General features: G+C 47.4%; 2 protein-coding genes across 3 annotated transcripts; both read right to left on the reverse strand.

The window, feature by feature from the left end:
- Window positions 1-6136: 6136 nt before the first annotated feature.
- Window positions 6137-22710, reverse strand: Fuca1 (alpha-L-fucosidase 1). The gene is made up of 8 exons (XM_034503507.2): window positions 22292-22710; window positions 20641-20775; window positions 18162-18299; window positions 15958-16063; window positions 12866-13066; window positions 11787-11977; window positions 10043-10142; window positions 6137-7020 (listed from the first exon to the last, which is right to left on the reverse strand). Exons 1-8 carry the CDS (start codon window positions 22681-22683, stop codon window positions 6880-6882), a joined length of 1404 nt encoding a protein of 467 aa, XP_034359398.1. The 5' UTR covers window positions 22684-22710; the 3' UTR covers window positions 6137-6879.
- Window positions 22711-25499: 2789 nt separating this feature from the next.
- Cnr2 (cannabinoid receptor 2) lies at window positions 25500-47232 on the reverse strand. Of its 2 annotated transcripts, none has more exons than XM_034504012.2 (2): window positions 47123-47232; window positions 25500-26776 (listed from the first exon to the last, which is right to left on the reverse strand). In XM_034504012.2, exon 2 carries the CDS (start codon window positions 26728-26730, stop codon window positions 25648-25650), a length of 1083 nt encoding a protein of 360 aa, XP_034359903.1. In that variant the 5' UTR covers window positions 26731-26776; window positions 47123-47232; the 3' UTR covers window positions 25500-25647. The 2 variants fall into 2 exon arrangements, with proteins under 2 accessions (XP_034359903.1, XP_076790079.1); XM_076933964.1 differs by lacking the exon at window positions 47123-47232 and adding an exon at window positions 31166-31292.
- Between the last annotated feature and the right edge of the window lie 4702 nt (window positions 47233-51934).

Below are 51934 nucleotides of genomic sequence, written 5' to 3' on the forward strand. Positions count from 1 at the left end.
TCTCCCACGTCTTAAATCACACCCGGTTCCCAGTCCAGCTCCATTTATCTGTCTTCTGTAAGGCATAGAGTTTCCAGGTCGTGCTGCCGGAGCTGAAGATGACTACGAAGTTGGTGGACCAGGCTAAAGGCTCCTTTACTCTTGAGGGAACAGGGAAGGCAAGAAGGCCTAGGTTAACTAAGGGCTCCTATAACCGTGGGCTTCTAGGGGCTACTTCTGGTGCTTGGAAATGACTTGTGAAACCCTGCGGCTGGCCATTAAGGAATCATGATGTCTTACTTCCTTCTTATCTTCCACCTAGAGGTGGGAAGTAGTGTTCAAACGACTAATATGGATGCATCATGCAGAATGGCGTCTATCTTGCCCTAAACATTAAGGTCACAAAGTAGACTATAAAGGTTCAGTGTGAACGCATAGACTTTTTTTTTTTTTTTTTTTTTTTTTTTTTTTTGAGACAAGGTCTCGCTGTGTAATCCTGCCTGGCCTGGAACTCTTCACGTAGACCAGACAGACCTCAAACTCTACTTCTGCCTCCTAATTGCTGGGGTTAAAGATAAGTGCCACCATGCCCAGCGAAATTTTAAGTTATTCCTAATGTATTTACTTCGTGTGTATGGCTGTTTTTGCCTACATGTATGTCTATGTACCACACATGTGCCTGGTACCGGCAGAGGCCATAAGAGTGAAGCAAGAGGCCGGGCGGTGGTGGCACACGCCTTTAATCCCAGCACTTGGGAGGCAGAGGCAGGCGGATTTCTGAGTTCGAGGCCAGCCTGGTCTACAGAGTGAGTTCCAGGACAGCCAGGACTACACAGAGAAACCCTGTCTCAAAAAACAAACAAACAAACAAAAAAAAAAAGAGTGAAGCAAGAAAAACATATTTGCTAAATCCTGACCTGACCTTGGGCTAACTCTAAGGTTGGCTTGACCCTCAGACACATCGGGTACTTAAGTGAACTTTTGCTACCCTGCTCTGTCCTGCTTTTGTAACCACAAGGTAGCTCTGTCTGTCCTGGAACTCACTCTATAGACCAGGCTGACCTCAAACTCAGAAATCCGCCTGCCTCTGCCTCCTGAATGTTGGGGTTAAAAGTGTGCACCGCCACCACCTGGCTACCTATTTTTGTTTGTTTTGTTTTGTTTTGTTTGTTTTTCGAGACAGGCTTTCTCTATATAGCCTTGGCTGTCCTAGAACTCACTCTGTAGACCAGGCTGGCCTCGAACTCAGAAATCCACCTGCCTCTGCCTCCCAAGTGCTGGGATTAAAGGTGTGCGCCCATCACTGCCTGGCCTGGCTACCAATTCTTACTGAAAGAAATTCGTATTCATGCTTATTAACAGCTATCGCAGCTACGTCAGTGAGAAGTACCAAATCTGTGCTTCTCCCCTTTATAAACCCCCTGCTCAGAGTGTGTGCAATATCAGCACTTAGGAGATAGATGCAGGAAGATGAGGAGTTCAAGGCCAGTCTCAGCTAGATGGTGAGTTTGAGGACAGCCTGAGCTACATGAGACTCTTATTTTGTTTAATTGGAGCTGGGTTTGGTGGCATATATCTTTAATTTCTGTACTCTGGAGGCAGAAATAGGAGGATCTCTGTGAGTTCCAGGCCAGCCAGGGCTACAAAGAAAGACCCTGTCTCAAAAAGGGGGCGGGGAGCTGTTGGGGACCGCACTAGCCCCACGTTGGGGCGGCCAAAATAAATGTTGCAGCCCAGGCAAAATGTTGACTTCCTCTTTCTCTTGGTCAGCACAATCTGGCTCTGACAAATTGTCATCAACCTTTGGTTGTATTTTGGATTCTAACTTATGCTTCCTTTTATTTTGAACAAAAAAGACAGCATTCAAGAACAAAAGCAGAAAATTAACACATGTGAGCAGCAAATAACAAAACCAAAACAGAGAGTTGAATTCAGGCTGACTAATTTCTTGTCCCATTTTCATTACCTTTCTTGAAGCAAACCAAAACAGAGAGTTGGATTCAGGTTGACTAATCTCTTGTCCCATTTCCTTACCTTTCTCAACGAGGCAGATTCCTGGGACAATCAACAGATCCTTCTTCCAGTAAAGTCCGTCACTGGGTCTCTCGTTCTTGCTGTCCCTGTTCGGGTGCCAAAATAATGTTGGGGACCGCACTAGCCCCACGTTGGGCGCCAAAATAATGTTGGGGACCGCACTAGTCCCACGTTGGGGTGGCCAAAAAATGTCTCGGCCTGAGCAAAATGTTGAGGCCCGGGCTGACCCACGTTTGGGCGGCCACTGTATCCCGGCCCAAGCTGCCGCGCTCCAGTCTGTGGGTCGAGGTTCCAGCAAGATCAAGGGTGAGGGCAGATTCTACCTAATGTCTGATGTGTATGAATCTCTCTCTCTAGTCTGATGTCTCCCTAATGTCTGAATTCTGATCTGTTCTGTCTCTGCCTTTTATATGTCTCACTTCTAAGCCACGCCTCTAAGTTACACCTTTAATCATGCCTTTAGGTCTTGTCTCTAACCCTGATCTCTATACTTCTTAAGTCACACACCTTTAATCTCACACACCTTTAATCTCACGCACCTTTAATCTCAAGGTATCTAAACCAAGATTATCGGAGTGTTCTCAGCTGTTGTAGGCTATTGTAATCTAAGTCTCATGTCAGGGTATATGGCTCAAGATGGCTGCAAAGCTGATAGCCGCTTTCTGCTAAAAGTTGGCCCCCAACAGGGAGCCTCAAAAATAGAATGGTGTCAGTGAGATGCTCAGTGGGTAAAGCACTTGGAGTGCAAGCCTGTGGCCACAGTTTACCACCTGAGACCCGTCCTCACTTCCACGTGATTCCTGGTGTGCCTGTGCCTGCAGGCACACAGGTGCACACTCTGGAACGTAAGGCACTCTTAGGGCTGAAATGATACTGAGAAACTACCATAACAAAACCTAGCTACATTGGAAAGGAAGCCAAGAGACCTGGGATGGCGTTCTGCACCTGCAATCCCACTGCGTCACCTCTAGGTGGAGACAGGCTCTTGTCTCCTCCCTTAAGGGTTTAGCCACTGCAGCAGGACTGGCTAGGGGACACTCCCAGGTTTACCCCAGAAGACATAGTTTTCCTTCCCAGAATTCCCACCTCCTAATGCAGTCCCCACTGACCTTACAAGCCACCATGAGGCTTCACTGGATCTAGTCTAAGGCCCTGAGTCGGGAGGTGTAGTCGGCTTCCACAGTCCCTCCCTCCTCTTTTTTGGGAGAACCATTTCTTTGCTGTTCAGCCAGAGCCTAAGCTGCAGTGAGGCTTCCTTGTTTTTGTTTGTTTGTTTTTTGTTTTGTTGTTGTTTGTTTGTTTTCTTGGGCTCAGGTCTCCAACCTGTGACTACCTCCAGGCTGCTCACCTCCTAGTCTTCTCTCTAGCAGGGTGCTATTGACTCCATCTCCTCGACATCCCCTCCCTCCCTCCCTCCCTTCCTCCCTCCCTTCCTTCCTTCCCTCCAGGAAGCTGTGAGGTGTACAGCTCGCTCACCCTGGGCTTCTTTCAAACTAATCCATTTCCCTGAGCTTCAGTTTGAGTTAGTTCTTTGTCCTTACAATTCTGTTTGCGTCTGTTCTTACATTTTTTTTTTATTAATGAAACTGAGAACCCCAAAAGGGGACCCTGACTTTCCTAGTATCATATGAGGCTCCACTGGGACTTCCAAAGAGTACTGACAACACTTCTCTACTACCTTTTATTATTATTATTATTATTTTGTTTTGTTTTGTTTTTTGAGACAGGGTTTCTCTGTGTAGTCCTGGGTGTCCTGGAACTCACTCTGTAGACCAGGCTGGCCTCGAACTCAGAAATCCACCTGTCTCTGCCTCCCAAGTGCTGGGATTAAAGGAGTGTGCCACTACTGCCTGGCTTTTATTTTTTTAATTAGCAGAGAAAATGGACTTGTTCCTGTACCTCTAAACCACATTACTATGAAGCTGAGGCAGGAAAATCCACCAAGAGTTTGAGACCAGCCTGGGCTACATGACGAGTTTCACAAAAACCTAAGTGAGATCCTGCCTTAAAAGGGTAACTAAAAAATAGTGATTCTCTTTCTCTTCCCAACTCCTTTTCTTAGGTAAAAAAACAAAAACAAAAACAAAATAAAAACCAAAAACCAAAAAGAAAACTAATAACAACAAATCAAAATAAAAAATGAAAACACCATTAAGTAACTCAGAAAGAAATTTTCCAAGTTGTAGCCTCTCATGAAGGGATGTCAGGGTAGGAACTCAAGACAGAGGCCATGAAGAGACTGCTTATTTGTTCACAATAGGTCACTCAGCTTGCTTGCTTGCTTGCTTGCTTCCTTCCTTCCTTCCTTCCTTCCTTCCTTCCTTCCTTCCTTCCTTCCTTCCTTCCTCTCTTCCTTTCTCTCTCTCTCTCTCTCTCTCTCTTTTTTTTTTTTGCTTTCTTTTCTCCTCCTCTTCCTTCTTTTTTTGTTCACAATGTAAACGAACTTGCTGAGAGTTAGAAACAAACACAAGGAGCTCGTGCTGTTTGATCCCAGTGACAGGAGACCTAGAACAGGACATGCTATGGGCACAGAGAGTGACAGTGGTCGTCTAGAGCAGTGGATCTCACACAATGTGTGGAACATCAGTTCTCAACCTGTGGGTTGAGACCCCTTTGGTGGTTGATTGACCTTTTCAGAGGGGGTTGCCTCAGACCACTGGAAAACACAGATATTCACATTATGAGCCATAACAGTAGCAAAACTACAGTTATGAAGTGAAATAGTCATGAGACGAAAATAGTTTTATGGTCGGGGGTCACCACAACATGAGGAACTGTTGAAGGGCTGCAGCATTAGGGAGGCTGAGAACCGCTGGCCTAGAGGTAGGAGGGTTCTGGAAACTTGTAACAGCCATTGTTTCTTATGGGGATGGTGAGACTGTTCTAACTACTGTGGTAGTGCTTGGATAGCCCGTGAATACACCAAAAATCATTGAACTGTAAGTGGGGTTTGTTTGATTCTAGTTTTTTGAGACAGGGTTTGTCTGTGTAGACAGGGCTGTCCTGGAACTCACTCTGTAGACCAGGCTGGCCTTGAACTCACAGAGATCCACCTGCCTCTGCCTCCCAAGTGCTGGGATTAAAGGCATGTACCACCATAAGATTTTAAGTGTTTTATGTGCTTGAAAAAACATGTGGGGCAGTGGTGGCGTACACCTTTAATCCCAGCAGGTGGATTTCTTAGTTCAAGGCCAGCCTGGTCTACAGAGTGAGTTCCAGGACAGCCAGGGCTGTTATACAGAAAAACCCTGTCTCAAAAAATCAAAACAAAACCAAAACCTCATTCCTCAGCCAACATTTTTTTTTAAACATTTATTTATTATATATAAGTACACTGTAGCTGTCTTCAGACTCACCAGAAGGGGGCATCAGATCTCATTACTGGTGGTTAGGAGCCTCCATGTGGTTGCTGGGAATTGAACTCAGGACCTCTGGAAGAGCAGTCAGTGCTCTTAACCCCTGAGCCATCTCTCCAGCCCTTCAGCCAACATATTATCTTAAAATAAAAAACAAGGGAAGCCAACCAGCCAGTGGTGTCGAAGATCTCCGAGTTCAAGGCCAGCCAGGGCTACACAGAGATGGCTTAGTGGTTAAGAGAATCGTTGCTCTTTGATTTTTCAGTCCCCAGCACCCACATGACAGCTCACAACTATCTGTAACTCCAGTTTCAGAGGATCTGATGCCCTCTGCACACAAATACCTTAGTGCATATTTACTCACAGGTTGAGCTGGTAGTGTGGACTGGCACCAGAATAATGAGAGAAAAGCCACAGAGATCACCTCAGTGTTCTGCATTAAGGAGACCCAACAAGTCCTCTCCTCTTTCCCCTCTCTGCACAAGGTCATATATAGCCTAGGGTAGCCCTGAGCTCATTATACAGACAGGCCTGACTAGCTTCTGATCCTGTTGGGTCACAGGCATGCCAACCACACTTGATTTATGCAGTGCTAGGCACTGAACCAAGGGCTCTGTGTGTGCTAGGCATGCGAGCTCTATCACCAGGCCACTTTTTTCCCCCCTAAATAAAAAACAAGAAAACCAGAAAATAAGTGTAAATTTGTACCCGAAGTTAGGGAAAGAAACCTATCACATGCTTTTGGTAGAAATAATCTGGCATACAAATTTACTTTCTTTTTTCTTTTTTTTTTAAGATTTATTTATTTTATGTGAGTACACTGTGGCTGTCTTCAGACACACCAGAAGAGGGCATCGGATCCCATTACAGATGGTTGTGAGCCACCATGTGGTTGCTGAGAATTGAACTCAGGACCTCTGGAAGAACAGACGGTGGGTGCTCTTACCCAGTGAGCCATCTCTCCAGTCCACTTCCATCTTTTTTTAAAGGCAAGGCAGAATCACATTCTTGCATCAGTATCTCTGAAGATCTGCTTGGTGTCAGCTTTTGGCTTGCTTGGCGAACCTCAGACAACTTGAGCCTAACAGCCTGGCAAGCCCGTAGGGTCAGTTCTGTCTCTTCAGTCTCTTCGGGACTAGTAACAACCCATAAGGCCCAGGGTCCGAGCTCACCAGACCTTTGACTTGCTCCCACAGGCAGAAGGATGGCTTGGCTCATTATCAGGTAGGTCATCAGAGAACGGAGGGAAATTTCATCCTAGTGAAGGCATGGGTGACTCAGCTGAGTTGTCCAGGTCTTTCTGCCCACCAGAAATGCTAGCAATGGCTCATTCATCCTAACCCAGTCCTCATGAGAATTGAACTCAGTACCTCTGAAAGTGTACTAGCTTCCTGGCCATTAGAATGGGTTGGAAGGCTGAACACTGGGTGGAAGGGAAGCTACTTTATTGCGTGGATGGTTCTGTAAGAGAAGGCAGCTCACTGGGTGGTCTGTCCTTGAGCCCCTACGATCAGTTCACATTTGTCAGCTTTAGGATCCAGGCAAAGTCTGAGTGGGACATGGTAGATGGAATCGGGTCCAGAGAGATGACCATGCCATGCAGTGGATCCCAGGTCCAGTTCAGTTCTCCTTCCATTCCTAGCATTGTTACCTGCAGAAGGCAAAAGTGGAAGGTAACTTCTGGTTATTCACTGATGTGCTGATTGTCCCCAAATATGATGGGAAACAGCTGTGCTGGACAGGGCAGTGAGGACAGGCTGCAGGACAGGGCAGTGAGCACAGGCTGCAGGACAGGACAGGCTGCAGGACAGGACAGTGAGCACAGGCTGTAGGACAGGGCAGTGAGGACAGGCTGCAGGACAGGGCAGTGAGCACAGGCTGCAGGACAGGACAGTGAGCACAGGCTGTAGGACAGGGCAGTGAGCACAGGCTGCAGGACAGGACAGTGAGCACAGGCTGCAGGACAGGGCAGTGAGGACAGGCTGCAGGACAGGGCAGTGAGCACAGGCTGTAGGACAGGACAGTGAGCACAGGCTGTAGGACAGGGCAGTGAGGACAGGCTGTAGGACAGGGCAGTGAGCACAGGCTGTAGGACAGGACAGTGAGCACAGGCTGCAGGACAGGACAGTGAGCACAGGCTGCAGGACAGGACAGTGAGCACAGGCTGTAGGACAGGGCAGTGAGGACAGGCTGCAGGACAGGGCAGTGAGGACAGGCTGCAGGACAGGACAGTGAGCACAGGCTGTAGGACAGGACAGTGAGGACAGGCTGTAGGACAGGGCAGTGAGGACAGGCTGCAGGACAGGGCAGTGAGGACAGGCTGTAGGACAGGACAGTGAGGACAGGCTGCAGGACAGGGCAGTGAGCACAGGCTGTAGGACAGGGCAGTGAGCACAGGCTGTAGGACAGGGCAGTGAGCACAGGCTGCAGGACAGGGCAGTGAGCACAGGCTGCAGGACAGGGCAGTGAGGACAGGCTGCAGGACAGGGCAGTGAGCACAGGCTGCAGGACAGGGCAGTGAGGACAGGCTGCAGGACAGGGCAGTGAGGACAGGCTGTAGGACATACATGTAGAAGGAGCCTGGGAAGGAAGAAACAAAAGCCTGCCATGGGGTTTTCATAAAAGCTACATCTAGCCAGGTATCAGCTAAGTCTGTAATCTTAGCACTGGGGAGGAGACAACAGTGGGGAGGTTTGGTCTATTGTAATGCTAAATACTGGCCCCCCAAGTCTTGGTTGCCCCCAGGGAGGAGAGAATCTGCACATATACAAAGTAATGCTATGTGACCTTGCTCCTTAATTTAAAACTATTGGTTGAATAAAGATGCCAACAGCTTATAATTAGGCAGAAGAGAGGTAAGTGGGATTCTGGCTCCCAGGCTTGGGGTCTAAGGCAGGACCACAAGATGGAAAGAAGAGTTACAAAACAGCCCTGAGAGCTGGCCGCGACTGGAGTTAAGAGCAGCCCAGATGGAACCTGGCAAGTCACAACTTGGGGTTACTGACAGGGAAGTAGACATAACAGCACAGAGGGCTGACATCTGCCCAGCTCCGGTGTATTAAAGGCATATTATAAATATGAAAGTTGTGTGTCTTTTATCTGGGAACTAAATGATCAAAAGTGGGGTAGAAACCCCCGACTGAGATTAAATACTTATACAACACAGGAGGGCCACAGGCTGAGGTTAACCTGAGCTACATAAAGAGAGTTTAGCTTACGAACAATAGCTGGGGAGTAGTCCAGAGATGGCGTGTTTGTCTGAGCACGTCTAGCCCTGGGGTCCGTCCCCAGCGCTGGAAAAATGAAAACCAAAACAGAGCACGCCAAAGCTTGGGAGCGTTAGCCATCCAGGAAAGGCTAAGGGCGTGCAAGTGCATTTTCTGGAAATAGCTCATCATTCTGCATGACCAGCAATGGATGGGCTCCAAGAATCCAGGGTCCTTAGCCTTCATCCCAGGATTGCTTCTCACTGCTAATATGATGCTATGTAGATGAATGAATGAGTCCATGATTCCTGATAATGATTTTATGGAATTTCTAAATTGATATAAATAATTTCAAGTCCTCTATAGAATAAAAGCTGCAAACAGAGCTCTGTAAATCTTCATGTGCCATGGGCTAATTGCACCAGAAGAAGAAAGCAGGCTTTGGAACAAATTTACAAACAAGGAAAACATTCCTTCTAAGTTAGCTGTAAACTATTATCTGGTCACTAAAGGTCATAAATTGGGCATGGACAATTTATCGTAGGTGCAAGGACAAAAAATATTGACTAGTTTATCTATACAAAACTTCAAAATAATCAGACACAAGGCAGATGATTTGTCTCTTGACAAAACTGTGCTAACTTGTGGCATAAAACTTTAAACTTACAGTGAACTTACATGTAACAAATAACGTTTATGTAATGAAACACTCGCTTTAATGGGAAGACATGTAGATGACTCCACCGTTACAACGCAAGTCTTATCGACTTACGACATGGATTGCTGCCTTAAACTTACGATGAGCTTCTTGGAAGGTAAGAGTATTTAGAAAATCATGCAATCAGTTACCCTGTGTTAACAGTTCTGCCTGCTGGTTGTAGGAGGTATTTTTTTTTTTTTTTTTTTTTTTTTTTTTTTTAAAAAGACAACCAGACAACACTATTAACATGACCCCATCCAGTTCTGAAGATGAAGCCATGAGGCAGTTTTTAGAGACAGTATTTATACTGAGGACAGAAAAGAAAGGTTGTGAGGCTGCTGCTTCTGCTCTGGAGGGAGGGAATGTTCTCTCTACATGAGGTGCGTGCCTTTTTTCTCTTCCTTCTTTCACTCACTCTTTCTTTTCTCTCTGGTTCCTAAAGAGTTAATGAAGCACTCCAAGCCTCTGGCCTGGCCATCAGGGGGTCCCTAAGCTGAGAGAAGAGCCCTGGCAACTAAAACTTCTTTACCTAATCCTCTGCTGCTACCAGAAGGCGGCAGCTTTTGGCCACAACTTTTAGCCACAAAATAGCAAGAGGGAGTTTAGCTCTCAGAAGCCATCAGCTTCTGGACCTCAGAAGAGTAAGAGAGAGTTACAAGACCAGAGACCATCAGCCTTCGGCCTTCCGTGCAATGCTGTGTCCTGCCGCAGCACCTGTGAAGGCCCGGACAGGTCTGTGGCAGGAGGGACTGACGGAGTCTCCTTACCTTCGTGCCCGAGGTCGATCTGGGAGATTTAAGGCTCACCATTCCATTGTCTGGCCAGTGTAGAAAAGTGGCATAAACGGCCGAGTCTTTAGTGGTGTACCTAGGAACAAAGAGACATCGTGAGTCCAGCTGTACTCCCTGACAGACCCTCACGTCCCCTGAGATAGCTCACCCATTAAAGACCTTATGTTTGTCATGACTACTAGGAAGTGCTGTCAGGTGTTCAGGAAGGAAAGGGACTAGAAAATTCTTTGGAATCTCCTATTATCCTTTCACTGGGTTCTTAAGGTTTGTTAAAAAATTAAAATTAACCCTTGGGCAACTCATTTTCTAGGCCTTTCCCTGCTGCCTCAGTAACCTTTGCTTGCTGCCCATTCCCCCTACACACACACATTAAAAAAACAAAAGAAAGATAGCTCAGTGGTGGTGGTACCCATTAAAAGTGGTCCCAGTACCACTCAGGAAGTAGATGCCTGAACATATCTGTGAATTCAAGTCCAGCCTGGTCTATACAGTTACATGGTATCTCAAAAAAAAAAAAAAAAAAAAAAAAAAAAAAAAAAATCAAAAACCCAAAAACCTTCTGCTGGGTATAGTGATGCCCACACATAATCCCAGGTACAAAGGAAGCTAAGGCGGGACAGCTTGTCCCCAAGAGGTGGGGGACAGCCTGTGCAGCCTGTGCAGCCTGTGCAGCCTGTGCAGCCTATGCAGCCTGTGCAGCCTATGCAGCCTGTGCAGCATGGAGAAACCATGATGCACACAGTGATAACAGAACAGAACTTGCACTTCCCACGTCCTACTTATTAAGAGGCTGAAGCCACAGAACTTGTTATTGAAATCTTCTCAACTCCAGATCCACAAGAAAACAACAGCGGGTAAAACAAGTGGAACATACAAAGGCGGCATTCTCTGGCCTGAGAGGTCACCGTGTTCAAAGACAGGATAAAAACCACCTCATAGAAATTCATCCACAGGGATTAATGCGACCCCAATGGAAAAAGAACAAGGCACGGGTGTGACACGGGCTCTTTGAGCTCAGGCCTGGGGCTTTGCTGGGTCCTCACATTGACGATGTTAACTAGTTTTCAAAGCAAGTCTATGAAGCTAAGTTCCAGCATGCCCTTCGCAGTTGAAGAAACTGAGGTCCAAGGTCAAATAACTAGATCTAGAAGTCCATGTATGAATGGGAAACATTTAGGATGGGGCTCTGTACAGGGTGGGTGGAGGCAGAGCCCAGCTGGGACAAGGCAACCTCCACTCTCTTCACCAGGCTGGAAGGACATGAGGATGTGCTAGGTCCACCACAGGCACAGGCCAGTGCTGGGACGCATCAGAAGGATGTATAATACTGATACCGAGAGGCTGTCTTGTGTTGTCTGAGCTCACTTAGTGTTGGGAGTGACCTTGCTTAAACATTAATGGCCTAAGTCAGCCATAGGTTTGATGTTTTGCCATCTATCTATAACCAATCTACCTATAATAAATATATCTATAATCTAGCTAATCTATGTATCTACCTATGTATCTATATATCCATCCATCCATCCATCCATCCATCTACCCACCCACCCACCCATCTATCTACCTATCTATGTGTCTGTCTGTCTGTCTGTCTGTCTGTCTGTCTATCAGCTATCCCTTGCTAATAATTCTTTTACTTTGGCTTTACTGTCACTCAGAACTGAAACATGGCTATCATCAATCAGTCCCCTGACCACACAAGAAGGCAGGCAGGGCGTACCACACAACTGTCTCATTCTTTTCAGACTGCACCCTCCAGGGTTTGGAGGCATAGATGGCCTCCCCGTTGATCTGCAGCCACTTGCCAACAGCGAGAAGCCGTTCTTGGAAGATGGGGACGATCAGGCCATCTTTAGTTGGTCCAATGTTGAGAAGATAGTTGCCTCCCAAACTCACCGTCTGAACCAATTCCTAAAGAAGGCAGAAACAATAAAAGCTGAGGCATGACTGCCAAGACTATTGGCAGTGTCTAAAACACACAGACATCAAGGAATACTAAGAGAAATAGCCCTGGCTGCAATCCTTAACACCACAAAAGGAAGGAATGGGGGTGAGTTATACTTTAGAGCTGGGCGCGGCAGAAAATGTCTCTGAGCTGTTTAAGTACAGATTATATGCACTGTTGCCAAAACCAATGCCAGGGAAGCTAGGCATGCTGGCCCATACCTGTAATTCCAGCACTTGAGGTGGGGAAGGCAAGATGACCAGGAGATCAAGGCTAGCCTTGGCTACCAAGTTTGAGGCCAGCAAGGACTCTATGGAGACCAATCTCAAGAAAGAAGAATTACCATAGAGAGACATTCTGAAGGCATTCTGGAGTGGAGGTATTTGCTGTGACCTCAAACAACTGTCGCTCAAGGCAGCCCAGGACTAATTTTACATTCAGAAAAATTTAAAGGCAAGAGGAAGAAAACCTTCCATTGATTTTTGATGTCTCTTCCCATTCTTGATTTTACATAGCTTACAGCACTCTCCTCCTAACCACATGAGATCCAGTCTTCTCCTGTTTGCCTTTGGAACAAAATGTAGAACTCTCAGCTCCTCCTGCACCATGCCTGCCTGGATGCTGCCATGCTCCTACCTTGATGATAATGGACTGAACCTCTGAACCTGTAAGCCAGCCCCAGTTAAATGTTGTCTTTATAAGAGTTGCCTTGGTCATGGTGTCTGTTCACAGCAACAGAACCCTAACTAAGACAGTCTCCATGTACTGCGGACCAAGCAGGCTCTAGCCCCTGGACCGCGGGTTAGAGGGCAGCTCTGAGCCGAGCGAACAGCTAAGGCCATGACTGTTCTTACCTCGATGATTTCATTTTCACTGGCAATGGTTGACATGGTCATGTCCCTTCGATAGCCCCAGGACGCCCTGTCCACGCTGGTACACATCTCCCACTTGTGGTCTGGCAAGCTGTGTGGCTTGTATTTGTCTTGACAGTTGTAGTACCCTCCATGATGACAGGAGCAGTTCTGACCCCACCGGTCATTCACTACCACCTCATCCTAAAGGAGGAAGGAAATGGGTCAGCGGCACAGTACCGCCTGGCTCCTTGACGGATGCAGACCCATCTGGCAACTGTCTGTTTGCAAGGAAGGACAGCAGGACTACACTGGTGTTTTCCCCTGCTGCCATCCTGCTCTAAAGGGCACATGTGGGACTCTAGATATTTTTGGCTGTCCCCGTGAGGGTGGTGCTGCTATCCAGTGAGAGAAAATGCTGAGAAATGTCCTACAGGATTGAAGACAATACTATTGTCTATTACAGAGCAGCATCCAGGGCTGAAGAGATGGCTCAGTGGTTAAGAACACTGGCTGCTTTTCCAGAGGACCAGGGTTCAATTCCCAGCATTCACATGGCAGCTAAATAAATAAATAAATAAATAATAGCTAGGCGGTGGTGGCGCACGCCTTTAATCCTAGGACTTGGGACGCAGAGGCAGGTGGATTTCTGAGTTCGAGGCCACCCTGGTCTACAGAGTGAGTTCCAGGACAGCCTGGGCTACACAGAGAAACCCTGTCTCGAAAAACCAAAATAAAGAAAGAGAAAAAAAGAGAAAGAAAGAAAGAAAAACAAAAATAGAAAAATAAAAAACAAACATTGAATGTAACTCACACCCTCCCCACAGATCTACATAGAGGCAAATTCCAGTGCACATGAAATAAAAAAGGGGGAAAAAAAAGCAAACAAACAAACAAAAAACCCACTTCTACCACCAAAACCCAAAGCAGCATAATGTCAGCAATGCCGGAGCCCAGGGACCCAGCAGAGGGATGCGTGGCTAAGTGTGCGTGGCTAAGTGTGCGTGCAGGGGGAGGGCCAGTGGGCCCAGGAGACAGCTCAGTGGGTAAAGTGCTTTCTGTGGAAACCTGAGGACTCTCTAGCACTCGTTTGTAAAAATGGCAGGCATGGGACAGGAGAGATAGCTCAACAGTTGAGTGCTTGATATTCTTACAGGAGATCTGGTGCCACTTTCTGGCTTCTATGGGGTTTTGCCTACACATATTACACATAAACTTGCAGAGGCATACATACATACACATATAGAAAACAATTTAAAAACTCACATGTGTGTTTTGCCTGCATGTATGCCATTGCACATGTGTGCAGTACTCAACAAGGCCAGAAGAGGGCGCCAGCTGCCCTTGTACTGTAGTTTCAGGTGGTTGTGATCCTCCATGTGTGAGCATGCTGGGTAGGGAACTCAAGAGCCTCCTGCTTTAACCACTGAGACCTCTTCCCAGCCCTCACTGTGGTTTTCCAAAACGTGACTTTTTTTTTTTTTTTTTTTTTTTGTGATTCTCCTTAATGGGGCTGTCACCCATGTAGCATACAACCCAGCTCCAGGAAGGCACAGCCCGGAGGAAAAGTATCCACCTCACGGGCATATGAGGTACCAACCATCCTAAGTTTGGTTTGTCAAGACAAGGTTTCCCTGGGTAGCCCTGGCTGTCCTGGAACTTGATCTGTAGACCATGCTGGCCTCTAACTCACAGAGATCCACCTGCCTCTGCCTTTTGAATACTGGGATCAAAGGCGTGCGCCATCACACCCAGCTTGTTTGTTTCTTCAGGTAAGAGTCTTACTATGCAGCCATGGCTGGCCTGGGAACACACTAGGTAGACCAGGCTGGCCTCAAACTCACAGAGATCTACCCACCTGTCTACTGATTGCTAGGATTAAAGGTGTACACCACCATACCTGGCCCATCTCAAGTCTGGATGGGCCGTCAGCTGCTCACTCATAACGGCATATAACTGAGGCAGAGACTGGGGTGCCATGGTGAATAACAGTGTTTTCCCTTTAAACACTGAGCAGAGACAGATGTGGACAATTGAGACCATGGCATTCTATCAGTCTTAACTACCTGGGATGAACTACACATCTGGGAGTCCCCAGAGACTCAAAGTCCCTGGAAGCCAGACTTGTACTGCTGTTAGCCTGCCCTCCCAGGAGTGAGTCTCCAGCACAAGAACCGCCTCCAACTAGCACACACCACTCAGGGCTCTCTGTCCTCTTCTTCCCACTCTCGGAGTTTAGTAATAACTATACAATTTGGCCCCACAGAGAGGAACCCACCAGGGCACCTTCATCCAAGCTTAGCTTTGGTTCTGATTACACCCAGGTCCGTGCATGCTAAGCACCTGCTCTAGCACTGGGCTATTCCTCCAACTACCAAGCTCCTCCCCCCACCCCCTCTCTCTTTTGTTTTTTTGAAACAGAATTTCTCTGTGGCTCTGGCTGGCCTGGAACTCATGAGATCTGCCTGCCTCATCCTCCCAGATGCTGGGATTAAAGGTGTGAGCCACCACTACCTGGGCCAAGCCACTTTATACTTAAATTTTTCTTTAAAATCTATAAATGAAGAACATGTAAAATCTTTGACATTTTCTATCATAAATATTAAGACTTCTTCATTCAGCAAAAGCTCCATAACACAGGCATAACGGGCAGCCTCTGCACTAGCTAGCGTACTAGCCAGTAGTGGGAAGGTGCAGTTAGCCAAGTTCCCCTTAAAACTTGAGTATAGGGCTGGAGAGATGGCTTGGTGGTTAAGAGCAATGACTGCTCTTCCAGAGGTCCTGAGTTCAATTCCCAGCAACCACATGGTGGCTCACAACCATCTGTGATGGGATCTGATGCCCTCTTCTGGTGTGTCTGAAGACAGCCACAGTGTACTCATATAAATAAAATAAATAAATCTTAACAAAACAAAACAAAACACTTGAGTATAAGCTAGGAGTGGTGCCACACACCTGTAATCATCCCAGATCTTGGAAATCAGAGACTGGATTGCTGTAAATTCCCCCGCCATAGCCTGCCTACTGACAGCTGAGCCTACTGTCATCCATCCTCTCATCAGAACCAGTTATTCCTAAGTTAGATACCCACCTACCTTGACAGGGCTGTCATTGTAGAGCCACGCGAGGAAACCCGTGGAGTTCCAGTACGTATCAGGACACTCCCACTCCCCATCAGACCAGATCAGGTCAGGCTTGTAACTGGAAGACATGTGACCAGAACAGTTTGTCATCTGAATCTCTATCTAGCCCGTTCTTATGGACAGGTGTTTACTTAAAAATTAGAGCTGGGAGTCTGGCTCTGTGGGAGAGCACTTGCCTATTGCATGTGAGGTTGTGGGTTCCATTCCTAGCCTGTCAGAGAGAAAAGTCTCCATTGGAAAGGACCACAAAAATCACAATGCAAAAACTAAAGAGATAAGATATTGTTTTTTTGCTAACACAACCACTGTCTAAAAGAGCCTCAGCCACAGGATGTGAGGAGGTGGCTCAGCAGTGTGGGCCAGGAGTGGATGGCTCAGGCTCCCCAGAGCACTGGCTGCTCATCTGGAAGTTGAGAAGTTGAGACATTGGTCTGATTTCCCACACCACACTGGAGACTCACAATCACCTATACTCCAGTTTCCCGGGATCTGATGCCACTTTCTGGCCTCTGTTGGCACCAGGCATGCACAGAGAACATAGACAAACATGCAGCCAAAACACCCAAACAGGTAAAGTAACTATTTTAATTAAATCAAGAGCTACAGGGGGCTGGTGAACCAGCTCAGTGTGTAAAGGCGCCTGCTTGCCAAGTCTCACATCCTGAGTTCAATCCCTGGGACGCTGACTCTGAGAGTGGTCTTCTGACGTTTGCATGCACACCATGGCACATGCACACACACACGTCCCAAATAAACTAAAATACAACAGTCGTAACAACGACAGTAGGAATGATAAACTGTAATCCTAAGGCACACTTCCTCTAACCTCCTTTCTGCTCCTTTTAGAGAATGAGCTGTAATCGGTATCGAGCGCTTGCTTCCCTTCAAGCCACCAGCTCTGATTAGGGGTGCTGTTCCCAGGGCTGGACAGTCAGCTCAGGGGTGAGCGAGCGAGCCTGCTTACTGCTTACAGAGGACAAGGGTTTGCTTCCCAACATCATGGCGCCTGGCCCACAACCACTTATTCCAGGGAATTTGATGTTCTCTGGCTTCCTCAGGCACCTCCTGCCCATGGTGTGTATAAACAACACATAATAATTAAGTTCTGGAAAACAGGGTGCTGCTTGGGCAGGCCAGGAGGCTCGGCTCAGCTGGTAAAGCTCCTGCTACCAGGCCTGACAACCTGAGTTTGATCCCCAGAATCCCCATGGAAGGAGAGAACTGAGCTGTTCTCTGACCTCCACATGTGTGCTGCAGCCCGTGTGTGCTCACACGCATACACACCTATGCTCACACGCATGCTCACATGCATACACACCTGTGCTCACACGCATACACATGTGTGCTCACACGCATATACACCTGTGCTCACATACACATCTGTGCTCACACATACACATCTGTGCTCACACGCATATACATGTGTGCTCACACATACACATCTGTGCTCACACACATACATACGCATGTATACAAAATAACCAAATATGACTGAAAAGACAACAGGAGTGCTCACGGCCTGGGCTGTGGAGGTCAGTGGTAGAGCTGCCCAGCAAGCTCAAAGACCTGAGTACTGTCTGGGTGTTGAGCAGGGATGAGATGTAACTGACCAGCTAAAGTTGAGGGCAGGTGGGGAGCTGTGGAGCTAAGAGTATTGATAAGGGCAGGCTTTTCCAGGCGGGAGGTACGTATTGCCCAGCAACTAAGAATTAAAAAGGCAGACTTGAGCAACCTGTGTGTGTGTCTGTGATGTTTATCCCGAGATTCAAGGGATCTGGGTGAGGACTGGTCCAGGCCTGTTCTCGGAGCCTAGGTGGGGTAATGAAAGTTACAGTTAGCAACAACTTCACATTGCAAGCAGTTGATTTGAGAATGGTGACCTCTCCGAGGTCCTGACTAGGCCCAATGGCAAGGGAGGAGGGCTCTGAAGGTCTGGTTTTTACACAGCGCCCGCCAGCCAGGTCCCTGTGACTGCGGCATCAGTGAGCACAGCCCAGAAGTTCTGAGCGGTGGGAAGGGAAGGAGGAAAGCAAGCTTTGACATAAACACCACTTTTATCATTCTGATGTCTTGTATGTGTTTTTCATAGAGCAGCCTCAGGCTGGAGCCTGGTAACAGCACTCCACAGTAGTCAGGCCCTAGCCACACCTCCTTACCTGTTAACGAGGTCGTACAGCTCCGGCATTGTCTTGGCACTGACGAAATGCTGTGTTTTGAAACCATTTTTCTTATCAAGTAGGTAGAGTGGATGGAACCACTCCAAGAGCGAGTGGTAGAGGCCGTAGCGTATGTTCCTTGAACAGAAAAATACAGCAGCAGCTGGTATTAGGCAGAGAGAAAACAATCTGCTTTACGAAAAATCAGGCTGGTTGTGGAGTCAGCACTCTGGAGGGGGAGGCAGAGAGGTCAGGAGTTCAAGGCCAACCTTGGCTACCAAGTAGGTTTGATGCCAACCTAAGTTATCTGAGATCCTTCATTTATTTAAATAATTTATTTAACATACACACACACGTTTTTGAGACAGGGTCTCAGTAAGTAGCCCTGGACAGCCTGGGACTGGCTATGTAGACCAGGCTGGCCCCAAACATCCACATGCTTCTGTCTTCCAAGTGCTGGGATTAAAGGCATGCATCAGCACCATCTTCTTACATTATTGTTCATGGTGCTGTGTATCACCTATGCTAGGCCAACATTCAGTCATGTGCTTCATCCTCATCTGTATTAAATACTCCTTTAAAGAACTAGAAGGAGATTGAAGGTTCCTAACACAAAGAAAAGACAAATGATTAAGGATCTAGAAATGCTAATTGCCCTGATTTGTTCATTATACACTACACACGTTACACCATACCCCATAAAAATGTACACTTACTATGGCTCAGTTAAGATATGGTGCTGTGCAAAGATTACAGTGCAGGTAATGAAGAAAAATAACACAGCAAGAAAGAACTCAAGTGGGGAGGGTCATTTCAGTAAGTGATTCAGGGACTGACCACTGACAGAGAAGAGACCAGTGCATCCTGCTAAGGCTAGGCATGGTGCCACAGGTCTGGAAGCCCAGCACCTGGAAGGCAGAGGTAGGAGGCTTGCATTAAGTTAGAAGGTAGCTTGGTCTGCACAGCAAGTTTCAAGCTCTTTGGGGATACAGAGCAAGGTCCTGTCTCATAAGACCAAACGAAACAGAAAGAAAACAGTTACTTCCAAAGTCCAGGTGTGGCCCACATCTAAGGTCACAGGGTTAGTGGCCAACTGCAGCATGGGGCACGGACAGAGCGGTAACAGGAGTCAACAAAGGCAGTCTTAAAGGTCCAGGCAGTCCACTGGGCTTTGCCAGTTCTGTGACCTCTGTCTCAGCTCTCAGCTTGTTCCATGAGACCGTCTTTGGGCAGTGTAAGACACAGGCATAGCTGGGTGCCAATCACACTCCATTTATATAAACAGGCAGTCAGCCTGGGCCTCAGAGTCATAGCAGAAGGTAATCTTCTTTCTTAAAGGCAGACATAGCCAGTAGGGTTTAAAACCTGGTGGCTGGGGACAGGGCTTGGGGTCGTGGCTTGAATCTCCAGTGTCTCCCCCCCACCCCCAGGCTCATGCTCTGAACGCTTGCTGCTTGCCTGATAGTGCTGTTCTGGGAACCCATGGAACCTTTACGAGGTGGGCATGCTGGCAGAAGTGGGACACCTGATGGAGACCCTCGGGTTCCTGCTGCTCCCCAGGCATTTGATACATGAATGAATGACCCCCACCATAGTGTGTGGACGCCATGTTTGCAGCTGTTCTACCATGTTGGTCTGAAAATCCACCATCCCTGCCTAAAGCTGCTTTTAACAGGTATGGCGGTCACTGACACGGAAGTACTTAATACATTCAGTGGAGGAACAACCACTTCATCTACGTGAGATCAGCATCTCACCGCTGTCACATCCGATTAAAACAGAAACTGATACAAGTTAGTCTCTATTATTATTATTCAGCTTTTTGAGATACAGTCTTGTTTAGCCTAGGCTAGCCTCAAACTCGCTATATAGCTAAGGCCAGCCTTGAACTCCTGACCCTCCTGCCTTTGCCACCCAAGTGCATCATGTCTGGCTACTTTGTATGGCTTGGGTCACTTTGCCTCCCAAGTAACTAACACCAGTCTGGTTAGTTACTCCCAGTTAAGTGATAAATACTGAGGAGTGTTGAGGAGAATCAGTTGTGTGTAGCCCTCTTTAGTTTTGATCGGCCATCATCAGAGCTTGCCCTCAGACCTGAACAACTTGGTGTTGGATGCTGGTAGCTATGGAGGAGAAAGGTGGGACCCAGTCCCTGGCTTCCATCACATACAGGAAAGGGAAAGGGCTCTGTACTGCACATTTTCCCATGGAAATCCTTGCAGGCTACAACTAGACCACCATGGTCTGTGACAGGTGTCCTCCGCCCCACTGGGCCACCACGGTCTGTGACAGGTGTCCTCCTCCGCCCCACTGGGGACTTCTGTTTTTGGATCACCTTTGGTTCTGTGACAACTGCCAAATCTCAAACAGTCTGGGAGCCCATCAGCTCACTGGCTAAATGACCCTAGCAGATAAACAAGAGGACACAAGGATGGATGTGAAGGATGGTGGAGTAGCTGGCTGTCCACAGACAACGCACCTCTTCCGCACAGCTGCTCCCAACTCACCAACCAAATCACGGTGGGGGCCCACGTCCTTCGAGTTCCAGTTCCAGGACACAGAGCTTGGCCAGTTTGTGAAGCCTTCATGATGCTTTGTGGTCAGGACAACATACCTGCGGGCATCAAAACCAAATGAGAACAAAGGAATTGGGCGGTGTCCACAACTGTGACCTTGCCCAGCGCGCCTGCCTGACAATTTTAACGTGGTGGTCAGGTCTTGATTAAAGGATGAGTCACTATGACAACCAGGATGCTTCTACAGTGATAATATCCCCGAGCAGATATGACTCAAGAATGGATGGAGGCACTGGAGGCCCAGAGGGGAAGGGAGGCTGGCAAGCTGTTACTTAGCTCCCGGGCTCAACCCTTCTGGGCATAAGTGATGAACCTGTTTCAACCCTCTGTCCTGTTCTATTGGCAAGAGCAAAGGGTGGACACAGCAACTGCTCATTTTTATCAATGTTGTGAAATTGACTTTCATTTAAGTCTCAGATATCTGGGACTAAAAAGACAAACACTATTTATCATTTACTTTTATAGAAAAAGAAAGGTAACATGTACATGAGATTTCATCACTAGTTGGTTTGGGGCCCCTGGACTTCAGGGTTATACGGTATCTTAGGCTCATACAAACAGTCCTTCCTGCAATACAGCCCTTTCCTCTTTCAAACAGTCCTTCTGAAATATAAAAACCACTCCCTCTGGGTACGGCTTGCAGACCTTGCGTGCAGCGGTCAAGAGTTTTCATTCCCAGACCATAGATCTGCAGTCTAGGTCACCAGGCTTCTTCCTCTCTCTGGGTTAGTCACCACGACCATAAAACAGGAAGTCTGGAAAGAGGCTGGAGTTCGACCTTTTTCATTTATTTGTAAATTAGGCTCTCAGAGATGGCTAGAAGACAGATTCCTGTTCCCTCAGGCCTTTTACCCCTACAACACCGCAATGGCCAAAATACCAAGTGCCAACTGTACACAGCCTTTCCCCTTCAATAGGAGAAAACCCAAGGTCCAGAGAAACAGAAAGCTGGAGTTTGGCAGACTCAATGAGAGAGTGGAGGCTGCCCTCCCAGTGGCCAAATCCCTCGGTCCGAAGTCAGCCAAAATTCTCTCTGGATTGGAGAGTTCTCAAAACGCACTCCCTCTGCAAGGCTCTGCCCAAACAACTCCCTTCCTCCTCTGAGTTCTACCACAAGGAAGTGAGAAGAGAAGTGAGGAGGACCCCATCAGAGAGCAACCCCAAACTCCCATCCTTCCTTCTCCTTTCAGAGGCACAGAGATACAAACAAGGAAGTCAAGTGGCTTCTTTTTATAACCTTCCAGGGACGCTGCACGTAGCCTAAGGGGACTGACCACAACTCAGGGCCACTGATGGGAATCTGGGCTGTGTTCTGGACCTTTCAAAGGAGACAACGGTGTAGCCTGGCTCTAATCTCTCTACGCACAGGTGTATTATCCAGTGCTTTCCGGCCTTTTTTTTTTTTTTTTTTAAACTGATCCTCAGCTGGATTCTCTTCTTTGGATCAGTGCTCCTTCCTCCGGGATACAAGACGCCGGGTCCGGGGCCTTCCGAGGCCAGGCAGCGCTAGCCGTGGACCTGCCTGGTCCCGCCTCGCGCCCGTCCCGCACTCACTTGGCCCCGGCAGCCTCGAAGAGATCAGCCCACTGGTCCGGGTGGAAGAAGCGCGCTGTGAACTGCGGTGCGAAGTCGGCATAGCTGAAGCCGGGCGGGTAGTTTTCTTTCATGAAGCGCTGGTAGGCTGGTAACCGCTCGCCCTGCCAGTGCCACCAGAACCACTCGCTACCCCAGGCGGGCACCGAGAACACCCCCCAGTGCACAAATATCCCGAACTTGGCCTCGTCGAACCAGCTTGGCAGTGGCCGCGAGTCCAGGCTCTCCCAGTCCGGAGTGAAGCGGCGCGGAGCAAGGGCCACTGCCTGGGCCACAGCCACCAGCAGCAGCAGCAGCAGCAGCCGCAGCCGCCGGGAGCCCACCACCCGCCATTCCCTTTTCGGCTCCCACATCCCTGCTTCCGGGCCCCGCACCGCCCCCTCTTAATACGCAGGCGCCGGCGGGTAGCCCCGCCTCTCAGAGTAACGATTGGCTTGGACGGGGAAGGGGCGGGGTCAGGCTTGCGGTCCTGCAGGCCGTCTGAGGCGCTGGCTCTGGAGCGCCCTCTGGCATTGAAAGGGAGAAAGACTTAAGGAGGCGCTGACGGCTCTGATCTATTGAATTTAAATTCCCCGAAGGATTAAATTGCCGGGTTCCCGCAAGTGGGAAAGACCCAGGAGGTGGGGAAAACTGGGAGAAGTCCACGTTGTTGCACCAATCCTCAGGGGAAGGCTGAAACCAGATCGTTTTATTTAGTGACTATTTAGGAGCCATGGGTTCTCTGTGCTATACATCCGTCCTCCGGCAGGTAGCGCTTAGCAGATTGAAGAGTGGCATAAGAGATTTAGAAATAACAAGATAAGAAGCTTTATGCAGAGGGAGAGAAATGGCTGCTGAAGGACTAAGGGCAGACATGGCTATTTTGGCCTATCTTTTGTTCGTTGAACTTAACTTTGAGAACTCTGAGGTATTTAAACATTTTAATTTAACTTAAAATTGTAACTTAAATTTGAGATGTGGGAGGGGTGTCTCAACTAGCTCAGACTGGCTTCAAACTTACAGCCACAGTAACTTTGCATTCCTGATCCTTTGGCTTCTACCTCAAGAGTGCTGGGATTACAGGTCGGGGTAGCACTGCCATTCCTGGTTTTAAGGTACTGACCTTTGATCCCAGAGAACTCATGCAAATGAAGCACTCTACTGGCTGAGCTGCACCCCAGAAACCTTGAGGGTCTCTCAGAAAGCTTAGCATCTAACAGAAGAAAACCCGGAGCTGTGGGGTAGTTCAGGAGTAGAGCACTTGCTGGTATACTGGAAGGCCTGAGGCTCAATCCAGAACCACTAAATACACATGACTGACCCCCACACAGGGGACCACTGAGGCATGTAGGACCAGAAAATTGAGAGCCAAGAGACCCTCCTGCCCTTGGAAAATCTATAAAACTCATTTGGCCAGTCACCTAATTCCTCTACAGTTAGCACACACCCAATGATATAGGTGTGTGTCCATAGCTGCCAGAAGTATGTGAGCCAGAAGTCACATGATTCATATGGCACAACCGTCTCCGTGGTTACAGAGGTAACCACAGCATGTTAGAGCAATAAGAGGTTTTAATATCCCTTGATGGCATCTTCTTTCCTACCATTCCCAATTTACCGAGGAGGAAACTAAAGCAAGGCAAAGAGTGGGGTTGCCCAAGATCACATAAGCAACTGAGGTGGTTGCTGGGGTTCACAGCCGTGCAAACCATATCCCTACCTACTCCGTCTGGCACCTTGGAGAAATCAGTTTATGTTGACAGAACCAAGCACTTCCTCCTTTGGGGAGTAATAAGGAAACACGGTGTATTTTCTGTTTCTTCCTTCTCAAGCTTATGTCGAAATGCAGTCTTAAAACACTAAACGCAGACAAACCAACCTCTTCCCCTGATCCTCCCAAATAGCAATTAGAATTTGAAGTGGCTTTTGATACACAGAACTTGTCTTGAGAAGAATGAAGTGAGACACCATGACCGTCACGTGACCTTCATAGAGAAAACAAAATGTCCTCTTGCAGAGGCCTATGAGAGGGTTTCTAGCAGAGTGGACTGCCCTGCTTTGAGGGTTTCTAGCGGAGTGGACTGCCCTGCTTTATTAGGGAGGCTGATTTTTCTTTGCACTGGAAACCACCTTGTTAGTTCCTCTGGGCAATGGGGAAGTCTTGTCTGCTGGCTGGATCTATTAAAAGCAAAAGTATTAAGTGTTTAAGAGTTTTCCTTTCACTGTGTCTGTGGTCCCCAGTGCTACCTACCCCTTCTGCCACCAGCAGTGCCTTGCACCTCCGTCTCTTGGGAATGCAGCCTTTACTGAAGGTAAAATGCAGGTACCCAGAGACACAGCATGGGGCTGTGGACCGAGGATGCCTAGTCCGAAGCAGGAAGTCTTCCCTCCCAACTCCTTCTGCTTATCCTTCAGGACCAGAGTGTAGAAGAGGCAAGGGGGGCTGAGTTGAGCACCACTAGGAGCAATCTAGGACCCAAAGAACCTTTGTGAATATCTTGGGTTGTTTTTTGTTTGTTTGTTTGTTTGTTTGTTTGTTTTTTCTGGAGTTTTACTGGAGCTAGGCTAGACTGGGATACTGCTATATGAGACACAGCAAAATGTCACAAGGAGGACAGCTCTCTGAAGACTGTACCTCCAGTGAACCCAGCTTCCTCTGGGTCCCTAAGGACCCAAGGTCATAATGACTTTCAAGGCTGTCAGGTTGTCAGGAGGGCCCTTTCCCAACAAGATACCCTGAGCTGACAGCTCCTGACTCTGTCTGAAGGAGGTGAGTGAACATCCTTAGTCTTCAGCACAGCATAATTCTTGACCCTCAAGGGGCAAGGGTGGCCTGAAGGTGGAGCCTCACATAGCTCTATAGCCACAGAGTCCCAGTTAATGAACCAGAAGTAGCTGGTCTCTCCATCAGTCTTCAGCAGGACAGTCTAGAATCCACACCATGAAAGACATGAACATCTATGAAGCTGTGGGCAGTGGTCCCACAGCTGGGGTACTCTAGATTCCAGGAGAACAAGTCCCTTGTCTTCACAGATCTCCTGAGTCCTATATTATCATCTCTGGAGGCCCCTCTGGCCTCTAGGTCTTTGGAGTCAGGAGGGTTTTCTGATTTGATGTAAACAGAGCCTGCCATTCTTACAGGCCCCTCTCCACAGACTGTATAAGGTAGGCATGACCAGGCTACCTGCCATGAAACCAGTACTCCTTAGCAAAAAGGGGTTCTGTTTCCAGTGCCCTAGAGCTGGCTTCCAAAAGATTCAGGGTCTGAGACCCCTCTCTCCTTGAGGGAGTGAACTGACTTCTGACTTGGGCTGTTTCCAATAGAAAGACAGGTGGTGTCAGCAACTGGAGCAGCCTGGAGTTCTGGATCCCGGCCCCATGTTGGTTTTCATATCAGCCTCTGTCTCTGTAACTGAGGACCTTGGGGGTTCTTCTTTTCCCTCAGATCCGAGGCCCTGTAGATACTTCTTCCAGCCTATGAGGCAGTGCTGTGCAGCAGAGCGGATCTCTCCACTGCGAAGGGCGTAAATGATCGGATTGACCATAGAGTTAACAAGACACAGCATGGAACAGAAGGCGAAGGCCTCCTTGACCTGGTCACTCAGTGTAGTGACCAGGCTGTGGCCCATGAGAGCCAGTGCAGGAAACCAGCATGCGAGCAGCACAGCCAGGACCAGGCCCAGAGTCTTGGCCAACCTCACATCTAGCCGCATCCGAGCTATCCCAGGTACCTGCCTGTCCTGGTGCTCAGCCAAGCTGGCTACATGCTGGTGGGCTTTCCAGAGGACATACCCATAGGTGTAGATGATGCCAGAAAAGAGGATGGCAATGAATAGAAGCCAGCCCAGTAGATAGTCGTTGGGGATCAGAGGGAAAAGCTCAGAGCAGGGACTAGGACAACAAGTCCACCCCATGAGAGGCAGGTAAGAGATCAATGCCGAAAGGACCCACATGACACAAAGGGCCACCAGTGCCCTCCCACGGGTGACTAGAGCTTTGTAGGTCGGCGGGTAGCACAGACATAAGTATCGGTCAACAGCAGTCAGCAGCAGGCTGCCCACAGAGGCTGTGAAGGTCATGGTCACACTGCCGATCTTGAGCAGGAAGACAGCCTTGGAGTCGACACCGTGGAAGACATGGAAGATGACAAAGTTGCAGGCAAAGATTATGCTGGCCAGGAAGTCAGCTCCAGCCAAGCTGCTGATGAAGAGGTACGAGGGCTTCCTGCGGAGCCGCCAGGAGGACAGAATAAGATAGAGCACGGCCATGTTCTCCAGGGCGCTCAGCAGCCCCAGCAGGGTACACAGAACCGCCACAGCAATCTGCTGCGCGGGGCTCAGGATCATGTAATCCTTCATAGGGTTGAACTCCAAGCCACTCTCGGATCCGTTGATCATCTCCAGCTCCCGGCATCCCGCCATGGACAGGCTTTGGTGTCTTCTACTGGAGCTGTTCCAGAAGACTGGGCTGAGGAAAAGGAGAAAGGAATCCTTGAATGTTAACAGTGATGATGTCACTTGAGAGCTGACACTAATCAAACATTTACCCAGGTGCCGAAAATATCCATTTATACTTCGCTGTCAAGCGTTTAGCTTTTTTCTTCAAGCCAGGTCTTTTTGTTTCCAAACAAGCAGAAGTGACCTGAAATATTTTTTTTTTTTTTTTTTTTTTTTTTGTCTTTTGTTTTCTAAAGAGACAAATCCTGAAACTTCCTTTTGAAACCAAGGGGAATTCCTAGGGCCAACACCTAAGAGAACAAAACCTAGAAGTGGAACTGAAGATGTATGGATATTGTTTTTCTTTTACTTATTATTATCATTATCATTATTGTTTCTGGTACGTGTGTACGCACATGTGTGTTCACATGTGATGTGTATGTGCAGGCGAGAGTGTGCCACAGAGTGTGTGTGGAGGTCAGGAGTTGGTTCTCTCCGTCTATCGCGGGTTCTGGGAATTGAACTCAGGCCTTCAGGCCCCCCGCCCCGCTGCTCACTTCTACCCACTAAGCCATCTTGCTGGCCCCATTCCCTTTTGCTTTTGACACATGGTCTCACGGGTAGCCTTGAATTCAAGATCCTCCTACTTCAGGTTTCAAAGCAGCTGGGATTCCAGACTGGTATGAGCCACCAAACCTGGCTTATATCTCATTTTGATCTTTGTATTCGTCCAGCTTTGGTAAGATACTAAAGGCTTAGTAACTATTTGGGGATGGGAGACAATACGTTGTTCACCTCAAGTGATGGGAAAATAAACTCTGAAAGATAAATATTTTATGGAGTGTAGTGGTGAATGATTTTGATCCCAGCACTGGACAGGCTGACTGATGTACACAGATTTCTGTGAGTTGAAGGTTAGCCTGGGCTACATGGGGAAACCCTGTCTCAAAACCAAAGCTTCTTTATACTCCTGTAGGGAATGTAGCTCAAACACAGCACTTGGGAGGTGAAGGCAGGGGGATCAGTTCAAAGTCATCTCTGGCTATGTGAAACCCTGTCTTAAAAAATAACTATACTAGATAAGATGTAGAAGTCTCGTTAATTTAGATATCACATAATGAGTCATTTTTTAGTATAAGCATGTCCTGGATATGGAAGAAAAAACTTAGAACAAGTTAATATTGTATGAAACATTATTAAACTTCACAAGAAAGCAAATTAAACATCTCTCTAAAAAAGCAAATTTTCTAAACAGATAATGTGGAAATATTCTGTCTAGAGGTTCATGAAATTTGAACTCATAAGCCCAGGAATGAGCGACGAGCAAGCAAGAGTTAGCAGATGTGTCAGCTGGTAGGGTTATATTTCCCATTTGCAAGAGATTTATGCAACTCTTGGGTATACTTTATAAAGAATTTAAAGAAAGGCTGGGTGGGGGTGGCACATGCCTCTGATCCCAGAACTCTGGAGGCAGAGGCAGAGGCAGAGGCAGAGGCAGAGGCAGAGGCAGAGGCAGAGGCAGAGGCAGAGGCAGAGGCAGAGGCAGAGGCAGAGGCAGAGGCAGAGGCAGAGGCAGAGGCAGAGGCAGAGGCAGAGGCAGAGGCAGAGGCAGAGAGGCAGAGGCAGAGGCAGAGGCAGAGGCAGATTGGTCTCTGTGAGTTCAAGACCAGTTTGGTCTACTGAGCTAGTTCCAGGACAGCCATTGCTACCCCAAAACTAACTACATACATACATACATACATACATACATACATACATACATACATACCAGAGGTGAATGAGATAGCTCCACAGGTAGAGAAAGACTCTTGATGTACAGCCCAACACTGGGTTCAATCCCTGGGCTTCATGTGGTAGGATGAAAATTGTTCTCTTAATTCCACATGTATACCATGGCATCTCTCCCAACACACCACTATACATACACACACACATACAACACACACACACACACACACACACACACACACACACACACACCACACACACAGACACGAGAATAAACGAATGGATAAATAAACAAATATAATTTTGTTTTATTGAGACAGGGTTTCTCCGTGTAGCTCTGGTGATCCTGGAACTCGCTCTGTAGATCAGGCTGGCCTTAACCTCATGCCTCTACCTCTCTAGTGCTGGGATTAAGGGCATGGCCCACGACTGCCCAGCTTTTTGTTTTCTCCACGACAGGGTTTCTCTGCGTAGCCCTGACTGTACTGGAGCCTGATTTGTAAACCAGGCTGGCCTAGAACTCAGAGATCCACCTGCTTCTGCCTCTCAGTGCTGGGAATTAATAAAGGCGATAAATATTATTTCAAAATTAACCCACATAGAAGGATGAGGAGGACACCTGGTGACTAGGTCTGTGTCTCAGCAACTCAGAAGCCCTGTCTGGATTGCAGACTGAGTTTAGGCCCAGTCCTGATGGCCTAGGGATACCTCGTCTCAAAAAAAAATCAATGAATAAATAGGTAACCTGTAGTCCATATAGAGTTCAAAGCCAGCCAGGGCTAATTTTATCTGTACCCAGCAAACCAGTCAACCCCCAAATAAAACTGTCCTTTAAGAGAGCTTTACAAAAAAAATTATTTTATCTTTTTAGCAGGAGGAAATTCAGCCTAGGAAGGAACAGAGGAAGTCAGACATTGCAAACTGATAAACTGATTTTATATATATATATATTCTTTTTGTCCCTGGTTATTATTCGTTCAGTTTTTATTTGTTCGAGAGAGGACCTCTCTATGTAGACCAGACTGGCTTTGAACTCTTAGGCATCCACCTGCCTCTGCCTCTCAAGTGCTAGGATTAAAGATGGAAGCCACTACTGCCCAACTCTATTCTGTATTTATTTGTTTTTGTAGTGTCAGGAGTCAAATCTAAGGCCTTGCACATTCACAAAAGGCTTACCACTTACATATTTTTTCTTATTTTTAAAGCAGAATATAGTGTGTGTGTGTGTGTGTGTGTGTGTGTGTGTATTTCCCCATCCCTATTTTTTTTCTGTGTGGACATAGAAAATATTTTAGTGACGTGTAGGACTTGTGTTGTGTGTTTATGGGGCAGCTTAGTCCACTGTCCACTCAGTACCCTGGGCTGCCTGAACATAAAGGGTTCACAGCAGTGCACTGTGCTACAAAGGCATGTACCCAGACCGCTCTAGCCCCCAAACTTCCCAGCTGGCCGTCTGCTGCTTCTGGAGAAACTTGCCTTCTGACCGCCAGGCTCTCCTCTGGCTTCATAGCCCTCCGGGACTAGCCTTTGCTTCATCTGCCCAGTGGAGCCTTCCAAAGCTGTCCCCCATCTACCAGCCTCCCAGCATGCTCCGCACATGTGGGTCAGTTTTCATGCTGCCTGCCCCCCCCCCCCCAACTGCATCAATAACCAAGAGTATGGAGTTTAATTTCTACAAACTATTGCCCCTGGAGCTGGAGAGACAGATAGTTGGTAAAGGTGCCTGCCAGACAACCTGAGTTGGAACCTCTGGACCACATAAAGATGGAAGGACAGAGTCAACAAAGCAAGTTATCACCGGGTGGTGGTGGCACACACCTTTAGTCCCAGCACTTGGGAGGCAGAGGCAGGCGGATTTCTGAGTTTGAGGACAGCCTGGTCTACAGAGTGAGTTCCAGGACAGCCCGGGCTACACAGAGAAACCCTGTCTCAAAAACCAAAAAAAAAAAAAAAAAAAAAAAAAGCAAGTTGTCCTCTGGCCTCCAGAAGCTGTGACACGCACACCCACATGCATACATACACACATACACGCGAAACACATAAATTATTCCCAGCCATAATTTGATTTCATCCATTCAACACTATAATATAAGAATTCAACTTGTGAGTGTGCTGGCTGGGGCGACGGCTCAGTGGACAAGATACCCTTAAAGACCTGAGTCAGTTCTCAGCACTGACGGCCATACACACACCCACAACTGCAGCGCTGTCTGGGGCAGACAGACGGACCATTGGAGTTTGCAGGCTGCCCGCCTAGCTCTGGACTCAGCCAGAGACCTTGTTACAAAGGAGTAAGTTAGAGGTCAGCAGAACAGGACACACGACATCTAATACATGCACTCACATCCACAAACACCTCTCCCACACACACTAATGATAAGTAAGTAAAAAATAAAATAAAAAATTTTAAATTAAAAAAATAAAAGTAAAACAAACAAACAAACAAACAAATAAAAGTTCTGGTAGGGATTGCCAGGCACGGTGGCACATACCTGTAACCCTAGAACTCAGGAGGCTGAGGCCAGACTGCTGTGTGTTTGAGGGTCTAGTGAGTTCTGAGGCTGGGGCTGCTGTAAGTTTAATGTTGGGTAACAAAGAGTTCAAGGCCAGCTTAGACAACACAGCAAAACTCTGTCTCAGACAAACAAACAAACAAACTTATTTACTAACTAACCGTAAGGGAATGCCTTACCCCATTCAGAGTCAGCAGAGATGTTTGCTGGGTGGCTATGGCTGGTGCCTATGCCTCTCCTCACTTGGCACAGCGTGGCCGCAGACGACTGTTACTGTCCAGAGTAAGGAAAGGAAATGCATGCATTTGATGGACATCCTAACAAGAGAACAACAGGATGCACACTGCAGCAGGAAGCCCGGCTCCCTGTCTACACGCAGATAGAGATACCCTCTGGAAGTCACATGGCTGCCTTCTAGAAGACCTATTTCTAGGGCAAGGATGTGTTTGATGTACAAGTAGCTGCTCTGGATCCGTCTCTATTGCTCGTCATGTGACTTTGGGCAAGTCCCTCTTCTCACTTGTGAAGTGACAATAACAATACCCACCCATTCTTAGGGAGGCCAAGTGCACCAGGGACATTCATTCTAGTTTTTGAAACTGGGAACTGGCAAGTTCTTTTTGACCCTTTCAAAATGTATATAAGACCTATCCAGCTTGCTATGGTGGCACACACCTTTAATCTTAGCACTTGGGAAGCAGAGGCAGACTCTATGAGTCTGAGGACAGCCTGTTCTATGTGGCAAGTTCCTGGCCAGCTACATAGTAAGACCATGTCTCAAAAACAATTAACAGTGCACACACACACACACACACACACACGCACGCACGCACACACGCACACGCACGCGCGCGCGCGTGGAGCTGGAAGAGATGGCCTAGAGAGTAACAACTGGTTGTTCTTGCAGAGATCCAGAGTTTGATTCCCAGAACCCAAATAGCAGCTCACAAGTGTCTTTAATTCCAGCTCTAAGGTGTCAATATGCCTTCTTCTGACCTCCACAAACACCAGGCACACACACAGGGACATAGACATACATGAAAGTCAAATACTTACACACATAAAAATAAATGTGAATAAATGTTTTTAAACTATTTTTTTTATTATATCTGTCTGTCTGTCTGTCTGTCTGTCTGTCTGTCTGTCTGTCTATCTGGTTTTCTGAGACAGGGTTTCTCTGTGTAGTCCTGGCTGTCCAGGAACTCACTCTACAGACCTGGCTAGGCTTAAACTCAGAGATCTGCCTCCCTCCTGCTTCTGTTAGTCCTGTTTTAGTGCTGAGATTAAAACCATACGCAACCACACCTGACTGCTCTAACTAACTAACTATATAAACCTAATGCCTACACATCTTCTCAGGAGAAAGAATTCATGTTTTATTTTATTATTATCACTGCTAATATTTTTAGCTTTAAATTTTACTTATTTATTACTTATTATTACTACGTGCACGTGTTACATATGTGTCAGTGGAGGTGCTCAGAAGCCACCACACAGCTGTGGCGTTGGGGAATTAAAGTCAGGTCATTAGGCTTGTGTGCCAAGCCCTTTTGACCACAGAGGCATGTCCTTTCTAAGACAGGGCTACATCTAGTCCAGGCTATTCTGGAACTCAGAATCTGGTCAAAGCTATCCTTGAACTTCTCACCCTCCCATTCTGTTGTTGTTTTTATGTAAGAAGGAACCAAATAGAAGACATTCTACTTTGAATAGGGGTCAAATAAAGTTTAAGTCTGCAAGAGCTGCCTGGGTAACTGACATCCTACTTGGCAAGTTAAGGCATGAATGTTAGGCGAGTGACCCTGCCACCGTTGAATAACGCAACCAATGGGAGCAGGATAGGTGTACCACAGAGGCATGTTCCTAAGGAAGTCCCCTATCCCTAAATCCTGATTGGTGGGGTAAGTTGGCACGGATGATTGTGGATTTCAGGCTTACAAACTCTGTAGTATTCTGGCTTGGGGTGGCAGATCTGGGTCTGTTCTCTGGCCCTGAGTAATTGGGGTGGCAGCCTGGATACAATACATTTTTTCATCTGTTTAAATCCTTACTAAGAGGAACATTTGAAGACGAAGTCAGCTCAGAGTCTGTGCTGTTGCCCTGCTGCCTAATTCAAATAAAGACCTTGCTTTTCTGCACTCTGTGACTGCTTGGGTTGTTTTGGATTTTTGGACCCTAACATTTAGATTTTGGAGACACATGTCTTGCTATGTAGCCTGAGTCAGGCCTGGTAATTTATCTTTCTTATCAACAGGTCTGTGTGCTTCCAAACCTTCACAGCCACACGTGTGTGCAAGAACATGACACAGAACATGTGACAATCTGATGTTGAACAGATGTTAGGACAAAAGAGAGCCAACAAGCCCTGGTTTTCACACCTCCAGGAAACGCCTAGCCCAGGAACTCCGGTCCCTGACAGTGTGTCCATGCAGGTAGATGTCTGAGGCTGTAGCTGGGACCCTGGCTCAATCTGACTTTCTGGGAAGGACCAGGACCATGGGGGTCTGGAAACTCTCAGGAAAAGGTGTGGTATGTTTTCAGGGTTTTGTTTTCACGTGAAGTGAAAGTGTGAAGTGAAAGAGGGTTACAGAAGAGATGGCCTCTGCTGCTCTACCCGAGGAGGGGACCGGAAGGAAACATGACTTCAGCACCCACCGTGGGAAACTTTTTTTGATGCCTCCAAAAAAAAAAAAAAAAAAAAAAAAAGCTGAATTCATTTTGTGTGTGTGTGTGTGTGTGTGTGTGTGTGTGTGTGTGTGTGTGTGTGTGCTGGTGTCCAGAGCACTTTGACAAACCAAGGGAATGCTCTTCCACTGAGTGCTGCCCAGCAGCCTGGTTGCTTTTGCCTGGGAATGGGAATGGGGGAGCGGGGGCTGTGTTCTAGTTCCTGTCTTGCCACTAAGTCTTTTCCTTCTGGGTTTTTCTTTCCTTATCTTTAAAGAAGGCAGGTTAATGGTGGTGATTCCTAAGGTCTCTGGATCCCAATATACTGAATGTGTGAGTATGTATGTGTGTGTGCACTGTATATGCATATGTATATATAAGTCTAATATATATGAACCTATAGTATTAGTTATATATTATTAGCTATATATCATATTATTATATATTATTAGTAATATATTAGTCTAAATATATTAATATTAGTCTAATATATATATATATATATATATGTGTGTGTGTGTGTGTGTGCGTTAGAGAAGAGCTCTACCACTGAGCTACCTATACAAACCTTCACTCCACTAATACTTAGTGTATTCAACTCCCGTCTATAAGTTAGGAGGAAATTTGTAGTGTATGGAGCTGCCATGCACAGTCTCCACTGGGACTTCTTTCTCTAGCATCTCTTAGTTGTCACAGGATTCTGCATGGTTGAGCTCAATTCATGGCAAGCCTGGTTTCTATTTACCATTCATCACCCTAGCCAGACTTCCAAGGCTGACCTCTGACCTTTACAACTACACGCATACATACAAAGAGACCAATCACAGTGACAGCAAAAGTCCAAGCAGAAGCATGGCTGCCAAAGAGACGGGAGACAGCGCCTATGTGATGCAAAACAAAGAGTCCCAGCGTGGTCAGAGTCTCAACCTTGGCTTTGGCTCTAGTCTTCGAGAAGCCATTTATTCTCTGGACCCAGAACGGCCACCCAAAAAGAACCATGATAACAGTTTGGTATTGAACTATGCTCTACACATTGTTTGTTTGTTTTGAGACAGGGTCTCTCTATTATGTAGCCCTGGCTGTCCTGGAACTTGCTATGTAGACCAGGCTGGCTTTGAACTCACAGAGATCCACCTGCCTTTGCCTCCCAAGTACTGGGATTAAACACCACTCCTGGCTACACGTTGTCTTGTTTAAATGTCAGCATAGGCACCAAAGGTGTATAACACTGTTTTCTTCATTTATGGATGGAGAAATTTTTGCACAGAAATATGAGGCAATTTGGTGGTGTTAGAGGAGAGAAGAGCTGGGCTGTTGCGGGGGGGGAGGGGAAGGCTGATTCTGAAAGAGACGATTTTAAGATGGCTTTATTGTTGTTGATGTTGTTGTTATTAGTTAATTGTTGTAACAATGAAGCCTTATGTAACCCAGGCTTGACTCAAATCTACTGTAACTAAGAACATCCTGCTTCAGGAACTACAGATCAATCCTCCTGCTTCTATTTCTCAAGTGTTGAGATTACAGATATGCATCACACCTGGGTTGGTTCAGTGGTTCAGAGCACTTGTTGCACTTCCAGAAGACCCAGGTTCGATTCCAAACACTCACATAAGAGCTCACAACTCTCTGTAACTGTTTCCAGAGGATCAGATTCCCTCTTCCAGCCTCTGATGGCACCAGGCATACCCATGATGTACATACATATAATGTAGGCAAAACATGCATAAACACAGAATAAAAGTAATGAACAAACAAACAAACCCCTTTCAAACCCTTGTGCTACCATTAGTGGTTAAGATACAGCAAGCAATCCTCAAGCTGCTCACTGCAGAGGTTAAAATAACCAGAAAGGGCAAGGGCTGGAGAACTTAGTGGTTAGAGCACTGGTTGCTCTACCGGAAGATCTGGGTTTGATTCCCAGCACCCATATGGAGGCTACCAACTGTCAGGAACTCCACTTCCAGAGAACCCAATGTCCTCTTCTGGATCACTGCATGCATACAATATGCACAGACATACATGCAGGATACCATATACACACAAAATAAATCTCAAAGAAGTTACCAGAAGCTCTGGGAACGTAGCTCAACTTGTAGAGTGCTTGCATAGCATTCTCAAAGCCTTGGGTTTCGTCCTAGCACTGTATAAACCTGACACATAGTGCGCGCGCACACACACACACACACACACACACACCTGTGATCCCAATATTTGAGAGAGGTTAGGCAGATAAAAAATCCAAAATCATCCTTGGCTATGTAGTGCGGTTTTGGCTAGTCTGGGTTACATAAGACCTTATCTTTAAAAGGAACAAAAGGGGAGGATCTTAATAGCAGTTCAGGGCTCTCCCCTGGCCCCAAGCTAAAGGACAAACTGCGCTCCTGCCACACCAACCCCAGTAGTCTGTGTGACAAGTTCCACAGACTGAGGCGAAAACTTTGAAAGGAGGCCTCCTGGGACCGGTTGTAGAACTCTTGCCCAGAATAAAACATTGAGCCGTAGTTCTCATGGCAACTTATCTGTTTTATTTTTTTTATTCCTTTTCTTATTTATGACATATTCCTAATAGTCTAGGCCAAGATCTTAAGCAAAGAAAAATAGGTGAGAAACCATCCCTTGAGATGGGGTCACTAACATGACCTCGCCTCTGGGGAAACCTACACTTTACTCTGTAATCATTTACAAAGCTACACAATAGTATTATGATGGATAAAAACTCTTCCCAACAATAAAATTTCATATGGCTACACGTGTGTCATCGGAGAAGGGCTTTGGTATATAGTAAAGAAAGCCTTAAATAAAAAGAATTAAAATAGTTTAAATTTGTGTGTTGAAGATTTATAAAAAAAAAAAAAAAAGTCAGGCACTAGATGTTAAATAATAGTTGATCATAAAGATTTATTAACCTGCTCGCTCTTGGAGACCTGTCACTAGCCTTAGATGACTGCCCACTGAATACATCCCTTCAGAGTGGCAACACTTGAATGATCTCTGTTGTGCCAAATAATAATGATGTTACCTGTTCTATTTGTGATTTATTGAATATATCTTTTCAGGGTTGATATGCTTGTATGATCTTGTGCTCTACTGTGCTAAATGATACTGATAATTGCTTTCCTGAATACATCTCCTAAGCGCTGTAATATTTGTTGTTTTCTATGTATAAAAACCCCTTGCTCGAGAGCTGCAAAAAACTGCCTCTGTGTTTGTTTCTGTTTGTCACCGCCGAATCCTCACACACCTAGCTTTGAGGACCCTCATCCCAAGGGACTCCCTTACTCAACTGAGGCGGCCCGTGGCAAGGTCTGTAAATGCAACCAGCTCTGCCTTCCTGCCTTCCTAGCCTGAAGCAACCAACACTAAAATGTGCCTGCTGTCTCTTATCTCAACCATGCATCCTGACTTTGCAGCCCCAGAGGATAGGCAGTCTTTACCCTACTTCGAAGTTGAGTCAACCCCTCCATTAGCATAGCAGTAGCCATTTTGCTCCATGCCCACCAGCTATTTCATATTGTGGCTGTAATATTCCTGACAGTCATTAACACAGAAAAATAACTTGACCCAGAGCAGGGTCATGCTGACCACATCCCCTGTTATGTTCTGTATGCTATGAGGTTTGTTAATCTTAAGAAATTCCACTGCCACAAGCTTCACTTAGGACCCATTCAAATAAAGCTCAGAATGAACGTTATGTCTAAAATAGCTTGAGTCAGGGCTGACCACTGGGCACCACTTCCAGCAACGTGGGTCTTGCCGTTTGCGCCTTTGTAAGCTGCCTCTGAGAAAGGTTCAGGGTTGTAGCTTTTAGCTCCCTCGTCTAAAGCTATGGCCCTGATCAGTCTTGGGGTAAGCATTCAATAAAGCATCCCTGTCAAACTGAGATCAGTGTCTGTGTGGTTTGTGGGGTGATTCCTGAGCCCCAGCAATTTCTTCCAAGAAGGAGAAGGGCAATCTTTGAACCCAAAGCTCACATCATCCTGGGCAGAGTGAAGTTTTCACGGCCAATAAAAGCCTCAATGAGCAAAGTCAAAGAATGGCTAGGATCTGTTTTGTTTGTTTGTTTGTTTGTTTTTTTCCAAGACAGGGTTTCTCTGTGTAGCTCTGGCTGTCCTGGAACTCACTCTGTAGACCAGGCTGGTCTTGAACTCACAGAGATCCCACCTGCCTCTGCCTCCCGAGTACTGGGATTAGAGTAGGCATGCTCTACTACCCTGCTTTAGGTACACTGTTTTTTGTTTTCTTGTTAAGATTTGTTTCTCAGGGCTGGAGAGATGGCTCAGTGGTTAAGAGCACCAACTGCTCTTCAGGAGGTCATGAGTTCAAATCCCAGCAACCACATGGTGGCTCACAACCATCCATAATGAGGTCTGATGTCCTCATATGGGTGTCTGAAGACAGCTATAGTGTACTTTGGGCCAGAGCGAGTGGGGCCTGGAGTGAGTGGGGCTGGAGCAAGAGGGAAAAGGGAAGGGAAAAAACAAAAGATTTGTTTCTCAGTTCTCCGGCCTTGAGAGGCACACTATTCTTTTCTGAACTCCCCTATTATTATAAGCTAGCTTAACATTTACTCTGAATCAGGCTTGACTCGTTGATAAGGCGTTCTAGGGAAGGTGTGGGTCACTAAATCTTAAACAGTCATCTAAGGACTTTGGTGAGTCAACATCTCTGCCCCCTGGGGGCACCTGCTCTTACATGCGCATGCTCACATCGGTCCACACACATACATATAATAAAAACATAACCAGCTAAAAATACATGCTATTTCTAATCAGATATATAGGCACTAGTCTGTAATCCCAGCTCCCAGGAGGCTGAGACAATGCTAAGGAAGAGAGGGGAGGAGGAGTCCCAATGTCACCTGTGAGGTTAGGTGTGATGATCTCTCTACAGGATGCTGTGCCTGCCACAGTGCCTGGCTCACGTTCTCTGACAGTTGGCAGGGAACGCAAACCACAAAGTCATCTTTGCTGTGACTTTAGTTTAGTGAGGGAAAGGGCTGAAGGCAGGAGAGAAGGGTGAGAATGGAAGACAGAGGGAGAGGACCCCGGGGTTGGATGGAGTTGCAGGCAATGCCTAGCCAGCAGCAGCAGCAGCAGCAGGTTCTGGGAATCAAACTCAGGTCCTCTGCAACAGTAGTACTCAGTCTTGATTGCTGAGTTGTCTCTCCAGCCAAAAAGAATACCTCTTTTTGCTTGGACTCGGCTTGCTGAATAGGCTGTGGCTCAAGTCTATGGAGACAGTGAGTTTCCTTCACGGCAGGTACAAGGGGCTTTGTGTGTGTTGGCACCCCCGCCCCCCTTTTTTGCTGTTATTCAAATTCATATCGTATTTTTTCTTGTGGTCCTGGTGGCTGCAACCAAAGCTTCCTGCAAACCAGGTAAGCACTGTACCTCCTAAATCATATCCCCAGCACCCCTTTATTTTCTTTTGAGATGCACTCACTATGTGGCTAGGACAGCATAGACTGGGCTGGGCTGTAGCTCACAATGATCCTCCTGCCTCTGTCTCCTGAGTATTGGGATTAAAGGCATGAGCCATCACACCTGGCCAATCCGGCCTTTAATTTTTTTAATTTTTAATTTTTAATTTTTAATTTTTAATTTTGAGACAAGCTCCTGCTTGGATAGCCTTGAACTCACGGTCCTTCTACCTCAGCCATCTGAGTAGCTGGTCCAGCTCCTATGTTGCTGTTTTAATCTAATTATTCGTTTGTAATGGTCAGATGGTAACTGTCTATGGCAGAGCAGCCAAAGCTACACAGGGAGAGGCGTCCTGTCTCAAACCAAAATCCAAACGAGCACCAGAGAGACTTGGTGAGGAGAGGTGGGGCGGGCTGACTGGTGTGGCTCTCCCTCTCCGAGTGTATAAGCCCCGTGTACTGGGGAGATCTTCACCTTTGTCAGGGAACTGCGAGGGGACCTAGGTGGGAGACTGCCATTGTGTGCCTGTTCCTGGAGTGGCCAGCCCTCTGTCCATAATGTGCTCTCTGTAGGAAAGGAACTTTCATGGCAAGTCAGGGGGACATCAAGATGGAATGACAAAAGCTGCTTTATACCGTGGTTCCTCTGCACCTCGGTGATAGGATAGGGTTGCCTTGTGTTGGACTTTCGTCATCCCCTGTGGTTTTCCCTGATGGCCCTGGACCTCTTCCTGCCTCATCCAGATTTCAAAGAGTGGGGTCACTACCCAGCCTCAGCTTTGATCGTAGTAGCATCAGTGGGAGGTACAGTTCGGACAAGGTTCCCCCAACAGAAGAGGGGTATGTGGGAAAAAGATGTGAAGCGCCTCCAAACCTTCTGTCGCTATGACAATAACTACACCATTACTGTTAGTGCTGAGTGAGGATTCTGGATACTGTGAGCCATGAGAGGCACTTGCAACACAATCTTAGGGTGGTGGTGTGGTGTCACTGTTAAACCACACCATGTCTTGCCGGGAGATCTCACTCATGGGCTTGGGGCTGCTAGAATTTGGTAGTGACAATGTAGCTGTCAGGGACCCAGGAACCACAGGACAGTAGCAGGGACAGTCCTGTCGTGGAGAGTTGGGATGAACATCTGGAGGACAGATCTTTCTGCATGTTCCTCCTACCCCTGAAGGGTGAAACGGGAGGACTGCTGGGAATTTGAGGCCAGACTGGGTTGCATAAGAAGATTTTATTCAGCCAGCCAGCGGTGGCGCATGCTTTGGGGCCCTTCTTCCAGAGTTGGAATCCTGCTGTCTCTCCCTATTCCCGTGTGATTCACGCCTTTAATCCAAGCACTTGGGAGGCAGAGGCAGGCAGATTTCTGAGTTTGAGGCCAGCCTGGTCTACAAAGTAAGTTCCAGGACAGCCAGGGCTACACAGAGAAACCCTGTCTCGAAAAACAAAAAAAAAAAAAAAAAAAAAAAGAAGAAGAAGAAGAAGAAGAAGAAGAAGAAGAAGAAGAAGAAGATTTTATTTATTTATCTATTTATTTACAGACAGGCTTTCTCTGGCTGTCCTGGAACTCATTCTGTAGCCTTGAACTCAGAGATGGCTGGGATTAAAGGTGTGTGCCAGCACACTTGATTTGTTGTTTTTAAGATTTACTTTGTTATTTATTGTGTGTGTGTGTGTGTGTGTGTGTGTGCTTGTGAGTGCTGTTGCCTGAAGAAAAGAGTGTTCCCCGATTCCCTGGAGGCAGGTTTACTGCAGTTAGGGCGAGCTGGTGTGGGTGCTGGGATTTGAACTCAGATCCCTGGAGGAAGGCTTACTGCAGTTATGGTGAGCTGGAGTAGGTGCTGGGATTTGAACTCAGGTACTTTATGAGAGCAAGACATACTCTTAATCACTGAGCTGTCTCTCCAGCCCCATAAAAATAATTTAAACTAAGCCTTATAGTACTCACACGGCAGAAAGAAATCAAAGTTTAATTTTGTAAACAATGCATTTGAAATTTATGTTACTTCTACTGTCCAGTTGTTTAGGTTTATGTGTGTGCCCCCCCCCACACCTTTTATTTTTTGGCAGCGCTGTGAATCAAATCAAGCTCTGTGTGTTCTAGGCAAGTATTCTACTACTGCCCTGCATCCCCAACCACATAAATGTAAGTGTTTAAATCAAATGTTAAGGACGGGAGAGGAAGAAAGTGCAAATGGGGCTCTTATTGAAAATAGCATATTTGCTTGAGGTGTTGGGGTACTTCTTTTTGGTTTTGGGGTACTCCTCTAACCACAGAGCTCAGGACACAGATGTAGACAGATCCCTGTGGGGCCAGCCTGATCTACATACCAAATTCTAGCTTAGCCAAGGTTACACAGTGAGACTTTGTCTCAAAAATAAAAAAAAAGAACAAAAGAAAACAGTAGACTTCACTTCAAATCACTTCCTTTCTCATGAACCACAGGAAGTGACGAGAAGGCTCAACAATTCCCACTGGGCTTTGTGCGTTTTTATATCACTGGGACTCAAGCCATTGAGTCCAGACCTGAGATGGTCAAGTCTGACTCCACCCTCCCTGTCACTGTGTAAAGTTTGGATACACTCGAGCATTAAGAAACCAAATGGAGAAAATACACAAATAGACACTAACCATAATCTTCACAGATAGCCTGCCTTCCATCCAGTCTCCCACAGGGTTTCTCTGTATAGTGCTGGTTGTCCTGGAACTCACTCTGTAGACCAGGCTGGCCTCGAACTCAGAAATCCGCCTGCCTCTGCCTCCCAAGTGCTGGGACTAAAGGTGTGCGCCACCACACCCAGCGGTTCAGTGTTTAAGAGTGCTTGGTGCTCTTGCAGAGGACCAGAGTCCCCAAGACCCACATTGGGCGGCTCACAACTGCCTGTAACTCTACCTTCAGAGGGTTGGAAGTCTGTTTTCTGGGGACACCTAAGCTCATAATGCACACTACACACCCCCACTTAATTAAAAAGAAAATATTTCATTTTTATTCAAATTTTATTTGTTTATTTATTTGTTTTATATGTATGGAGTTTTTGCCTGCACACATCTCTGTGTACCATGTTCATGCCTGATGCACACAGAGGGTGGAATAGGCATCAGATTCCCTGGGACTGGAGTTATAGACTATTTGAAATGCCATGTGGTTGCTGGGAATTGAACCCGTATCCTCTAGAAGAGCAGCTACCGCTCTTAACCACTGAGCCTTCTCTCCAGCCCTCCTAATAAATCTTAAGAAAGACAAAAGTTTTCCAAAGCTAAGGGACATGGCACACACCTGTCATTCCCCGTACTTGGAAGACAGAGAGGATCTGGAATTTTAGCTTGGCCTGAGCTATATAGTATCTTAAAAAAAAAAAAAACAAAATAGCCATGCATTTTGTTCTGGCCACTCTGGTCACTTCACTGACACCCAGATTGTCCTTGACTTAACTTTGACATGTTCATAGTTTTTGAGAAAGGCTAGATGCACTCTGGTTGTCTGCTCTCTACCTTTGTATATAGTCTATAAACCTTTCCTTCTTGCTTTTCGGGTGTGGGATGCTGCTGGCTTGTTTCTGTCCCCAAGTCATGTCTCTGTCATAAGTCCCTAGCAAATTACAATCCTACATCTCAAAGCACCTTCCAGATCCATTGACCTGTTTTCCAGAAACATGTATGGTTCTCCATATGTCCCCAAACCCCTGCCTGCAGTACCGATGTACCCAGTAACCCAGCGCATTCACGGGGAAAGACACAGGAAGGACTCATTGAATCTGGACAGAAGCACCACCGTGAACACACCTGGGGTTCTCAAAGAGGAACTGAGTGGGCACAACCCCTAGGGAGCCGGGGGAATCACCACGAGAGTGCAGCAGGGTTTTGAGTGGGAGCCCCTGGGCACTGTAGAAACAAGGCAGCCCCGCTTGGCAGTGGGAACAATTTATAGGGAAGGGAGAGGAGAAAAAAAGCCACAAAACTTAGAGAACACCCAGCCTATAAAGTCACTTCAGAGTGAGGACCTCTCCTCATCGGATCTTAGCACCTTTCTTCTCCCCATAGGGCCTGACTCCACTGTGGCATCTCCTCTTCCCACCCACGTCATCCACCTCACTTGTCTACCCCCGTTAGCATTTGTGGGTCTTCACTGGGGAGACACGCATTGTGGGTGTCTTAGGGTTTTACTGCTGTGAAGAGACACCATGACCAAAGCAAGTCTTATAAAGGACAACATTTAATTGGGGCTGGCTTACAGGTTCAGAGGTTCAGTCCATTATCATCAAGGTGGGAGCATGGCAGCATCCAAGCAAGCATGGTGCAGGCAGAGCTGAGAGTTCTACATCTTCATCTGAAGATGCTAGTGGAAGACTGATCTCCAAGCAGCTAGGATGAGGGTCTTAAAGCCCATACGTACAGTGACACACCTACTCCAACAGGGCCACACTTACTCCAACAGGGCCACACCTTTTAATAGTGCCATTCCCTGAGTGGATCATATACTAACCATCACAGTGGGCCTTTCCTCTCCCTGGGAGATGGAAAAAAGAACAATTTCCTCTTCTATGAGGCTCTGTCGGGGGGGGGGGGAGGGGAGGTTGGGTGACTGGGGAATGGGTGGAAGGGGCTCCCAGGGAAGCAAGCACCAAGTGCCCTGCTTTTGCTTTTTTGCTCCTGCTTTGGGCTTGGCTAAGCAGTTAAACTCTAGCCCTCAACTCCCTCATTTGTGTCTTGGGATGGGGGAAAATGTCCTCATAGGATCAAGGTATCGTGGCACAAGACAATGTCGGTGACAGCCACAGTGGCAGCCCAGGGAGGGAAGTTCTGTGGAGAAGGCCATGGGATGAGGAAACTTCTGGGTTTGTGGTTGGACCCTCAGGGCCCAAAGCACAGTATGCTTCCCTCTCCCTGTGGCTGGGCTCTCAGGCTGCACATACTGTGGCATCAAAAACCTGTTCTACAAGGGACAGTTATGGTGACAGCAGTGACCTGGACTGGGTCTTCACACCTATGAGGGATGCTCTACTACTGTCCAGCTGTTTACTCTCACAACAGAGTAGAACTGAGCTAAGATTGCGTGCTAGTTTTCATTGAGACAATAATCTCTTTCACAAGTAGCCCTGACTGGCTTTGAGCTCTCCGTGCAGATCAAGATGATCTTGGACTTCAGTTCTTCCTGGCTTGTCCTCTGGAGTGCTGGGATCACAGGCCTATGCCACCATGCCTGTTTCCTCTGTCTCTGGGCTAGAACCTAAGGGATCTTGATTTGAGCAGTAGCTTTGCCCACTGGCTCAGGTGGCTTTTAAGTCCCAGTGAGCTTCAGATTTCCACCTTTCAATTGTGAGTGACCACGAGCCACTGAGAAGAGCATACAAGGGGAGACACTGAATGGCACAGTCTGGCATAAGTGTCACTGATGGGTTTAAGGCACAGTCATGTGTGTGAGGCAGGCTGGGAACCACAGGCTGCACTGGTGGAGCTGAAGACACAGAGGGTTCGGGAAAGGATGCCAATCATACTAGGTCTCCTAGATAGCCAGGGAGGCTGGCTTGGATCTGTCACAAGACTGGCGCCTTCCACTCCCGCCTGCCACTCCTCACTGTCTTGACCAAATGATGTTGTGCAAGTCTGTACTACCGCTGAGCCTTGCTCTCCTTATCTGTCCGATAACGCTGTCCGTCTCTCTGCAGACAGCCTCCGTCTCTCCTGCCTTAGAGGCTTTTCACAATCATAAGCAGAAGCTGCTTGAAAATACCTCTTTGAGACCTTCAAGAGAATCCAGCTCAGGGAGGTGGAGCTGGTGCCCAGGTGGGTGGGAGCAAAAAGCCTCTGTTAGCTGAAGTCACAGCCCTGGACTAGAAAGAGACCCCAGGACAGGGGCCTCTCAAGTATCTGGGGGCTGGATGAGCTCTGATCCCTGGAGAGTTTGGGGGAAGAGGCTCCCCAGAGGAGACTGCTGAAAGTCAAACATTAAAGATAGGGATTTTAAGACTTGACAAAGAATCTGGGGCTACAGTTACTCCAGGAAAATGGTGAAGCCGGACCTGGCAGGGAATGGCCGGCATGAGGATCGAATGCATCTTTTGCCGGTGCCAGAATATCAACGAAGCTCTGTATGTGACCTTCGAGACTATTCCTACTGGCCTGGCAGTACAGGGCTCAGAGTTCTATTGTGTGTGATTTCATCAGAATCAACACAAGGTTCAGGCACCCTTAGAATACACAGTAAAAGTAATGGGAGCAGAAGGGTTGAAGACACGGCTTGGCCTTTAAAAAAAGCTTGCTGGGCAAGCATATGGACCTTCTTTGGAGTCCCCAGAGCCTACAGGAAAAAAGTTGGCATGGATGTGTGCCTATATCCCAGCACATCAAAGGGATGTGTGCCTGTAATCCCAGCACATCGAAGGGGAGCCAGAAGGATCCTGGGACTCACTGTCGAGCCAGACCAGCTGACTGAGTGAGCTTTAGGTTTGGTGAGAAATTGTCTCAAGAAACAAGGTGGAGACCAACTGAGATGAAGAGGCAGCCATTTGGCAGTTTACCTGAGGGAAGGGGAGGGGTGGCTTCACAGGTGGAGATCTGCACGGGGCCACACAGATGAGGGAGCAAGCTCCCATGAGCCACAAGCAGCTGTAGAAATGGGGCATCCCCAGACTTCCTGAATCTGTCATTAGACCTTCTTCTGTCCAGTCCTGGCTTTCGTGACCATGGCACATCTCCCCTGAGGCAGATTCCTATCCTAGGGGAGGAGCTGGTACCTCCTTTTCTCGTCTCTAACTTGTTAGCGTGGGCAGAGTGGACAAAGTCAAGCTCTCCACCAAAGCTATTCACTGAGCCCAGTGCCCTTGTCTCTTCTTAACCAGTGTCACCTGGCTGAGCCCTTACCACAAGCCTGAGGGTAGCATTCTTGGACCTGCACTGCCCAGAAGGAAAAGCTGAGGGCCAGAGAAATGGTGTTATTTGCACAAAGCCCTAGAGTGTTAAGAGTTAGGATTAGACAGGAGCCTCTGCCCCTGCACTCTCACCTCAACATCTGTCTTCCCTCAGTGAGTGTGACCTCCAAGGAAGCAGAGCCCTGGCTTCACAGACCCAGTGCCTTCCATTGTATCTGACAGCCAATCATTTCATGACTCCTCAATTTTTTTTTTTCCTTCTATAAAACAAGGCTTCGGATGGCCCAGGTGAGTCCCAAGACCTCAGTCTTCTGGGGTCCTTTTCAAACTACCACCTGCTATGGATGGTCCTGTAGAGTAAGCCAGGAAGCCAGAATGTGCTTGTTCTCAAGAGATGCCCCTGGGACTTCAGAGGAGTGGCACGCAGCCTCCCTCTGCCGAGCATAAGATATGGTAGCATTTACCACAGATGTTGAGTTGTGAGCATCTAATAAAGGAAACCTTGAAAGGGCCTTAGAGCAGAGCCCAACCCACAGAGAAGATCTGTGTGTCGTGGAATTCGGCTCCCCGGGTTTGTGTGGCCCCTTTCCTTACAACAGCTTTGATTATCTACAGGATAGATAAGTCCCCGTGTGTGAGATCATTAGACCCTCACCTGACATTCCAACCACTCCCTCCCTCCTTCTTCACCCCTGCACATGTCCTATCCACTGCTTAGAGTCTTAGGAGGTGGACCATCAGCTAATGGGGACACCAGTGATATCACCGGCTTTGGGCAGTTGTCACCATGCTGAGGTGGGCTTTATGATGATGCAGTTGCCCAAGCCACCCATGTTCCTACAGACAACAGCAATAAATTCATCCCATTCACTAAGCTGAGCTGGAAGGAAATTTTCTTTGGCCTAGAGTGGCTTTCTGTTTCAGGGGTGATTAGAAATAGACTCCCTCCAAAAGCCACTTAAGTTTTTGGGTTTTATTACTGAGGAGAAAGGTGAGGAAAATCGTGTCTCAGGAGAACCAGTCTTGAGTATTGCTGTGACCCATGTTCCCGGTCTGACATCCATCCCCTTGCCTCAGACAGTTGTCCCTTACTTAGCGAAACAGGAAAGAGTTGAGGTTAGAACATAGGCTTTCTGGAATTAAGAGTCTGAGGTAAAACAACAAGGGAAGTTATACTCACGGTCATTTGTCAGTCGCAGGCCCCAGGGTCTTGTGGAAACCTGTTCTGGCTATTTTGTATTCAGATCTGGAGACCCAGCCAGGACCCCCACGTTGGTCCAGAGAGCTGCAACTCCAGCCTGGTTTTTCTTGCTTTTACACTTTCGCAGATGAGTGAGTGAGAGGAGATCTGGTCTTCCGTCCCTGTTACCACTTCCCCTCTGGGTCCCCAGTGCCACAGTGTTCTTGCCCTGCGGTTGAGTTCTCTCTTCCTAGGAACTCTGGCCAGGGGAGGGCATAAGCATAGGCCTTAGATTCCAGAAACTTGGGTTCTAATCCAGCCTTGGTGTATGCTGTCTAGCCACTCACTTGACCTCTGTAAAGTTTACATCCTTTGTGACAACATGCCAGGCTGCATGTGTGTGCCCCTGGTGCCGCCTCCCCCTAGCCCAGAGCTTTGAGATGCAAATGCCTGCAGGTGTTGGCGGATGGCATGAATGAGCTCTGGTGGCTTCTTCTGGTCCATTCTGTGGCTGTGACAAAAGCAAGTTCAGAAGCTGCGCATGATGGCACACACTTTAGTTCCAGCAGTCAGGAGGCAGAAGCAGTTCAAGGCCAGCTTGGTGTACATAGCAACTTCTAGGCCGGAGATAGCTGGAGAGATGGCTCAGTGGTTAAGAGCACTGACTGCTCTTCCAAAGGTCCTGAGTTCAATTCCCAGCAACCACATGGTGGCTCACAACCATCATTAATGGGATCTGATGCCCTCTTCTGGTGTGTCTGAAGACAGCTACAGTGCACTCACATAAAATAAATAACTCTTTAAAAAAAAAAAAAAAAGTCCTAGGACACCCAGGGCTACATATAGAGACCCTGCCTCAAAAAAAGCATAAAACAGAACAACAAAAGCGTGTGTGTGCGTGTGCGTGTGTGTGTGTGTATGTGTGCACCTGTGTGTATGAGTGAGTGTTTTGCCCACATGTATGTGTGCACACCACATGTGTGCCTGGTGCCCTCAAAGGTCAGAAGGCTTCGGATCTCCTGGGACTGGAGTTTTAGGCAATTGGGAGCAGCCGTGTGGGTGCTGGGAATTGAACCTGGGTCCTGAGGAAGAGCAGCCAGTGCCTTTAACCACCGAGTCAACTTTTCATCCCTCTTGCCCCTTTTAAATCTGGGTTCCAGGGATTAACCTCAGGGCCCCATGTTTACAGAGTTTACAGTTACACTCCGCAGATTGATCTCATCCCAGCCCCCGCCAGTGTGTTTCTAATGTCCGGTTCCAGAAGCTACTCTGGGATTGAATCTTCCTGATACATTTTTACAGCCATCATCAGACAAAATGTTTAAGTGGAATCTTCTGGGCCCTACAACTAAGGAATTGAGTATGATAGCATTCTTATCTGTCCGGCCTATGACCACAGGATGGTCAGGGTCAGGGCTTCTTCAGGAGGGAGATTTTTGTCTGTGGGTAAAGTCGCCAGATCCAGCATGTGAGAATATAGCAGAAACATTTGAGATATGCATGTACTAAGAGTTACTCAGGGCCAGGGATGTAGCTCCGTGGTACAGTACTGGCCCAGCAGGTGAGCTCCTAGCTTCCATTCTAGGCCTGGAACAAACTTTTTAGTTACAGTAAGCAGTTATTGAGGTGTAATTTTAAGCAATTTGTGAGACAGCCCTATGGGGGGGTGCGGGGGGGGGGGGGGAGGTGAGGGGTGTGGTTTGGGTTGACACACCAGCAGGAGGTGTTGTCCTGACATCTAGTGGGAAGACACCAAGAATGCAGCTAAGCATGACTCAACCGTGGAGGTGGAGGACCCTGCTCTTGTCCCGGATCTGACGTGTTGGGGGCAAACCCACTGCTGTAGGGAGAGGCTGCCTTAATAAGGAGACCCTTTGGAGGAGGGCCGGGTGCTCTTGCTTCTCCTCCAAGAACAAGGAATTGCCATTGAGACGTGGGGAAAGAGTTCAGGTCCTTCAAAATGAAGACAAAGGCCCCACAGGTGAGTGTGACCCTCCTGCAGCCTGTGTTTGGCCTGTGTGGAATCATGAATGTAACTGTAGACGGCAGGGGTGAACTGGGAGAGATCTAGCTAAGGCTCGGAAATTCTGACTCCCAAGCATCTGGCCCTGAGGAAGCCTCCAGAGCAAAGAGAAATGGCATGTCCCCCAACACCTGGCTCTGTCTGTAGCTCAGGGTTCATGATGGTGGCTAAAGCCAGGTACACATGAGGGAGGAAGGGAGGGAAGGAAGGAAGAGAGGAAGGGAAGAAGGAAAGGAAGGAAAACAAGGAAGCATTACCAGAACTAGGGAAAAAGAATACTCAGAATTGAGCGCTCTCTCTCTCTCTCTTTAAAAAGATGTATTTTATTATTGATGTGTGTTTGATGTTTTTAATAACTTATTTATTTGTGTTTCCATATACATTGGTGTTTTGCCTGTATGTATGTCTGGGTGAGGGTGTCAGATCTCTTGGAACAGAAGTTAGACAGAGTGAGCTATCCAACACTGGGTAGGTGGAGATAGCCAGTATAGCCTAGTGGGTGAATCCTGGGTTTCAGTGAGAGAACTTGCAGCAAAACTCAAGGTAGACCTAGAGGGAGCTGGGAATTGAACTCAGGACCTCTGGAAGATCAGCCAGTACTCTTAACCTCCTAACCGCTGAGTCATCTCTCCTCTCTCTAGCTGTGTGTGTGTGTGTGTTTGTGTGTGTGTGTTTGTGTGTGTGTGTGTGTTTGTGTGTGTGTGTTTGTGTGTGTGTGTTTGTGTGTGTGTGTGTGTGTGTGTGTGTGTGTGTGTGCGCGTGTGTAGTACTTGAGGAAGCCAGCAGAAGAGGACACTGAATCTCTGGAACTGGAGTTACAGGTGCTTGTGGGCTGCCATGTGGGTGCTGGGAACCCAACATAGGTCCTCTGGAAGAGCACCAAGCTCTCTTAACTGCTGAGGCATCTCTCCACCCCTCTCCTACTCCACCCCGACCTCTTGAGTTCTCTCTGGTGTGGTAAGTCACTTCCTTCATCTGGTCTCAATTTCCCCATTCCTGGAATGAGGAAGCTGGAGAGAAAGGGTATTTCTAAAACCTCCACACACATCTGAATCACCCAGGGACCTGTCAAACAGACTGCTGGCCCTGTCCACAGACTCTGACTCAGTTTTCTGGCTGGAGGTGGGAGAATTGGGTCAAGAATCTATAGGCCAAGCTCCTAAGTGAGGCCCTGCTGCTGCACGTCAGGTCACATGGTCAATGAGGGCACCCCAGGATCTCCCCTTTGTAGCCTGTCCACCTGGCTGGGTCCACTCAAAACATGTGTCCTCCCATTTCTGTCACAGTAGCTATCACCCTGAGGGCTTCCTCAGCACCAGCCTCGCCAGGCCTCATAACTGTGAGATGCTGCCATCTTCTGGCCGCGGCCGAGCTGTCGGGCCACAAGAGGTGCGGAAGGAGAGAACTGGCTCTGTTCAGTTGTTGTTCTCTGATCTCTACACACACACACACACACACACACACACACACACACACACACACTCGCACAATAACAAGAAATTTTTTAATGCAAAAAGCAAAGAAAGGAATAAGAAAGTAAGCGTTAGAGAGAAGTGCAAATACAAGAAAAACGGACGCACCTCATGAACAGTCTCTCTTTGACCAGACTTCAGTTTAGGGTCCTTGTATTTTCAGTTAAGCTTTGTCCTTGGCTCTGCCCTGCCCAGTCCAGTATCAGTAGAGAATCCTACAGGAAGACCCGATGGTGCACACTTGTCTGGGTGGCTGAGGCTGGAGGATAGCCGTGAGTGGGCCCCTGTCTCTATAACAACAGGGCGATAGAGCCCTGGTTGTTTCTCCCATGGAGTTCCTCTCTCTCTCTCTCTCTCTGGGAGTTCTTTCTTACTTTTTCTTAATAAATTAAACTCTACGTTAAAAAAGAAAATCCTACCGCTCTGCATGGTGGTGCATGGCTTTAATGCCAGCACTTGAGAGGCAGAGGCAAGCAGATCTCTGTGAGTTTTAGGTCAGCCTGGTCTACAGAGTGAATCTAGGATAACCAAGGTTACACAGAGAAGCCTTGTCTCGAAAAACAACGACGACGACAACAACGAAATCCTACTAAGCGGTGGTCTCCTGGATATTTGAGTGTTTGACATTTGAAACTCTTTAGCTTTCACCTCTGATGTGAAAACCCTTGGCCTGACGTTAAGCAAGAGTCCCCGACCTTGTATGTCCTCTCTTCTTAACTGCATCTACAGACACCTAGCTGACCTTCTAGGCATTGTCTGAAGCTTTCCTTTGGTCGTACTGGACTAGGGGTTGAGTCTATTTCTCTCCTTTTTGCAATAGTATTCAGGGAGGTCATCCCAGCCTGGTGCAGTGGCACCTGCCTATGTGCCTAATTCTCTAGAAGCTGAGGCAGGAGGGAGTCAAGGCCAGGACCTAAGAGAGATAGTTCACTGAGTAAAGACCCTTGGTGTACAAACCTCCTGATCTGAGGCTCAGGCCTAGAAACACCTCCAAAGAGCTGTCCTCTGACCTGGGGGGCGGGGGAGGACGAGAGAGAGAGAGAGAGAGAGAGAGAGAGAGAGAGAGAGAGAGAATAGTCTTACCAACTTTACAATTAATATGTCACAAAAAATTTTACCGTTCAATTTTTTTTAAGATTTTATTTTTGTCAGGCAGTGGTGGCGCATGCCTTTAATCCCAGCATTTGGGAGGCAGAGACAGGCAGATTTCTGAGTTCGAGGCCAGCCTGGTCTACAGAGTGACAGGACAGCCAAGGCTATACAGAGAAACCCTGTCTTGAAAAACCAAAAAAAAAAAAAAAAAAAAAAAAAAAAAAA

The sequence above is a fragment of the Arvicanthis niloticus genome, chromosome 5, assembly GCF_011762505.2.
Source record: "Arvicanthis niloticus isolate mArvNil1 chromosome 5, mArvNil1.pat.X, whole genome shotgun sequence".
NCBI lineage: Eukaryota > Metazoa > Chordata > Mammalia > Rodentia > Muridae > Arvicanthis > Arvicanthis niloticus.

Excerpts from the sequence above, each read along its gene's own strand:
- Fuca1 (XM_034503507.2), bottom strand. The coding sequence starts at position 22,683 with ATGTGGGAGCCGAAAAGGGAATGGCGGGTGGTGGGCTCCCGGCGGCTG. Across the intron at positions 13,067-15,957 it reads ACAATGACAGCCCTGTCAAG|GATGAGGTGGTAGTGAATGA; the intron begins GTAGGTGGGTAT and ends TTCCTCCTTTAG. Across the intron at positions 11,978-12,865 it reads GTGAAAATGAAATCATCGAG|GAATTGGTTCAGACGGTGAG; the intron begins GTAAGAACAGTC and ends TGCCTTCTTTAG.